Consider the following 68,672-nt stretch of genomic DNA (forward strand, 5'->3'; position numbering starts at 1 on the left):
TGGGAGTACCATGTGGATGAGCCTCCCTGGGTGATTCTGGAGAAACTGGGCTTCTCTGGGCGACCATGACAGGTGTGGGTCAAACACTGTTGTGGCATCTACTGTACACAAGCACACCATGTGACAGTCATTACACAAACCACTGGGTGTCGCTACTGCAACAAGGCATGAGTGTTTTCACCATAGTCGGTCAGAATTGTGTTTGTTGATTGGAGGGGTGTCCATGGTCAGTGCTAACTTTGGTGAGGATATGTTTTTTTTTCTTCTCTAATGTATGTCAGTGTCATTTTATTGTTGATGATAAAAATATGACGTGGCTACCGTACTGATGTCGTAGTGTAACTACAGTGCCTTCAGAAAGTATTCACCCCGCTTGTCTTTTTCCAGATTTTGTTACAGCCTGAATTTAAAATGGATTTTGTCACTGGCCTACACACAATACCCCATAATGTCAATGTGGAATTATGTTTTTAGGCATTTTTATAAAAAAGCTTAACATTAAAAGCTGAAATGTCTTGTCAAGTATTCAACCCTTTGTTAAGTTTAAGTTTGCTTAACTCGCATAATTTGCATAGCCTCACCCTGTTTGACTACCTCATCTCTGTACCCCACACTAACAATTTTCTGTAAGGTCCCTCAGTCGAGCTGTGAATTTCAAACAGATTCAACCATATAGACTAGGGAGGTTTTCCAATGCTTCACAAAGAAGGGCACCTATTGGTAGATGGGTACATTGAATATCCCTTTATGCATGATGAAGTTATTAATTACCCCAGTCACTACAAACATACATGCGTCCTTCCTAATTCAGTTGCCGGAGAGGAAGTAAACCACTCGGGGATTTCACAATGAGGCCAATGGTGACTTTCAAACAGAGTTTAATGGCTGTGATGATAAGAGAACTGACGATGGATCAACAACATTTTAGTTACTCCACAATTATAACCTATTTGACAGAATGAAAAGAAGGTAGCCTGTACAGATAAAAATAAAAATGTTCATGCTGTTTGTCATAAGGCACTGAAGTAAAACTGCAAAAAATGTGACAAAGAAATTAACTTTGTCCTGAATACAAAGTCTTATGTTTGGGGCAAATTCAACCCAACACATCACTGAGATCCACTCTTCATATTTTCAAACATAGTGTTGGCTGTATCATGTTATGGGTATGCTTGTCATTGACAAGGACTAATGAGTTTTAGGCTAAAAAGAAACAGAATAGAGCTAAGCACAGGCAAAATCCTAGAAAAGTTGGTCTGCTTTCCAACTGACACTGGGAAACAAATTCACCGTTCAGCAGGACAATAACTTAAAACACAAGGCCAAATATACACAAGGTGCTTACCAAGAAGACATTGAATGTTCCTGAGTGGCCTAGTTAGTTTTGACTTGAATCTGCTTGAAAATCTATGGCAAGACATGAAAACGGCTGTCTAGCAATGATGAACAACCAACTTGACTGAGCTTGAAGAATAAAAAAATAAAAAAGAATGTGGAAATGTTGAACAATCCAGGTCTGCAAAGCTCTTAGAGTCTTACTCAGAAAGACTCACAGCTGTAATCGCTGCCAATGGTGACTCTATGTATTGACGCAGGGGTGTGAATACTTACAGTATGTAAATGCGATTTCTGTATTTCAATACATTTGCAAAAATGTTTTTACTTTGTCACTATGGAGTAGTGTGTGTATATAGGTGAGAAAAAAATATAATTTGAATTCGGGCTGTATAACAAAATGTGTAAGTCAAGGGGTATGAATATACTTTCGAGACATTCAAACAAATTGAACTTTGATGTAGCTACATTCACTATTGCACATACAGTCCTCTGTCTGTCACTAAATTGTTGCGTGTGACAAATTTTATGTTGCACATTTGGTATCATGTATTTTGAGACATAAGTAAATCACAAAATAAAGGTACCCCAGTTTTTGTGTTAATGTTTTCTCATCATATGCTGTTTATTTATGACTGCAATGTTCCAATCTATTCTATTCCTCTTGCATATGAGTGGGAATTGTGTAAAGTGGTTTGTACACAGATTTTGCATAAGTAGATCTATACACAGATTTTGCATAAGTAGATTTTTACGAGCAGAGTTGAAGGGGGATGTTCCTGCTGTTTCTGTCTGTTAATTCCATCCCTTATGACTTTCTTTAAGGTTCACTGGCAAAGTAAGTTTTATTATTGGCTGTTTTCTTGCTCTCTCTTCACAGCTCACAATACCAGTCACTGACAGACATAAAATAGAGATCTTATCCGATGAGTGACATCCCTTATTTGGCTACAACAGGTCTAAGGTGTGCAAAGTGAGTGTCTGCCTCCCGTATTGCTCTGTGCATTTTTCGCAAGCTTCAGATTCATTTATCATTTGTCATCTTCCTTCTGCTGCGGAGGGGAAATGCTTATGGAATCTGAAATAGCCTGATGCAAGAAATCCTTATCTAATGATTGTGAGAAGCAAACCGGGTCTGGAATGCAGGTCCCCGCACTATGTGTACATAACAGGCCGACTTTCTCTTAGAAATCAAGGTGTTCAGCTAGTGATTTAGTAATGCAATTAATTCTGAGTATTTGAAGGGTACTTCTTTTCCACTTGGTCATGGATTGGAAAACCCTAGGACCAGACTCATAATTTGTTGCACAAACCAAAATGTTGTGTGCCTTCAAATGCACGATTCAGAAACAAGCATAACAGTCTATAATAATGTTCAAATCCACAAGTTGGCATAGAAAAGGAGAAAAAGACAGATGAGACAATTATTTCACAATACAATGATGTACTGTAAGATAATCTGAGTCAGTGTTTGTAGCGTACTTAGCATTCTAGTGAGAGATTTATTAGATCATTCACCCTCAAGACTATCATGGTAAGCTGAACATTGTGTCTCTCAGTAGAGATTTCCATTTCAATACTGAAGGGATTGTGCAAACTGAGGTGGCTTCTTACAGACGTCAGGCGCCATGGCTCCACGTGGCCAGGTGAGTTTCAGTTGGACCTGTGCCATAGGGACTGAGTGTCAGCATAAATTAGTCCACTGGGCACACCACGTCATTTCAACGTGGATAATTGGGTAATATTTGGTTGAGAAATTGATCAATGAGATTACAACCTGTATTCATCCACTCAAAAGACAGCCAAAAGTTAGTTGAATTTCCAATGGATTATCACTATGCTTTCAACCATCTAAAAGCACAACCAAATTCCAATGGAAAAACAATGTAAGATTTCTGGTTTAGTTGTCACCCAAATGTCTATCACTGTGTTTTCAACCATTTTTAAAAGCACAGCAAAGTTAAAATGAGAATACAATGTCAGATATTTTGTTTATTTATACAACAGATTCATATGTTATCACTGTGCTTGATCTAATAGCAGAACCAAATGGCTGAATTGCAGTTGAGATTACATTAAAAGTACATGGTGAAAGTGATCAATGCCGTTAGAGACTGCACAAATTATTACAGCAATTGTTAAGACCTCCACAGACCTGCGATGACCTATGCATGCTATCTTGAACATGCATGCTTTATACGATTACATAAGGAGAAAGTTACACTGAGTGTACCAAACATTATGAACTCTTTCCATGAAATAGACTGACCAGGTGAAGGCTATGACTCCTTATTGATGTCACTTGTTAAATCCACATCAATCAGTGTAGATGAAGTGGAGGAGACAGGTTAAAGAAGGATTTTTAAGCCTTGAAACAATTAAGACATGGATTGTGGGTGTAACCTTCAGCGGAAGAATGGGTAAGACAAAAGATTTAAGTCCCTTTGAACAGGGTATGGTAGTAGGTGCGAGGCGCACTGGTTTGTGTCAAGAACTGCATCGCTGCTGAATTTTTCATGCTCAACAGTTTCCCGTGTGTATCAAGAATGGTCCACCACCCAAAGGACATCCAGCCAACTTGGGAAGAATTGGAGTATTGCATTGGCCAGCATCCCTGTGGAACGCTCCCTGTGGATTCACTTCTCCATCTCAACCAAAAAAACAAAGTTAAAGAATAGCTTTTATTTGATTTAGTCCTATTCTTTAACTTTGTTTTTTGGTTGAGATGGAGACGTGAATCCAACATATCAATTATTAATTTGTAGACAAACTGGAATTAAAGCCAGACTAAGTCAGAGCTTGAAACCCTAGGCCTACTGTATTGTCTATTTTTAGTTGAATTGAAAAAATAGCTGTTGATTACATTGCAAATGCTATATAGCCCCAAATAGCATCATTCATGATATTTTAGGGATAAAGTATGGTCACATTTCATAAGCTCTGTTAAACCTACCGTTAGGAATGACTTTGATAGCAACAGTGAATCTATTTTGTTTTTAAGTAGAGATTGCTCAACAATCATTCTCACAATAGCAAATTGGTAATAGTCAACAACAAATATAGTTAAGCAGGGCTGCGGTTGGTTAAAAATCTGGATGAGAGACCAAAAGATAGTTGTAGATACATTTTCCAGTAGGAGGTGCTGCCCAGCTTATTGTTTATTTATTTCTCATAGTGTATATAATGTTAAAAATCTGACGACGTTTTAAAGGTACAAATTCAACATATTTTATTCAAAGTTTGCTTATGCTGAACTTTACCATGATGACATAATCCTGTGGTTGAAATTTCACCCTTTTTTCAAATCCAATGTATTTTCCACGTAACAATACATTGAGAAATGACATTGAAACAACAGATTCAACCAGTTTGTGCCCAGTGTGCAGCTACTGGGACCACTTAACAGCACTCAAAACCCAAAATTCCTTTCACAATATCCAATCATTACAGACCAAGACAAGCTGAATTTGTTTACTATATTTATGAATCATTAAGCTGGGGTGGCACACACATAATTACAAGGTGTCTGTATACATAAAACAACAGGATATTCCATCTCATTTTCATATTCTAGACTTAAGATCCTTTGATTGTTGTTTATACGCTACAGGCAGGATGTCCTCTCTAGCAAACCTCATCTCACTCATTCTATTTCTGTAGTGTTATGTCAAACTAGAGTATTCTGACTTGCTCCAAGCATACCATACTTAAGTTAATGACACACTGGGTGCCGATAGCAGCCACGATGCAATGTGATTTATAATAGATTCTCCACAGTTTTTGTTGTATTCCACATTTGACAGATAGGAGCAGTTATGTGGTTGATATGTTTATATTTAGAGAAAATCTCAGAGGGAAAATGTTTACATAAACAGTGGCATAAATAGTAAATTTACTTAAATAGATATCTGTTTGAGTATTTTGTGGCGAATGCCTGGTGATCCGAAGGTAGTGAGTGATTTTTGTTATTTGTTCCCCCACCCACAATCCCACCCCTTCCTATACATGTACAGTAGACCTAAGTCAGTTCCATTGGAAAACCCACACCCTATAGGAAGAGATGCTTTGGCTTGTTCCCCAGGAATTCACCAACCCATAGGGCAAGTGATACAGTAACATCTTTCACTGCCCCCTTTCCCTACCTTCCTTGAAGAAACCCAAGCAGTGTAGAGTTCACATGAGCTTCACGCTTCCACAATAAAAGGTGATGCTCTATTCTACAGCTTATTTAGACTAGAGAACTACCTGAGAGAAGATGGTCACGAGAGAAGACACTCACAGACAGAGATTAATCAAGGGGGAGGGACCGGAGGTTTATCACTTCATACAAACGCCCCACAGACACAGGTGAGCTGATAAGGCTGTCCAGGGCGCTCATTCAAACACAGAACGTCTGGAGAGCTGTGTGTTCTAACCCAACAGAGAAGAGCGAGAAGAGCGAGTTACATTGAGTGAGCATAAAATTAACTCAGGATACAAAGAGACACAGGTAAACTTTCAAGACTTTTAAGCAATAAGTAAATGAACGCCACACTTAGAAAAAAAGGTGCTATCTAGAACCTAAAAGGGTTCTTCTGTTGTCCCCATAGGAGAACGCTTTGAAGAACCCTTTTTATTTCCAGGTAGAACCCTTTTTGTTTTCAGGTAGAACTCTTTTTGGTTCCAGGTAGAACCCTTTCCACAGAGTGTTCTACATGGAACCTAATAGGGTTCTACCTTGAGCCAAAAAGGGGACAGCCGAAGAATCCTTTTGGAACCGTTTTTTTCTAAGAGTGTACAGTAAAGGTTTTTCCTCACTACAGCTTGATCAAACGGTGTGGCCTATATAATGGCTTTAGTTAGTGGTTACCGTGTTGACTTTGTCAGTGGAACAACTAACTTTCCAAAGAAATTGTTTATTTTAATCTGGAAACAGCATAACAAGTTGGCAGTTCTACTGTATTTGAATCATACCAGCTATCTCAGCTTACCTGAGGCAGTATCTGACACATTGTCCTCATGGCTGCAATAAGTAACTAACCACTATCAAATATCCCGATCTCTGAGAAACCTTTAAAAGCCACATACAAATCTTAGATAAATAATTGGGTCTCCATTGGAGCTAATTTGTTGAGGATCCATAATTGGAACTATCAGGAAGTTTGTTGAATCTTGTACTAACTGTACAGAACTGTACAACTTGGATTTCTGTATTTCTGTATAAATTGTGAAAGTCCCTAACTAGTTTGTCTTCCAGTCAGGAGAAAAAGTTTTCCTTAGAATTCCCAACTGTTGTTCCATTACAGGTGTATGAATATGAAACACTATCCTTGGGGAAAAAATATGATCTTTCCAATCTTTAATCTGAGTGAAATGTGGAACTACCAGTTAGAACAAGCCATGATTGCAACACTATCTCAAAAGTTCAAGCAGCTTTAGACACATATAGTGTGAACCAGTGGAGGCTGCTGAGGGGAGTACAGCTCATAATAATGGCTAGAACGGAGCAAATGGAATGGCATCAAACACATGGAAACTTCAGCCATTACCTCGAGACTGTCCTCCCCAATTAAGGTGCCACCAACCTCCTGTGGTGTGAATGATGACATTGTGTGAAATCAAATCTAATGCAATCACAGCAACAGTCAAAGAAAAAGAAAATGTTTTTATGCTAAAAAGTAATAGCCCTGAAATAAAAGCAAGTCTCCAAGGTTACTTATTAACAAACTAAGGTGCCCCAGTGTTCACGTTCCAGTACAAGAGGTCAGAGGAAGCTGGTGGGAGGAGCTTTAGGATCAATGTAATGGCTGGAATGGAATCAATGGAATGGAGTCAAACACGTTATTTACATGTGTTTGGAGTGTTTGGTACCATTCCATTGTTTCCATTGCAGCCATTAACATTGATCCCCATCCTCCTATAGCTCCTCCCACCAGCCTCCTCTGTACGAGGTTGTTGTTTAGACTTTTCCCTCTAAGAGACAATTAATTCAGCATTTTTTTAAGCATCAACTCTTACTAGATTAACCTTTGTGCAGCAAGCTATGTGTGTGAAGTTAGAAGAGTATTACAGCGTGTTTGCTTTGACGTCTACAATAAAAACTGGTTCCTATATTATACAGTCACTGCTGCAGGTACCAGTCCATAAATGGACCCATCTCATCCTGGAATCCAAGGTCATGGCAATTGTGGCAAATTTTGGCAAAGGTTGGAATTTGGGGTGTATCTATGAAATGCCAAAATGAAAAATAAAACTATGGAATGATTATCAAATAATTACAAGTGAGTTTTCTCAATCTATTTTGTTTGTCCTCACAATTTCAGAGTTGCCTAAAGGCCAACTAGACCCTTCAACTGAGTGACCTTGAACTCACTAACTGACGTTACACACAATCAAGTCTATGCCTCTGAAGACTTCCCTGTACTTAAAATCGGCCACCATGCGCTGGCCCCGCAAGCAGAAGCGCCGTGAGCTGCTGTCAGTCAACATGATCAGCCTACCACTGGGTGACTTCCGTCACCTCTCCCACATCGGATTGGATGCCCACGGTGATAACTTCGGCGACCCCACAGCCTTCCACCGGACTGGTAGTCTTATCCTCCACAGCTCTCAAAGCCACCAGGACCTCTACTCCAAAGGGACCTCCCCAGCCCCACCCAAGCCCCTACGACTCCTCAGCCCAGAAGAGATGGATGCACAGTCCGCCGAAGCCAGAACCCTTCCCCAGGCTTTCAGGCACAATAAGTGCCACTCCCTGTCTTTACTAGATGATGTGGAGGTGGTGGAGCATGATGGGTTGTACCAACGAGAGGAGGTAAAGCAGGAGCAGGAAGAGGAGGGAGGGTTAACGATGGGTCCGGATGGATTTGAATTGAACGCGGCCCCCCAACAGGTTCCTTGTCCCCCAGTGGAGGCCTCTCCAGTGGTCGAGGAAGACTTGTCTTTTGCCCTGAACCTTGACCTGGGGCCATCCATACTAGAAGATGTCCTGCAGGTGATGGACCAGCTTTACCAGTGAGACTTTGAGAAGGGTGCCCCTCATACATATGATTGTAATATATTTTGTTCTAAGGGCCTTTCAAGAAACCCAAGACACTGTACCAGACACTGTACATAGGGAGAACTCCAAACTCCTTCCTTTCTAATGGGAATTGAAAGAGGTTGTGCCATGGATGGACAAATGGGCTGAATCATTGTCAACTGTCAGGATGCTAATCGGCACAATTGTTTTCAATTACTGCCTACATAGAGGACAGATTGTATAATATTTCCTTCTTTTGGATGCAAGATTATGTAATTAGAGGGATGTGTCATATCTGGGTCAACGCTTTAGACATTTACCCTTCTCAGGTGAAAGCTCTGTGAGCCAATGACAATCCACTCCACCTCGGTCGTGTGACCTAATGACAGCCGATGTCACATATTTGTATCTAGAGGAGACATGTTGTGAAAGGTAAAAAAGACAGACTATAAACTATGACACAGAGCTGTGAGACAGACATTTATGACTGAAGCTTGTCTGACAACTTCTGTGGTGAAACACTGAAAGAACACTGGTTGCTTTTTCTTTTCAATGTTTAGGCCTACTATACAGGGATAATGAGAACTAGCTCTCCTATAGTATCTAAATCAGCTACAGTACGACTCACTCGAGTGTATACGTATAAACCTATTTCTTGTTTTTCTTACCAAGTACTCAAGGGGAAAGTTCACCAACAAACCTTTATGAATATACTACTGTATAAGTCTTTATGACATGGTTTATGGCGTGACTGTGAATAGTATGTCTATAAAAGTTTCTTCGGAAAAGCAAAGATCACCAACGATCCTTTTCCCATATCATAATCTGTTAGATTAAAGTGGAGCATGAACTCTGCCCAGCACAATGAAATCACATTGTGTTTAAACTCTATAGAATAAGCTTTTATTTGTGAAATAAAAACCAGAAAGCTAAGATGGTGCTTACTTTTTGCATCTGAGCCACTTTATTCTTTAACATCACTGCTACCTCCTGGTGGCCCATCTTGTAACAACTATCACATTCATTTGTCTTTCTACGCCACCTGAAGGAGATATTTCACAGCCTTATATTGGCTGGTATGTGCATCTTCATTACTTCATGGTCCAGTGGGTAAATGTCCATTATTTAAATATATTCATTTTATAAATCTCCCTCAAGCTTTTTGACAGAAACTATCAAGAATAATCCAGAGCAATTTAAAGTTGAGTGCCTAATTGTTTTTACTTTTCATGCTGGTCCCCCATAGGAATCAAACCCAGAACCCTGGCATTGCAAGCACCATGCTCTACCAACTGAGCCACTCGGACCACACAGCTATTTTGGCCTATAACAAATCTGCATTTTATAAGATCTATACTCAGTATGGCCATCCATGTTATTAGTATGCTTTCTTTATTTATCACACTCATTTCACTCCCTGTATCCTATGTAATATCCTCCATTTTGTTCCCTCGACTCTTGGGATTCATGCAATCTCAACAATGGGACTGAGGCACAACCACACCAATTATTGTGTTCTGCATCTGTGTGAGAACATGAATTAGTTGTTGTCTGTGGAAGATGCACTGTGTTTACCCACTGCTAACCATTTCAAAAACACGTCTGTTCTCGACAAGTCTGCCTTTTTTAGCAGACTCTCCTTCACAGGCTTGGTAGAAGCCTGGCCACGGCATAGGTTGTCAGAAAACCCACGCTGTTCCAAAAACATCCGTTGTGAATGTTGACATGGCCATTGTATTGGAATAATTCATCCAGGCTACTGTCTTATCATCATTTGTGTTGGCTTAAATAAAGGTAACTGATTGATGTAACTGATGAAGGGTTATAGTACAGTTTTATCGACTCAAATTGTATTGGTCACATACACATGGTTAGCAGATGTTAAGGCGAGTGTAGTGAAATGCTTGTGCTTCTAGTTCCGACAGTGCAGTAATATCTAACAAGTAATCTAACAATTCCACAACAACAACCTAATACACCCAAATCTAAAGGGATGGAATAAGAATATGTACATATACATATGGATGAGCGATGGCCGAGCGGCATAGCCAAGATGGAATAGATGGTATAAGATACAGTATATACAGTTGAAGTCGGAAGTTTACATACACCTTAGCCAAATACATTTAAACTCAGTTTTTCACAATTCCTGACATTTAATCCTAGTAAAGATTCCCTGTCTTAGGTCAGTTAGGATCACCACTTTATTTTAAGAATGTGAAATGTCAGAATAATAGTAGAGAGTGATTTATTTCCACTTTTATTTCTTTCATCACATTCCCAGTGGGTCAGAAGTTTACATACACTCAATTAGTATTTGGTAGTATTAGTAACTAAGTCAGGTTTGTAGGCCTCCTTGCTTGCACACGCTTTTTCAGTTCTGCCAACAACTTGTCTATAGGATTGAGGTCAGGGCTTTGTGATGGCCACTCCAATACCTTTATTTTGTTGTCCTTAAACCATTTGCCACAAATTTGGAAGTATGCTTGGCGTCGTTGTCCATTTGGAAGACCCATTTGCGACCAAGCTTTAACTTCCTGACTGATGTCTTGAGATGTTGCTTCAATATATCCACATCATTTTCCTGCCTCATGATGCCATCTATTTTGTGAAGTGCACCAGTCCCTCCTGCAGCAAAGCAACCCCACAACATGATGCTGCCACCCCCGTACTTCACGGTTGGGTTGGTGTTCTTCGGCTTGCAAGCCTCCCCCTTTTTCCTCCAAACATAACGATGGTCATTATGGCCAAACAGTTCTATTTTTATTTCATCAGAACAGAGGACATTTCTCCAAAAAGTACGATCTTGTCCCCATGTACAGTTGCAAACCGTAGTCTGGCTTTTTTATGGCGGTTTTGGAGCAGTGGCTTCTTCCTTGCTGACTGGCCTTTCAGGTTATGTCAATATAGGACTCGTTTAACTGTGGATATAGATACTTTTGTACCTGTTTCCTACAGCATCTTCACAAGGTCCTTTGCTGTTGTTCTGGGATTGATTTGCACTTCTCACACCAAAGTATGTTCATCTCTAGGAGACAGAACGCGGCTCCTTCCTGAGCGGTATGACGGCTACATTGTCCCATGGTGTTTATACTTGCGTAATTTGGTTTGTACAGATGAACGTGGTACCTTCAGGTGTTTGGAAATTGCTCCCAAGGATGAACCAGACTGATTTCTTTTGATTTTCCCATGATGTCAAGCAAAGAGGCACTGAGTTTGAAGGTAGGCCTTGAAATACATCCACAGGTACACTTCCAATTGACTCAAATTATATCAATTAGCCTATCAGAAGCTTCTAAAGCCATGACATTTTCTGGAACTTTCCAAGTTGTTTAAAGGCTCAGTCAACATAGTTTATGTAAACTTCTGACCCACTGGAATTTTGATACAGTGAATTATAAGTGAAATAATCTGTCTGTAAACAATTGTTGGAAAAATGATTTGTGCCATGCACAAAGTAGATGTCCTAACCTACATGCCAAAACTATAGTTTGTTAACAAGACATTTGTGGAGTGGTTGAAAAACGAGTTTTAATGACTCCAACCTAAGTGTATGTAAACTTCCGACTTCAACTGTACATATGAGATGAGTAATGTAAGATATGTAAACATTGTTAAAGTGGCATTATTTAAAGTGACTAGTGATCCATTTATTATAGTGGCCAATGATTTGAGTCTGTATGTAGGCAGCAGCCTCTCTGAGTTAGTGATTGCTGTTTAACAGACTGATGGCCTTGAGATAGAAGCTATTTTTAGTCTCTTTCAGCTTTGATGCAACTGTACTGACCTCGCCTTCTGGATGGTAGCGGGGTGAACAGGCAGCGGCTCGGGTGGTTGTTGTCCTTGATGATCTTTTTGGCCTTCCTGTGACATCGGGTGCTGTAGGTGTCCTGGAGGGCAGGTAGTTTGCCCCCGGTGATGCATTGTGCAGACCGCACCATCCTCTGGAGAGCCTTGCAGTTGAGGGCAGTGCAGTTGCCTTACCAGGCGGTGATACATTCCCAACATGATGCTCTCAATTGTGCATCTGTAAAAGTTTGTCAGATTTTTAGGTGACAAGCCAAATTTCTTCAGCCTCCTGAGGTTGAAGTTGCGCTGTTGCGCCTTCTTCACCGCACTATCTGTGTTGGTGGACCATTTCAGTTTGTCTGTAAAGTGTACCCCGAGGAACTTTCCACCTTCTCCACTACTGTGCCGTTGATGTGGATAGGGGGTGCTCCCTCTGCTGTTTCTTGAAGTGATTGCATCGTTTGTGGACCTGTTGGGGCGGTATGCAAACTGAAGTGGGTCTAGGGTGGCAGGTAAGGTGGAGGTGATATGATCCTTGACTAGTCTCTCAAAGCACTTCATGATGACAGAAGTGAGTGCTACGGGGTGATAGCCATTAAGTTCAGTTACATTTGCCTTCTTGGGTACACGAACAATGGTGGCCATCTTGAAGCATGTGGGGAGACAGACTGGGATAGGGAGCAATTGAATATGTCCGTAAACACACCAGCCAGCTCATGCTCTGAGGACTCGTCTAGGGATGCCATCTGGGCCAGAAGCCTTGCGAGGATTAGCATGTTTAAATGTCTTACTCACGTCGGCCACGGAGAAGGAGAGGGGGGTCCTTGGTAGCACGTCGGTGGCACTCTATTATCCTCAAAGCGGTCAAAGAAGGTGTTTTAGTTTGTCTGGAAGCAAGATGTCGGTGACGTGGCTGGTTTTCTTTTTGTAGTCCGTAATTGCCTGTAGACCTTGCCACATACGTCTCATGTCTGAGCCGTTGAATTGCGACTCCACTTTGTCCCTATACCGACATTTCGGTTGTTTGATTGCCTTGCGGAGGGAATAACTACACTGTTTATATTTGGCCATATATCCTGTCATCTTTCCATGGTTAAATGCGGTGGTTCGCGCTTTCAGTTTTGCTCAAATGCCGCCATCTATCCACGGTTTCTGGTTAGGGTAGGTTTTAATAGTCACAGTGGGTACAACATCTCCAATGCACTTCCTTATATACTCACTCACCGAGTCAACGTATAAATCGATGTTATTCTCTGAGGCTTCCAGGAACATTTCCCAGTCCGGGTGATCAAAACAGTATTGAAGTGTGGATTCCAATTGATCAGACCAGCGTTGAATGGTTCTAGTCACTGGTACATCCTGTTTGAGTTTCTGCCTATAGGACGGCAGGAGCAAAATGGAGTCATGGTCGGATTTGAGGCTGTTCTGAAGCCAAAAGGGGGAGGGGGTGTTCTTAATGTTTGGTATACTCAGTGTGTGATCGAAGAATGTTGCTCTTACACAGTCTGTAATGGGATCTGTATTTGGAACTTTTGTGCTGAAATCATGAGAAATAATGATTGCAGTAAGCATGACTCAATGTTCACACACCCACGGCTGAAAAATCTATTCAGCTTTTATAAAATTTGGAAGTTAAAGTAGTGTGCCTTTTACAGGCGCATTGACGCAAAGTTCCAAATACAGATCCCATTACAGACTGTGTAAGAGCAACATTTTTCAACATTTTACCAAACATTAGTAACTCCCCCCTTTTGGCTTCAGAACAGCCTCAATTCGTTGGGGCATGGACTCTAAAATGTGCTGAAAGCATTTCACAGGGATGCTGGCCCATGTTGACTTAAAATTTTTCCCATAGCTGTATAAAGCTGGCTAGATGTCGTTTGGGTGGTGGACCATTCGTGATCCACATGGGACACTGTTGAGCATGGACAACCCCAGCTGCGTTGCAGTGGCACCTACTCCCAACGTTCAAAGGCACTTAAATATTTTGTCTCGCTCTTTTGTCTTAGCTTTCATCTGGATTCAGCTGGTCAGTCTGTCATGGAAAGAGCAAGTCTTTTTAATGTTTTGTACATTCAGTGTATATGATGGGTAGAACAACCCGATAAAGTTGATATTTGGAGAGTTGTGGTTTTCTCCTGTTACCCAGTCTGACTGTGTGATTGACTAACTTTGAACCTGAATCGTCTGTGTCCCAAGACTGTGTTAGCCCGTGGAGCTAAAGCCTAGTGGCCAACTCATTATAATTGATCAGTTTGCTGTTTTAAAGAGAAAGGCAAGGTGCCTAAGTAGTCCTATGGTGCTTTGAGGGACATCTTCCTGTAATGTGCATTGAATGGACCCACTCACAACAAACAGATGATCCATTATCCAAACTGGCATGGGCACATTGGTGCATGAGTGAGGTTTACACTGTAGCTTACTGACCATTGTATGACCCAGCAGAAGATAGGTTCTTCCTGACAAGCTATTATATCATTACAGGTGGGTATCTATGCATGGTTGGCATTCCAATGAGAGGTGGTAATACCAAAATGCATGTCAGGTATGGAGAGCATGGCCTGCATGATCAGCCATGTGATAAAGACTTGTTTTGAAATGTCTGTTCTCACTTTCCACTCCTGGGTCCTAGCCTGTGTGTGTATATCAGGAGGGAGGAGGCTTAACATTTTACATAGACCTAAACCCTTCTTTCAATCATTTAATCTATACAACCCATACTTCTCTAGGACCCTAAAAAATTGCTAGAATAATTTTGAAGACATCCTTGTCGTCATTTAAAACTTTTCAAGTGTACATGTAACTGAATATGTAAACACAAGTCTGTACATATAACCTAAACTAGAACATTTGATTCTGCAAGAAGATAGGTGAATCATACTACAGTATTGAGACATTGAACTTCTAACAGGGAGACTGGTCCATTTTACTTCCTTAACATCCAGATGTGTGGGTGAGGAGGCGGAGCTATGTTACTCACTACCATCACAACTTTCGTCACTCCCAGTCACCTAGTCCTGGGTGGTGAAGAGATTTAAGTACCTGGGACCCATCATGGACATCACACTCTCTTTTAATGCCAACACTCAGAACATCAATTAAAAAATGCCAACAACGACTATACCTCTTGCTCAGACTGAGACAACTGAATGTCAACACCCGGATACTCTCCAACTACTACTCCTGCCATATGGAGTGTGCTGACTTTCTGTTTTGTCGTGGAAATTCTAACCAGAAAGGAAGAGAGAATTTAGATTCTTCAAACACCAACCTTTTATTATAAGAATTGCAATTCTGGAGCGGTTAACAATCCCTCGAAGTGTACAGAGTTAAGAGCCCAACGAACAAGAGTTGGGTCTCAGCTTTTATAACCTTTGTCTACATGGTAGTTTAGCAGGTGCGTGAGATCATGATGGGAACATAGAGTACAGACAAGTGATAATGCCAGTTTTGTTACTCCTTTCTGCTGATAGAATTGTCGCTGCTGCTTAAGCTAGCCTCTGTTCTCTTCATATCTCCACACAACAAAAATAACAGGATGGACCAGAAACTGGTCACTGTCAGACGGCCCTTTGTCTTTGGTCGTGTGACTAAGTTACCTAGAAACAAGAGAGGAAAAAACACTAGTTTCTTTTTCCATGAGAGAAACAGATGTACAGGTTTAAGGCTCATATAGCACATGTGAATAACAAAGTTTGTAATTTTTAGTTTGCTGGCCTGGTACGGTGGGCTGTCAGTGGCTATTAAGGGTATCCTTAGGCGGACTGTGAACCTGGGGTCCAAGCTCTGCGGGCTGCAGTGCAGGGGGCTTCATGGCCTCTGATAAACGGGCAAGGGACAAGGCCAAGTGCATCATAGAGGACCCCACACACAATCTTGCCCAATGTTTTGAGCTGGTGCTCTTCAGAAGGACATTAAAGGTTCAAATGTTCAGCAAGAATAGGAGCAAGGAGAGGTTAATTCCATCAGCCATCAAGCTGCTGAACAGTGGGACATAGGACAGATGCAGGGCCAATACGTGGTCGTAGAGTAGCATGCAGGGGCTATGAATATGTGAAAATGTGTGTTACTTGTGTACTAACTTTCCAGTTTCCCGTTCTGCATGTAATATATTGTGTATTTGTATGCTGTCGTCACAAAAATAATTTCCATGTAAATGGACCATAAGCTGTATCACAGTGTCTCGAGCAGGTTGAGAGCTGTATCACAGGTGTATGGAGATGCTTGCCAACCTGAGATGCTTCCCGCTGAGCAGCTGTATCACAGTGTCGCCATTTTTTCCCGTCCTATTATTTTATTTCAAGTAGGACAGTAGCCTACAGAAGAAATAACTAATATTGATAACCATCTAGATGTCACCTTGATACAGTCTACTCAGCGGTGAGTGCATAAATGGCAACAATTCCGGGACACAGTGTCCTTTTGGTTCCGCTTGCCAAGCACTGTTGTCCCACAACGTGGGAAGTAGCTACCTTGTGTCAGGGTTGGGAAGGGTGTGTCTGCGTTGAGAGCACTGGTTGAGAGAGTGCTGTAGCAGAGGCAGCTGAGTCATGAGACTGCATCATGCAGGGTTGTCTAGTCCCATGACCTCTGAAAACCCAACTACAAGGCCTGCAGGTGGTAAGGGTAGGTAACAACACAACTGCTACGGTGATCCTCAACACTGGGGCCCCTCAGGGGTGCGTGCTCAGTCCCCTCCTCTACTCCCTGTTCACTCATGACTGTATGGCCAAGCACGACTCCAACATCATCATTAAGTTTGCCGACGACACAACAGTGGTAGGCCTGATCACCGACAACGATGAGACAGACACTGCCAGGATAACAACCTCTCCCTCAACGTGATCAAGACAAAGAAGATGATTGTGGACTACAGGAAAAGGAAGACCGAGCACGCCCCCATTCTCATCGCCGGGCTATAGTGGAGCAGGTTGAGAGCTTCAAGTTCCTTAGTGTCCACATCACCAACTTACTATCATGGTCCAAACACACCAAGACAGTCGTGAAGAGGGCATGACAACGCCTATTCGCCCTCCAGGAGAATGAAAGATTTGGCATGAGTCCTCAGATCCAGAAAAAGTTATACAGCTGCACCATCGAGAGCATCCTGACTGGTTGCATCACCGCCTGGTATAGAAACTGCTCGGCCTCCGACCGCGAGGCACTTCAGAGGGTATTGCGTACGGCCCAGTACATTACGGGGGCCAAGCTTCCTGCCATCCAGGACCTTTATACCAGGCGGTGTCAGAGGAAGGCCCTAATAATGGCCAAAGACTCAAGCCACCCTAGTCATAGACTGTTCTCTCTGCTACCTATTTCCTATTTGCATTGTGTCGTGTTGTATGCAAACAAAGTCAAATCCACTGTGCTGATGGGCAGAGGGGTATCATAAGAAGAAAGCTAGATCTACTCAGGGTTTTCTAAAGCTAACCAGCTTCAGTTTCTGACTAATATCGATGCCACATAGCCCGTTTTCTATTTCATAAGTTGTTTTGCCTTCAGTTGTGCTTTAAGCCGCGGAAAAACGCATCATCATGAGGATGTGGCAAGTGACACTTTGCTTCTTGAAAATCCTATATCTTGAAAACTTGACTGCTGACATGCAAAACATTTTGGGACTGTATCAACAGTGGACGAATAAAAAAATAAATCCACTAATTTTTTTTTTTTCTTTTAACGCAGGACATCAATGACAAACGATGTAAGGAATAATTGCGCCATTTCGTGGCAGCAGGGCTATTACCTAGAGTAGCCAATATTAGGGTGAAAGTCAGTAAGCACACGGATACAACGCATACAAGCAACAGTACAACCATCATGACTACTTTTAATAAAAAATAGTCCGTTTTATTAACTAAAAATGTAAAATTATTTGTAACAGTAAAATATGACTCAGACTCATCCCCTGGCTTTAAAACAGAAGTCCAAACTCTCATGGTAAGGTAGTTGCATGGTTAGTAACCACATCAAAAGAGGAAAAGGTGAAGTGAAAGATATTGCTCACACCATAATCTATCCAGAATTAGCCCAATTAATTTCTATGGTCTTAATATACAGACCTACAGTAGGCTTGTCGCCTGCCTTCCTGCCTTTGGGACAAAAACTCCCATTGTTAGTGCAAAGACATGAGCATCTCGTCATTATACACAGATCTCTGCTTCATCCCCAGGCTATTGCGCACAGCGCATATAAGCCTGGGATATTATCAACCACTCAAAGTGGTAAAAGGTGAGCGGTATTGTTGATTCTTTCTGCCCAGAGGCCAAATGCAAGAACTACAGCAATCACTGATGAAACGAGGATGCTGCTCTCAGATGCAGGCTAGGCCATGTATATGGTCATATGCAGCAGTGTGTACGGAGGGAGATTCCGAGATGTGAGAAGTGTGCAGAAGGGCATGGGACAAAGGAAAGTCTAGTATCGGTGGAAAAAACTGTGTCAATTGGGTGCCAATGTTGCTGGGGATCAGAAGTGCCCGGTGAGAGAGAGACAGGTTGAGGTTGCCAGGGTCAGAGTAGAACAGAAGGTGTCATATGCTGAGGCAGTGATGAGAGTAGAGGATGATGGGTCAAGGGTGAATAGTTGGTCTCGGCCAATACAGAGTGATACAAATCTTTCTTCAGTGAGGTTGGCTTCTTAGCATTTATTGCCATGGTTATCACCTGTACCACAGAAATTGAATGTAAATCACAGAATTATAGATGTTATGGTGGAAGCTGCAGAGAAGTATGTGGATGCCTGATGACCTAAGGGTCGAAACGTTAAATAAATATCACCTGGGAACATGAGCAGCAGTGTGCAGCGTTTTCCTTTCTGTTTTCTAAGTATGTGGGTGTACAATGTTTTACTGCAGAAGAGTTATAAGGTACCTTTCGATCTACTTCGCTCCATCCATTACCAAGTGCCTGTCCTCCCCAATTAAGACGCCACCAACCTGTGTTGTAGGGTTTTTGTATCAAAACGTAACGTGATCGACCACACACTCCCGCACAGTAGGTGGCGGCATGCACAAACAAAATGTGCAAGCGCCATGATATCAAAGAAGAAGAAGAACCACTTAAAGTTGTCCTGGTTGATGCATGCAATGTCTGAGCAGGGGAACGCGACCATAGTATTATTTGGAGAACAGCGCTGCAAGGTTTGGCCAGTGTATTTCTACCAAACGCGCGCACACAGGAATTGTAGGAAATTGGCTACTACAAAAAGTTACCTTAGATTCGCAGTGGAATTCGGGCAGTTGAAGGGATAAGTACGGTAAGAGTGACACACGTTTTGTAAATAGGGCGAAATTGGTATGTAATTTGTTAAACTCATGCACTTGGACGGAGAAAAGGACTACTTCACTCGCAAACAAGTTTTTGTCCAACATACAGTAACATTGTATGCTGTATCATGATACACATTGTATTGTCTTGCTCATGCCAAGCCTGGGCGAAGTTATTTTGGCAAAGTGAAGTGCCACTGCCAACATTTCGGTAATACAAAGCGCAACGTTCTGCCAAGCTTGTGGAAGTCATGACAATGGGCACAAAGTATTTGCAATTAGTAATACAGATAAAAGGGTCAAACCACCAATGGAGTACATTTCGGGTAATGTAACTTAAAAACACCTTATTACACCAAATGTGTATTCTATGAAGAGCACATGTTTTCACATCAACGGGTTAAATACGAAAACGTGACTAGTAAATGCCAAGTAACATGGTTGAGGTTTTCATCTTAAATCAGACAAATCCTGTGACATGGGGAATGGAAGTGTGTTGTGTGCAACAGGAAGGGGCAATTGAATGCAGACTACACAAATAACTTACATTGTTAACATGTCTAGCCTATCTATAAGTAACTGTGTTATGCTCAACATGCTCAGTTTTCCACCACAAAACACTGGGGGGAGCAGAAGCTGGTAAGTTACCAGCAACAGTACTACACTACATGACCAAAAGTATGTGGACACCTGCTTAACATCTTCATTCCAAAAGCATGGGCACTAATATAGAGTTAGGCCCCCCTTTGCTGCTATAACAACCTCCACTCTTCTGGGAGGGCTTTTCCCTAGATGTTGGAAAATTGCTGCAGGGACTTGCTTCCATTCAGCCACAAGTATTAGTGAGGTCGTGCGCTGATGTTGAGTGATTAGGCCTGGCTCGCAGTCAGCATTCCAAAGGTGTTTGGGGTTGAGGTCAGGCCAGTTAAGTTCTTTCACACCAATCTAGACTAACCGTTTGTTTGGACCTCACTTTGTGTACAGGGTCATTGTCATGCTGAAACAGGAAAGGGCCTTCCCCAAACTGTTGCCACAAAGTTGGAAGCACAGAATCATCTAGAATGTCATTGTATGCTGTAGTCCTTTCACTGGAACTAAGGGGCCTTGCCCGAACCATGAAAACAGCCCCACACCATTATTACTCCTCCACCAAACTTTACAGTTGGCACTATGCATTGGGGAAGGGAGTGTTCTCCTGGCATCTGCCAAACCTAGATTTGTTTGTTGGCCTGCCAGATGAAGTGTGATCCATCACTCCAGAGAATGCGATTCCACTGCTCCAGTCCAATTGCGGCAAGCTTTGCACCACTCCAGCCGACGCTTGGCATTGCACATTGTGCGGCTACTTGGCCATGGAAACCCATTTCATTAAGCTCCCAACGTATAGTTCTTGTGCTGAAGTTGCTTCCAGAGGCAGTTTGGAACTCGGTAGTGAGTGTTGCAACCGGCTAGAAATTTGACGAACTGACTTGTTGGAAAGGTGGCATCCTATGACGGTGCTGTATTGAAAGTCACTGAGCTCTTCAGTAAGGCCGTTCTATTGCCAATGTTTGTCTATGGAGATTGCATGGCTCTGTGGCTGAAATGGTCAACTCCTAATTTGAAGGGGTGTCCACATACTTTTGGAAATATAGTGTAGGTCTAATAGACACCTGGATTCAGGCTATGGTGCATATACATTGGAAATATAAGTGGGTTATGTCCACTGAAATCTAGTGCAGGGATGGGCTACTTTGATGCGGGTGGGTGCCACAAATTCTGAACTCACTAGGGGATACAGTCAACTGATTTGTGAAATCAATCCATTTGTGCAGTTAAACTGCTTAACTCTCCTTTTGGGTGCCCAAAGCGAGATTTGGTTGGTTGTTTTTAAAGTATATTTTCTGTAATTCTACACTTTTGCCATGGAGCATAGAGACAATGTTGCTATTTTTATAACATTTCCTACAGTTCTACACATTTTGCCATGACTGTTGCCGTGTTACTATGAGGGTGACTAACAAATTCAATGGGGCCCCCCTGGAGGTCACGGCCCCTGGGCACGTGTTGAGATTGTAAGTTAGCTAGACTCTCAAAATTGTTAGTGACTGACAACTAGAAACTGCTGGTGCACAACCAAATTTAGAAATTGCACTTTGTGTATTCTACTATTGTACCTCGTAAAAGTAAGTTGAGCCCTCGACTGAGTACCTTAGGGTACTCGGTAGTGAGTGTTGCACCCGGGCAGACCCTGCTCTAGGAGGTCTAATTTGTTCCCTTGGCCATGTATTGCTAACATCTGTTGGTGATGGTCAGTGCTACCATGGCATTACCCACCTCATTCACAACTTATGACAGGCTGGTGTTTTCTACAGCACACGGGAACACGTTGCATTAGACGAGAAGAGGTGTGTGCGCGCCCGTGTGTTTACGCTGTACTGTATGCAGTTGCTCACACCCATGCATTCTGTAAACAAAAATAAAACGCGGTTGGCCCTCGGCTTTGCATTTTCTTTCTGCCATTTTTAATAAATTGTGTAGAACCAAAGACAAAGGGAGGAAAGAATGAGAAAAGAATGGCCCATTAGTTTAGAATGAATTTGGTTGGTTTAAGATGGCTATATTCCTCATTTTACATAGCGATTGTGTTTTTAGAGTTCCCAAGACTAAATTGATGTTAGTACATTTTCAGAGAGGATGATTTTTGTTGGCATAGTGACGCTGACTAACTGCTGACTGGGTCCCAGAGGGTGAAGTCCTGGATTTAAAGGGAAGAGAAACTGCTAGGGGAGATTCTCTGCTGACAGAGGTGAAAGTGGCTAACTAGGGAGGTCAACAACTATCTAAGTATGTTACTGCACCAGATATGAGACTGCTATAAACCATTCCTTTGCATGAGATAAAGGTTTATTATTGTTCAAACTTCCATGGCTACTGAAATGTTTTATTTATAGTGATACATTATTGTAAACTGCGTAGTGCTCAATTGCTCTGTAAGCTTTCACAAGGTGCAGAAAGGTAGATTAGCAGGCCACTCGTGTGGTGTATTTTGTCAGGCTGTATTTGAGTTAACAGATGGCCTACCATAGGAAAATGGGGGGGCTTCTTCAGTCTCCCAAGTTAAACTATAATGTGGCCACCAATATGCTGACATCCCTAGTTATTCAGGAAAGCTCAACGTGCGCTCTGCCTCCTCTCCCTTCCTGGTGGCTATTTCTTGCGTACCTAGAATGCTTCAGTAGAACGTTTTTGATTGGGGGAGTGAAGAATTAGCTCTGAAAGGCACTCCAACGATGGCGATCCTTCTCCACAATTTTTGTAGTGTGGATGCTGCTGTTTACTTGAATTAGAATAACTTTTTATAGTTATTGTCTTTGGTGTGGACGGCCCTGTAAGAAGTCACATCACATAGCCCAGAGCCTTGTTCCTTTTTTCACATGACCCAAGGAAGATTCTCTCTGCCAGGGTCATGCTGGTCTAGCATTTCTCAAAAGTGCTGGCTAATGATAATCTTGACAAGAATTTGCGTTGTATAGTATATGCAACACATTACCATTTGCATCTCCAGGAATGTCATGCTACACATTCTAAGGGATGTAATTTGCCTCTATCAGACAGTGATGTGTGAATGAAGAAGCAGAGTTTCTGCATACTTTGCATGTAGGTTTATATCACATGCCATTCAGTACTGTATGTCTTAGACATAAACACTTATGTGATGCAATTTACTAAATTGCTTTGATTCAGTTGACCACAACCCTGTTGATAACTGCATGGTGTTGCTATCGAGGCCTCTATAAACCAATAATGATGTCAAGGTTATTTCAGAAATCTGTCCCTATAGTCAGGCAACTCCTCATAGATTCTCAGGTTTGGGAGGAATGTGACGGAGAGAATAACACAACAAAAGTTAATAATTTACTAAGGAATGTTAATCTTGGCCTCTGTCGCAATAAACAGGGGTGTTTCTATGATTTGAAGACATTGGGGGCTTAGCCCAAAGCCAGTGGGGGGGGTCCAGGGGCATCCTTCCCCGTCAAAGAATTTCAACAGCAAAATGCATGAATTTTGTGCACTTAGAGATTTTATTTTATTCAGGTAATTTGCACCTTTCTATCTGCCATAGCAGACACTGCCAGTAGTCCATTACAGTAGCTACTGTGGATCTCTACTCTGGAGCACACTCTATTCTGGAACACACAGGCTACATCTAGTGTACTGCGAAAAACCTCCATACCACTCAACAGACTCTGACCTGTCCAATAAGCCAAACTGATTAAAGAATCCCACACTACCCAAACACCATCTCTCACACAATTAGAATCCATAGAGCGGTTTTAAGTGATGCAATCTACTGTGTGCTCACCCCTCTGCCGTTCTCCTTCACTTTCGTTGTTCTTTGCTGTCTCGTTTATCCACCCTCTCGTCCTGTCCTGGTTGTTAAAAGTGGGAGCAATAGTTTTAATAGTAATTTAACAGCCTTCACCTCACCTGCAAATTCTTTGTAAATCATGTTTTTCTTTTTTCAGTCTGTTTTTCACCTGTTTTTGTAATTTGTCAATAAAACTCATTAGAATCTATAGAGCCACCTCAGTTCTCGCTCCTTCTCTTCTGTCACTGTCTTGTCTATTGCTGTCTTAGGTTCGTGTTACTGTTTCCTTTTTCTATCCTCTTCTGTTATGTTCTGTTCTTCTGGATTCTCTCCATATCCTATTCTTTTTCTGTCTTATATGGTGAATCTTTTAGTTTAGCAATCCAAAACGATCAGTGGGATACTGGGGTAGCTTATCTTTTTTGGGGCATGTGTCTGGGTCACCTAAATCATCCTCTTCCCTACCAGTTGACCCTGCCTGCTGCTGTTCTGCTCCACTGGCCTGTTCTCACTTGTCCTCATCTTTGGCTCATTAGTAAAGTAGGGGTACAACATGTCATTAGTTTGTTTTAAAGGGCGACTGCACTTCCTGTTTGGGCCTAGTTTTTAGATTTGATTTAAGAAATGGGGTAATGATGTTGGGGACAACATCGGCTGAATCACAATTTTTTGCTGAAATAATAATTGCTTGTCAATTCATTTTTGTAATGGAAATCCTGGTTATAGGTAACAATCCTTCTCATGAACTGCCTGCATTATTACGCATGTTAATTGTGGAAATTAAGATACTCTTTTTAAATGTATTAACAAATATAATACAAATCGAGGTTGGGGCGTTTGGAAATGCTTTTGGCGGTTGATCTGATTCTGTTCTGTGGGTGGCACTGTGATCTTTTCAAAGGATGTGTCCTGGTCTCTCGGGGCCTGGGGATCCGGGAGAATGGGTGGGTCTGCCGGTCACTGGGATTTAGCGGGTGGATTAGTGGAGAACAATTGGTTTACTTAGTAGCGACGCAAATAACATCGTACAGCTATATGGACACTCAAACACTATTGTACTTTTTAATGGTAAGTTTACTAAAATATATTATGATAAATAGAATTGGAACTTGTATCTCATTCTGGTGAAATGACTACAGCCTGTTATAATTGTAATGGTTTAGCAGATGATAATAAAAAATTAAAAAACACGATCATTATTTACCTGGCTAAAAGACAATAAATATATTTATTGTTTACAGGAAACTCATTCAACAATTAATTTTAGATGAAGTTGTGTGGAAAAAGGACTGGGTGGTGAAGTATACTTCTCCCATGGACAAAGAAACTCAAGGGGTGATTTTAATTCTTACTAATTTTGCTCTGAATGTGCAAATTGTCTATATACAGTACCAGCAAAAACTATATACAGTACCAGTCAAAAGTTTGTACACACCTACTCATTCAAGGGTTTTTCTTTATTTTTTTTTTATATTGTAGAATAATAGTGAAGACATCAAAACTATGAAATAACACACATGGAATCATGTAGTAACCAAAAAAGTGTTTGTTTTAGATTATTCAAAGTAGCAACGCTTTGCCTTGGCATTCTCTCAACCAGCTTCATGAGGTAATCACCTGGAATGCACTTAAATTAACAGGTGTGCCTTGTTAAAAGTTAATTTGTGGAATTTCTTTCCTTAATGCATTGGAGCCAATCAGTTGTTGTGACAAGGTAGGGGTGGTATATATATATATATATATGGCCCTATTTGGTAAAAGACCAAGTCCATATTATGGCAAGAACTGCTCAAATAAGCAAAGAGAAACAACAGTCCATCATTACTTTAAGACATGAAGATCAGTCAATCTGGAACATTTCAAGAACTTTTAAAGTTTCTTCAAGTGGAGTCGCAAAAACCATCAAGTGCTATGATGAAACTGGCTCTCATGAGGACTGCCACAGGAATGGAAGACCCAGAGTTACCTCTGCTGCAGAGGATACATTCATTAGAGTTAGCAGTAGAGGTCGACCGATTAATCGGAATGGCTGATTAATTAGGGCCGATTCAAGTTTTCATAACAATCGGTATTTTTGGCCACCGATTTGCATTTATTTATTTTTTTGCTTTAAAAAAAAAAAAAATGTAAAGACCTTTTTATATAACTAGGCAAGTCAGATTAAGAACACATTCTTATTTTCAATGACGGCCTAGGAACGAGGGTTAACTGCCTTGCTCAGGGGGATTCGTTTTTGCAACCTCCCGGTTACTAATCCAATCCAACGCACAAGGACTACCTGACTACCTGTTACGCGAGAGCAGCAAGAAGCCAAGGTAAGTTGCTAGCTAGCATTAAACTTATCTTAGAAAAAACCGATCAATCTTAACATAATCACTAGTTAACTACACATGGTTGATATTACTAGTTTATCTAACGTGTCCTGCATTGCATATAATCGATGCGGTGCCTGTTAATTTATCATTGAATCATAGCCTATTTCACCAAATGGGTGTTGATTTAATAAGCGCATTTGCGAAAAAAGCACTGTCATTGCACCAATGTATCTAACCATAAACCTCAATGCCTTTCTTTAAAATCAATAAACAAGTATATATTTTTAAACCTGCATATTTTAATATTGCCCGCTAACATGAAATTGTCACATCTCTAGCGTTCATTGCATGCAGAGTCAGGGTATATGCAACAGTTTGGGCCGCCTGGCTCGTTGTGAACTAATTTGCCAGAATTTTACGTAATTATGACTTAACATTGACATAACATAACTCGTAAGCATTCATTCAGACAGCACTTTCGTGCGTTTTGCCAGCAGCTCTTCGCTGTGTTTCAAACCGGGTGGGTATAATTTGTGAAACGTTCCAACAGGAATCTATTCCAAAAACTTCAAAAATAACAAGGTTGCCAAAAAACAACGCATACAAAGTTGTATAGCGGCAGAATAAGATACCAGGTAGTGAGTGGTCTATTTCATAGCGTTTTTCACTCATCACGTTTATTCTGAAAAATGTCTGTCCTCACTCTGGTTGCCTATGGCCAAACATTAAGAATAAGCTACGTGGTGAGTTGATGCCTATTCGGCAGCGAGTTAGCTATGTTTGTATGTGTTGCTACTTTGTATGCGTTGTTGGTTGGCAACCTTTTACTTTACATTTTTTTTGGAACAGATTCCTGTTGGAACGTTCCACAAATTATACCCACCCCTTCAAGCCTATCAACTCCCAAGATTAGGCTGGCGTAACCGATGTGAAATGGCTAGCTAGTTAGCCGGGTGCGCGCTAATAGCGTTTCAAACGTCACTCGCTCTGAGACTTGGAGTAGTTGTTTCCCTTCCTCTACATGGGTAACGCTGCTTCGAGGGTGGCTGTTGTCGATGTGTTCCTGGTTCAAGCCCAGGTAGGAGCGAGAAGAGGGACGGAAGCTATACTGTTACTGGCAATACTAAAGTTCCTATAAGAACATCCAATAGTGAAAGGTATATGAAATACAAATCGTATAGAGAGAAATAGTCCTATAATTCCTATAATAACTACAACCTAAAATTTACCTGGGAATATTGAAGACTCATGTTAAAAGGAACCACCAGCTTTCATATGTTCCCATGTTCTGAGCAAGGCACTTAAACCTTAGCTTTCTTACATGGCACATATTGCACTTTCACTTTTCTCCAACACTTTGTTGCGTTATTTAAACCAAATTGAACATGTTTCATTATTTATTTGAGGCTAAATTGATTTTATTGATGTGTTAAAATAAGTGTTCATTCAGTATTGTTGTAATTATCATTATTATAAATAAACAACCCCCCCCCACCCCCCCCAAAAAATCGGCCCATTTAATCGGTATCGGCTTTTTTCGACCCTCCAATCTGTATCGGCCTCAAAATCATAATCGGTTGGGCCACAGAAATTGCAGCCCAAATAAATGCTTTGAAGAGTAAAGTAACACATCAACTTTTCAGAGGCGACTGCGTGAATCCGGCGTTCATAGTTGAATTGCTGCAAAGAAACCACTACTAAAAGGACACCAATAAGAAGAGACTTGCTTGGGCCAAGAAACATGAGCAATGCCTGTTAGACCGGTGGAAATCTGTCCTTTGGTCTGCGTCCGATACTTTAAAAAAATAATACAAAAATAAAAAATTCGTTCCAACTGCAGTGTCTTTGTGAGGGCAGAGTAGGCGAACGGATGATCTGCGCGTGGGTGGTTCCCACTGAAGCATGGAGGTGGTGTGATGCTGTGGGGGTGCCTTGCTGGTGACACTGTCAGTAATTTTCTATTTAGTATTCAAGGCACACTTAACCAGCAAGGTTACCACAGCATTCTGCAGTGATACGCCATCCCATCTGATTTGTTTTTCATCAGTTTGAAAATAAGGGAGAGCCGCACACTCTAGGAGCTCAGAGGAGCTTGTTTTTCATCAAGACAATGACCCAGCACACCTCCAGGCTGTGTAAGGGCTATTTCTCCAAGTAGGAGAGTGAGTGAATGCCTCATCGGACGACCTGGCCTCCACCACCCCCCGTCCTCAACCCAATTGAGATGGTTTGGGATGAGTTGGACCGCAGAGTGAAGGAAAAGCAGCCAACAAATGCTCAGCATATGTGGGAACTCCTTCAAAACTGTTGGAAAAGCATTCCAGGTGAAGCTGGTTGAGAGAATGCCAAGCATGTGCAAAGCTGTCAAAGGCAAAGGCTGGCTACTTTGAAGAATCTAAAATATACACTGCTCAAAAAAATAAAGGGAACACTTAAACAACACAATGTAACTCCAAGTCAATCACACTTCTGTGAAATAAAACTGTCCACTTAGGAAGCAACACTGATTGACAATAAATTTCACATGCTGTTGTGCAAATGGAATAGACAACAGGTGGAAATTATAGGCAATAAGCAAGACACCCCCAATAAAGGAGTAGTTCTGCAGGTGGAGACCACAGACCACTTCTCAGTTCCTATGCTTCCTGGCTGATGTTTTGGTCACTTTTGAATGCTGGCGGTGCTTTCACTCTAGTGGTAGCATGATACGGAGTCTACAACCCACACAAGTGGCTCAGGTAGTGCAGTTCATCCAGGATGGCACATCAATGCGAGCTGTGGCAAGAAGGTTTGCTGAGATGAGATCCTCAGACCCCTTGTGAGACCATATGCTCGTGCGGTTGGCCCTGGGTTCCTCCTAATGCAAGACAATGCTAGACCTCATGTGGCTGGAGTGTGTCAGCAGTTCCTGCAAGAGGAAGGCATTGATGCTATGGACTGGCCCGCCCGTTCCCCAGTCCTGAATCCAATTGAGCACATCTGGGACATCATGTCTCGCTCCATCCACCAACGCCACGTTGCACCACAGACTGTCCAGGAGTTGGCGGATGCTTTAGTCCAGGTCTGGGAGGAGATCCCTCAGGAGACCATCCGCCACCTCATCAGGAGCATGCCCAGGCGTTGTAGGGAGGTCATACAGGCACGTGGAGGCCACACACACTACTGAGCCTCATTTTGACTTGTTTTAAGGACATTACATCAAAGTTGGATCAGCCTGTAGTGTGGTTTTCCACTTTAATTTTGAGTGTGACTCCAAATCCAGACCTCCATGGGTTGATAAATTGGATTTCCATTGATTATTTTTGTGTGATTTTGTTGTCAGCACATTCAACTATGTAAAGAAAAAAGTATTTAATAAGATTTCTTTCATTCAGATCTAGGATGTGTTATTTTAGTGTTCCCTTTATTTTTTTGAGCAGTATATTTTGATTTAACACTTTTTGGTTACATGATTCCATATGTGTTATTTTGTAGTTTTGATGCCGTCACTATTCTACAATGTATTATAATTGTAGATGCAGCATACAATGTTTGTTATATTACACTGTACTAGGATGTTAGTCCATCCATAAAGATTAGAAATGAAACTGTAGGTGAACCTGTGACTTAACTCTTTCCCAAGTGTGTTAGTATGTATATCATATCTTGGGTCATTGGGCTAAGCCAGGTATGTAAACGTCTTAATGCACTGAAAGTTCTCTCAAGCTGCTAACTGGGATGGTCAGAGCGGACTGTATGATTGCCTTCAGTGATGGAAACATATCAGGGTCTAACAGTTTGTACACACAGGACATGTCAGAATGGCATCTTTTTTTGAGAGATCATGTTTAGCAAGAACTACTTTCTCTAAAAAAACAATTAGAAATAAACTCAAAAGAAACGTCCTCTCCCTGTCAACTGTGTTTATTTTCAGCAAACTTAACATGTGTAAATATTTGTATGCACGTAACAAGATTCAACAACTGAGACAAACTGAACAAGTTCCACAGACATGTGACTAACAGAAATTAAATAATGTGTCCTTGAACAAAGGGGGGGAGTAAGTCAGTATCTGGTGTGGCCACCAGCTGCATTAAGTACTGCAGTGCATCTCCTCATGGACTGCACCAGATTTGCCAGTTCTTGCTGTGAGATGTTATCCCACTCTTCCACCAAGGGAACTGCAAGTTCATGGACGTTTCTGCGGGGAATGGCCCTAGCTCTCACCCTCCAATCCAACAGGTCCCAGATGTGTTCAATGGGATTGAGATCTGGGCTCTTCACTGGCCATGGCAGAACACTGACATTCCTGTCTTGCAGGAAGTCATGCACAGAACGAGCAGTATGGCTGGTGGCATTGTCATGCTGGAGGGTCATGTCAGGATGAGCCTGCAGGAAGGGTACCACATGAGGGAGGAGGATGTCTTCCCTGTAATGCACAGCGTTGAGATTGCCTGCAATGACGACAAGCTCAGCCCGATGATGCTGTGACACACTGCCATGGACCCTCCACCTCCAAATCGATCCCGCTCCAGAGTACAGGCCTCGGTGTAACGCTCATTTCTTTGACGATAAATGCGACTCCTACCATCACCCCTGGTGAGACAAAACTGGGGCTTGTCAGTGAAGAGCACTTTTTGCCAGTCCAGTCTGGTCCAGCGACGGTGGGTTTCTGCCCGTAGGCGACGTTGTTGCCAGTGATGTCTGGTGAGGACCTGCCTTACAACAGGTCTACAAGCCCGGTGTCCAGCCTCTTGCGAACAGTCTGAGCACTGATGGCGGGATTGTGCGTTCCTGGTGTAACTCGGGCAGTTGTTGTTGCCATCCTGTACCTGTCCCGCAGGTGTGATGTTCGGCTGTACCGATCCTGTGCAGGTGTTACACGTGGTCTGCCACTGCGAGGACGATCAGCTGTCTGCCCTGTAGCGCTGTCTTAAGCGTCTCACAGTATGGACGTTGAAATATTTATTGCCCTGGCCGCATCTGCAGTCCTCATGCCTCCTTTCAGCATGCCTAAGGCACGTTCACGCAGAAGAGCAGGGACCCTGGGCATCTTCTTTTGGTGTTTTTCAGAGTCTGTAGAAATGCCTCGCTTTAGTGTCCTAAGTTATCATAACTGTGACCTTAATTGCCTACCGTCTGTAAGCAGTTAGTATCTTAACGACTGTTCCACAGGTGCATCTTCATTGTTTACGGGTTCATTGAACAAGCATGGGAAACAGTGTTTAAACCCTTTACAATCCAAATAACTTCACATATCTTCATTCTTTGAAAGGCAGGGTCCTGAAAAAGGGACGTCCCTTTTTTTTTGCTGAGTTTATATTAATATGGGCTATTTTCAGCCCTTTCCTGGGTAGCTTATCAGAGAGACAAAATATGGAAAAGAGCAAACGAAGCTAGAGAATTTTCCATTCAGCGGGCCATGAATCAGTTGGTGTGTTTAAGTGTGTGTTGCAGTTGTGAAGCTAGGAATATCTATGATTTTATTTAGTCAGTTCTACCACAACATTGCCAATTTTAAATGTGGTTAATGTGAAGTTCAGCTTCAGTCCACAGGGGGGCACTCACTGTCAAGATACTTGCTTCAATCAAAATCTCTTCTGTCCCAGCTAGCTAGCCAGCAAAGCTAGCCACAGAAACAAAACCCATCAAATACACTTGCTGGAAATGAACACTTTTCCTAATACCGTGACTTATGTCAACGTCCTTAGCTTGCCCATTCACTAAATGTATTGCTACATAACTGACACCCAATAGCTTTAAGAACGACTGCCTTTTTAAAAAAACAAATCCCTTAAATGGCCTGTGGCATTGATATGAGTCAAAGTTATTCTAGTGTCAATATTGACAGTGTAAATAGGATAATTCTGGTCCCAAAGTCAGTCTTGTTTGGAACATCCATGCGTCACAACGGGGTACATTCTAAGGTTGGGTTTTGATTTGACAATGTCCATTTGCGCACTAACATGGGCTGAACAGCTGCGGTGATTCCTCTCTCCAATAGCATGGACATGGTCAGCAGCTCTGACTGTTTACATAAGACAACACCTCCTTTTTTGCATTTATTTTTTTTACTTGAGAAATACTGCCCCAAACACCTTAGTTGTAGCAACTAAAACATCCTCGGAAAAAATTACTAATCAATTAATTACTCAAGAATTCTGTAATTTGTCTCTTTAGATTCATTCTGGGGATTTTGAGGAAGTGAAATATTGGCTTCCGCGTCTAGTGTCTCATGGGATAAACATCATTAAGTCTCGTTTTTCTTTTCTTCTAATGAGCAACAGGAAAAACACACTTGCTTATCGGCCTGTTCAGTGGCTCTCTTAGGATGCTGAGCGCTAATGCTAGCTTATTAACATTAGCCAACCCTTATGCTGATGGAGACTAGTGTCAGCTACCACTGACTTTGCAGTAACTGCTGCTGCTCCTGCTGCACTTTGATTTTCTGTTTGTTCTACCCCTTCCACCATGTTCACAGCTGCCTGCTCATGCTCAACCTGCTTTTTTTTGCTTCCCTTTCGGAAGAAGTTCTGATAATCCATATTTGCTCTGTGCTATACTGCAGACTGACTGTGACAGGCATGTTTCTGAATGATGACATTGACATTTAACCGGTGCTGTGGGAGAGGTGTCAAGGGACCATGTGCGGTCTACTGCCTTGTGAAATCTTGACCAATCACAACAGGTACCGCATCACTACAGGCGCTTCTTGCAGGTTTCAACTTGATTACACAGCCACAAAGTCAACATGGGGGGAGGGGGGGGGGGGATTGCTTTTTGATTTTTAATTCAAGGTTAGCAGTGTGGTTTGGTTTAAAATCAGATTTTAAGAAGATGACTTGTAGAAATGGGCAGGGTTTAGCCATAATTAGGACTTTCACTGTAACTAGTGAAGACCCTACTACTGCCTAAAGCAGTTTATTTTTGTCAAATGTGTCCGTAAAACTTTTTAATATACTGCATAATGCAAGTGATGTGTGGTAATGGAAACTGCTATCCTATGGCTTCTGGACCATTTCTTCATACACACAAACTGTTGAGCATGGAAAAACCCAGCAGCGTTGCAGTTCTCGACAAAAAAACGGTGCGCCTGGTGACTACCATACCCTGTTCACCGGCACGTAAATATTTTGTCTTGCCAATTCACCCTCTGAATGGCACACATACACAATCCGTGTCTCAAGGTTTAAATGCTACTTTAACTTGTCTCATCCCCTTCATCTACCCTGATGGAAGTGGATTTAACAAGTGACATCAATAAGGGATCAAAGCTTTCACCTTGTCAGTCCATGTCATAGAAAGAGCAGGTCTTAATGTGTTTTATTTACACGACCGTTCAAAAGCTTGGGGTCACTTAAATGTCCTTGTTTTAAAGAAATAGTGTAGACATTGTTAATGTTGTAAATGACTATTGTAGCTGTAAAAGGCAAAAAAAAAAATGTATGGAATATCTACATTGGCGTTCAGAGGTCCATTATCAGCAACCATTACTCGTGTTCCAATGGCATGTTGTGTTAGCCTTTTAAAATGATAAACTTGGATTAGCTAATTGATCAGAGAACCCTTTTTGTTAGCACAGCTGAGAACTGTTCTGATTAAAGAAGCAATAAAACTAGCTGATGCTCCAGATACTCAACATTTGTGGGTTCGATTACAGGCTCAAAATGGCCAGAAACACTTCTTCTGAAACTTGTCAGTCTATTCTTGTTCTGAGAAATGAAGGCTATTCGATGCGAGAAATTGCCAAGAAACGGAAGATCTCGTACAACTCTCTTCACAGAACAGCGCAAACTGGCTCTAACCAGAATGGAAAGAGGAGTGGGAGGCCCCGGTGCACAACTGAGCAAGAGGACAATTACATTAGTGTCTAGTTTGAGAAACAGACACCTCACAAGTCCTCAACTGGCGGATTCAGTAAACAGTACCAGCAAAACACCAGTCTCAACGTCAACAGTGAAGAGGCGACTCCAGGATGCTGGCCTTCTAGGCAGAGTTGCAAAGAAAAAGCCATATCTCAGACTGGCCAACAAAAATACAAATATTAAGATTGGCAAAAGAACACACAGAGGAACTCTGCCTAGAAGGCCAGCATCCCGGAGTCGCCTCATCACTGACATTGAGACAGGTGTTTTTATCAGGCAGGTGTATTTTGAAAATGGATACCCTGCTTTTACTACCTCCCAACTTTCATTTTGTGTCTTCCAATCATATTTTGTAGTTCCTCTGAATCCATCATTTAGACTTATTTTTAAATGTTCTTTGTTGTCGGTCTGTTTTCACTCGTGTCACAACCCAAACATTGCTCCCTTTTTTTCAGTTGCTATGGCAGCCAAGGCATCCAAAAGGAAGTGGGGTGCCCTGAAGGAGCACCTGACCAGCAGCCCCCCTGACCGAGATGCTCACCTGGAGGCCAACTTGGAGAACTCAGTTCCAGAGCTATGCATACGACTGCTACAGGTACCCACAGTGGTCAACTACTCAGGGGTGCGGAGGCGTCTGGAGGGCAGTGACCAGGAATGGATGGTGCAGTTCCTGGAGCTCAATGGACTGGATCTGCTGATGGAGGCCCTGCAGAGGCTGTCTGGCCGGGGGTGTGCCCGCATCGCTGACGCCCTCCTCCAGCTCACTTGTGTGGCCTGTGTGAAGGCAGTGATGAACTCCTCCGCTGGGCTGCACTTTATACTGGACAATGAGGGATACGTCAGGACCCTGTCACAAGGTGAGAAAGAAGTCTAGTAAGCAGGGTGGCAGGCGGGGTGGCAAAGGAGCTTGGGAGGAGGTGAACAGGCCTGCTTGTCTGTCTGTGTCCGTTGGGACATGATCTCTGTTTTGATTGGCAGCCCTGGACACGTCCAACACCATGGTAAAGATGCAGGTGTTTGAGCTGCTGGCGGCCCTCGCCCTGTTTAACCCACAGGGACACCACCTGGCCATGGATGCCCTGGAGCACTATAAAGTAAGGCCACCTTTTTAGCCTTTTTTCAATCAGCATAACATCATAAATGTAATGATTTTCAAATGATAATTATAGTCATTGTTCACTTTCAAAGCAATTGTCAGATTGAAGCATCATTGATGCCCCATGTGTTCATGCAAAGTATTAAAGGGAGGCTTATGGAAATATATATTTTTGACATCATGAATTTTGGATGATAACCGTAAGTAATCTTTATAACTGTCTCTGACAGAGTGTGAATATGCAGCAGTACCGCTTCAGTGTCATCATGAATGAGCTGCATGCGACTGACAACGTTCCGTACATGGTCGTCCTCATGAGTGTGGTCAACGTGATCATCTTTGGGGTAGAGGACCTGAGGAAGCGGGACAAACGACGCAAAGAGTTCATCGGTATCACTCCCTCTTAACCATGCTTTTTCAAAACTCATGTAATAGAGAAACACAGGTATTGGTGTGAATAGGCGATGAAGCCCCTCATTGTCTCTTGAGAAAGGTTTCAATTGCCATGTGTACAGTACCAGTCAAAGGTTTGGACTCAACTACTCATTCCAGGGTTTCTCATTATTGTTACTGTTTTCTACTTTGTAGAATAATGAAGACATCAACTAGGAAATAACACCTATGGAATCATGTAGTAACCAAAAAAGTGTTAAACAAATCCAAATATATTAGATTCTTCAAAGTAGCCACCCTTTGCCTTGACAGCTTTGCACACTTGGCATTCTCTCAACCAGCTTCATGGGGTAGTCACCTGGAATGCATTTCAATTAACAGGTATGCCTTGTTAAAAATATATTTGTGGAATTTCTTTCCTTCTTGAGCCAATCAGTTGTGGTAAGGTTGGTATACAGAAGATAGCCCTATTTGGTAAAAGACCAAGTCCATAATTTGGCAAGAACAGCTCAAATAACCAAAGAGAAACGACTGTCCATTACTTTAACCCATGAAGGTCAGTCAATCCAGAAGAATTTCTCAAGAACTTTGAACGTTTTTTCAAGTGCAGTCGCAAAAACCATCCAGCGCTATGATGAAACTGGCTCTCATGAGGACCGCCACAGGAAAAGACCCAGAGTTACCTCTGCTGCAGAGGATACATTCATTAGTTAGCAGCCTCAAATTGTAGCCCAAATAAATGCTTTGAAGAGATAAAGTAGCAGACACATCTCAACATCAACTGTTCAGAGAAGACCGTGTGAATCAGGCCTTCATGTTTGGATTGCTGCGAAGAAACCACTACTAAAGGACACCAATAATAACAAATGACATGCTTGGATCAAGAAACATGAACAATGGACCTTAGACCGGTGGAAATCTGTCCTTTGGTCTGATGAGTCCAAATTCAAGATTTTTGGTTCCAACCATCGTGTCTTGTGAGACACCGAGTAGGTGAACGGATGATATCCGCATGTGTATTTCCCCACTGTAAAGTGTGGGGGTGCTTTGCTGGTGACACTGTCTGTGATTTTATTTACAATTCAAGCCACTCTTAGCCAGCATGGCTACCACAGCATTCTGCAGTGATACGCCATCCCATCTGGTTTGGGCTTATTTGTTTTTCATCAGGACAATGACCCAACACCTCCAGGCTGTGTAAGGGCTATGTAACCAAGAATGAGTGTGATGGAGTGCTCCATCAGATGACCTGGCCTCCGCAATCACCCGTCCTCAACCCAATTGGGATGAGTTGGACCGCAGAGTGAAGGAAAAGGAGCCAACAAGTGCTCAGCATATATGGGAACTCCTTCAAGACTGTTGGAAAAGCATTCCAGGTGAAGCTGGTTGAGAGAATGCCAAGTGTGCAAAGCTGTCATCAAGGCGAAGGCTGGCTACTTTGAAGAATCTGTAATAAAATATATTTTGATGTAACACTTTTTGTTACTACATGATTCCATATGTGTTATTTCATAGTTTTGATGTCTTCACTTATTCTACAATGTAGAAAATATAATTGGAAAAACCCTCGAATGAGTAGGTGTCCATACTTTTGACTGGTACTGTATGTCTAATTGACGTGGAAACAGTCAAGGAGAGGCTTAAGGAGTGTCTCTCACAAGCTAGAATCCATAGTTGCTACATGCATTTTTGGACTAAATAATGATTGATATATATATATATATATATATCTCCATTTGATTCTTGACGAATATAGCTTAGAAATGCGTCATGAGCTTAGTTTAACTGTCGTACCCCATCAGAACCCAAAATATAAGCTTGTTTTACACCAATGTTTGTCAAACACTGTATATCCTCGAAACATGGTTAAAATCATAATTTTGTTATCATGGATGGTCAGTTTCTGCATCCATAGCTCTATGAATTTGTGTGGTTACAGTTCTCCAGGCCCATCCTCAGCTTTTTACCAAAAGAGGCTTTGTTTGAATTAAAGACTCTAGCTTTAAAGATCAACCTTGCACATTGATTACTACTATCAATAAATACCACACCAGCGCTTACTTGGTGTGGTGTTACATATGTTGCAAAAATAAATCAGAACAATGAAGATATTGCAATCGTTATAAGCAATGACTTGAATACAGGAAATGGAGATGTTGAACTTAGCTGTGCCATTCTTTGTCTCCCAGGGCTTCAATTACTACAATTACTTCCAAAACTTAGGTAAGTTGAGTCTCTTTTTTTTCATTATTGTGTATATATATATAAATATATAAATATTTCACGATCTGAACTTTTTGTAAATTAGCAAATGCTTTGTTCTGCACTGCACACATTTTTCTTTCACACTGCGACTTGTTTTATCCTGTGGAAATACATGTGTGTTACAGAGAGACTGAGGATGTGGACCTGAACATCCAGTGTGAGGCCTTTGAGGACACCATGGCAGAGGATGAGGAGGAGATGGAGAGGGTGTACGGAGGCATCGACATGAGCAGTCACCAGGAAGTCTTCAACACACTCTTCACCAAAGTAAGCACCAATAAAGGGTATATTTATTTGTAAATGGAAATCCACAGCAGATAATACAACTTTCTCCCCCTCACTCCAGTTGAGTAGCTCCCCTGCATCGGTGCAGCTGCTGTCTATCCTGCAGGCTCTGTTGTTGGTAGGGCCGGAGCAGAGCGTGGTGTGGCTGGCCCTGGAGGCCCTGGCTGACCGCGCTACTTTGTTGGCACAGGACCGTGAGTCTCACATCAATCACCTTCTCATGGTCCATAAACATTGTGTGGCCGTGTATGCTGACATGTTATGGCTGGTTTAGGTCACGCTTACATTGCGTGTGTGTTCTTTAGCTGAAGTTGACTCCACCGAGCGCCTGATGGAACGTCTGGTGTCCTCCAAGGGTCAGCAAGGGTCACCTAAGGTCAAGACCACAGACCGGGGCGTTCAGATTGATCGGTCAATCTCTCCATCAGGTCTATCAGATGTCCTCATTAAAGAATCTACTGCCCCTGTTGCCACTGTACCTCCTCCCCATCCTCATCTACCACCACCCCTACCAAGCATGAGAACTTCTGTCCGACCACTTCCTGGCTTCTCTGGGATGCCTCCCCCTGGTCTCCCTCCTCCGCCACCACCTCTACCAGTGATGGGGCATGGAGGTCCACCGCCTCCCCCACCCCTGCCTGGCATGATGGGTCCGCCGCCTCCCCCACCCCTGCCTGGCATGACGGGTCCGCCGCCTCCCCCACCCCTGCCTGGCATGACGGGTCCGCCGCCTCCCCCACCCCTGCCTGGCATGACGGGTCCGCCGCCTCCCCCACCCCTGCCTGGCATGATGGGTCCGCCGCCTCCCCTTAGTGGCAATGACATTATAGTGGCCCAGAGTGTGCAGACGCAGGGGCGATCCTGCTACGCCTCTTCACCCAAGGTGGGCCGCTGCCCCACACTGCGTATGAAGAAGCTCAACTGGCAGAAGCTGCCATCCAGAGTGGTGACTGGTAAGGAACCTGTCAGATTGCCACCTTTTGAATTAAACTGACACATACAGCTGACCCTGATAAGTGCCCATTGGATAAATTCAAACTCTGTGTAATTTATAAGTCGCAATTAAAATACTGTCCATTATTGTCTCTTGCTAAAGATAGTCACTCCATGTGGACCTCGGTGCAGGTAGATTCTCTGGAGCCTGACTACTCCAGTATTGAGGAGCTCTTCTGTCTGCCAGTGACTGAGTCAAAAGCCAAAGGCAGCACCCCTGCAGTCAAACAGGTGCCCAAAGAGGTAGATGTGGTCTTAACCTATCTCATTGTAGTCTTTCAAATGGTCTTCTAATCTTACTCTCTCTGCTGCTATTGTTGTCATTTTCCTTACCCCATCCCTTGTTTTAATTTCAAGCTTCATTCTTTTTCTCCATCTACAGATTTCTTTCATCGATGCCAAGAAAAATCTTAACCTGAACATATTCTTGAAACAATTCAGATGGTGAGTATTTTCAGAGAAGGAAATATGAAGAAGAGAGCCTTAGTAGAGGAAGCACCTTAAGACAATTTACAGTAGGAGAGTTAAAAATACATGTTGTGTCCCCTACCAGCTCACATAAGGACTTTGTGGCCATGATTCAAAAAGGTGACCGATCCAAGTTTGATGTGGAGGTGCTGAAACAGCTGCAAAAGCTACAGCCAGAGAAGCATGAGGTGCGAGCCGGCCACAGGAACCCCTTCCAAATTAATGGTTAAGCCGAAGTGGCTATACTGTATTTTTAGATCTAAATACGTTTTCATTTTTGATAGACGTATGGTAGTGTTGGAAACGAAATGTTTGTCAGTTTATGGGCATAGAAAAGTGATTATTTCCACCACTCAGATTGAGAACCTGAAGTCCTACCAGGGAGAGCGGGAGAAATTGGCTGGTGTGGACCAGTTTTATCTCCAGCTCCTAGCTGTTCCATGGTAAAGTTCTTCACAGATTGACAGCATTCAATGAGCTAGGACTGATTCACTCTGGATGTGTTGACCTTGGCCGCGTGTATGTGTTTTACCCCCCCAGCTACGCCCTGAGGATCGAGTGCATGTTGCTGTGTGAGGAGATCAGCTCAGTGTTACAGATGATGCAGCCTAAAGTTAAGCTGCTGGACGAGGCCTGTGAGAGTAAGTCGAGGCACCAGGCTAGCGGCTCTACCACCTTCATCTCCCCGACCGCTAATTAAACGTCCTCTTTATTTTATTCTCTTTAATGGGTTATTATTTCTATCCTGCAAGGTCTGAAAGTGAGCACTCGACTGCCAAGCTTCTGCATGCTCATTCTGGACGTTGGAAACTTCCTCAACTATGTAAGAATCCGTAATGTGATGTCATACAATACATATAACCAAACACACAAAATATGGTCTCACAGCAATGTTTTTAGTGAGAGAACGAGGACTCCTGACGCTGGTCTGTCTAACTTTGTTCTACAGGGAAGCCACACGGGGAACGCTGAGGGCTTCAAGATCAGCACACTGTTGAAACTCACTGAAACTAAGGCCAATAAAAGTCGCATCACGCTGCTCCACCACATCCTAGAGGAGGCTGAGCAGAACCATAATGACCTGTTGAACCTTCCAGATGATCTAGAGATCTGTGAGAAGGCTGCTCGGTAATGGGGGAAAAAAAGCTGTATACAACTGTTGCAATTTTTCAGTGGTGTCAAAACATTGTAGAGTAATCAAAGCTTCACACAGGAGGTTATGCTAATCTTACCAAGTTTATAATTTCCTTCCACAGTGTGAATTTGGAGTCTATCCAGTCAGAGGCAAGCTTGCTCATCAAGCGGTTGAAAGATTCAGAGAAGAAGGTGGCTTCCTCCTCTGTGGAGGCCATCAAGGAGCAATATCTCACTGCCATACAGGTGGGTTGCTATACCTCTCCTCACCACCAGAGAGCAGGTGACTGTGGTTTCACACAAGCTCCCCTTTAATGGTGTCAGAGATTAGCATGCCATCAGGTTGGTTGCCAGACCATAACTAAATACATCCCCCTGAATTGGCTGTCTACTCTAGGGAAGCCGGGAGGCCTGCAGGGAGCTGGAGGCGAGGTTTGCCTCCATCGACAGGAAGAAGGAGGATCTGGCACAGTATCTGTGTGAGGACTCATCCCGTCTCTCCCTGGAGGACTTGTTCAGCACTTTACATTCCTTCAGGGGACTCTTCGTCAAAGCTCTCAAGGTAAGAGAAACAAATAACTAATGGTCACTTTGCATCTATTGACTTTCCTATATAAAACCATTAAATTCAAGCATTTATTCCAAAAACTGGGCCATAACTTTGGACTGTATAGGTCCCCAAGTTTTGTTTAGAGACTAAATACCACATTGCTATGGTTTCACATTTTGCATTGTGGACACCTGCGTTTTCTCTTGCTTTATACATTTTTATTTTTATCTTAGGACAATCAGACCCGCCGAGCGCAAGCAATTAAGGCTGAGAAGAGGAAGAAACAGCAGGAAGAGGAGGATTCCAAGAGACCAAGGGGGGAGAACAGGAAGATAAGTAAGTATAACCGGCAGCCAACACTCCAAATAACAGTGTTAACTCATGGCCATCCCTGGTAGAGCCCTGCACAGGCATTATTTTAAAGCCTACCCAGGCCCCACTCTACCCAGGCCCCACTCTACCCAGGCCCCACTTGCTTCTGCCAAATTTAAGGCCTGGCCCTGCCTGACTCAGAAAGAACTTCCTCCGTTAGTATCCATTAGCTGCTAGTCTCTGTCCCTTGCTCCCTGTGCTGCTCGCACTGCATGCACACTGTGCATGGCTCTGCTAGTGTGATTATCCATAGCAACGCCTCTGTTCAATGATGAGACAGAGAGCAGTTGATTGTAAACTAGCTACTTTTCATCACTCTAAACTCAATCAACTCAAGGAACATTATTTTCGGTAAAATAATATTTGATGTGGACTCGTACAATGATCTGGTCTTATATTTGACAACATTGAAGCACTTCTGACACCATGATATGTACTGTGCAGCAGAGCATGAGCAAATGGCTCAGCTTCAAAATGTTAATGATCAATTTAGTGATGCCTGAGCCCTACCGTACCCTAGTTATAAAATACAAAAACAGGCCCTACCTGGCCCTAACCCCTATAATGTTGGGGGCCCATCGGTGTCGGGTAGAGAGCTCTACTCCCTTGTAACTAGTCACGACTCAAGTGTCCCATTACCAACATCAGACGGCTTCTGAAAGGGTTTCTGCCTGACTGTCTTGACTCTTCAGAAGATCCCTTTCCTTGTCCTCTCCTTCATCTGCACTGATCTAGAAGAACTGGGAAAGTGAAAGCGTTGCTCACACAAGACTTTCTTTGCTTTTAACTATCCAGCCTTTCGTCGCTCAGTGCAGATGAAGGAAAGGAGACTAGTAAATGATGCCGCTTTCGAGGACGGTCGACGCCTGATGGTTCACCAGTGCAAATTCAAACACACTACCAGAACATTGCATGTATCAAGAGTGGACTGTTTTGAGATTCACCCTCTCTCTCACCCCCAGTTCGTAAAGCCCCCCCGGTCCAGGAGGGCTGCATCATTGACCACCTGCTGTCTGACATCAGGAAGGGCTATGCCCTGAGGAAGACCAAGCACCAGGCCGACAGGACCAGCCTGCCTTCTGCGGACAAAGGGGACAGCAGTCAGCCTGGTGGTGAGCATGAAGATTGATTCTGCTGCTGCCCATGGCTGTTTTGAAATGCAGTATATTAAGGCCCTGTCCAGTAACTTGGGCTGGGACGATACCAGTATCGCGATACTAATGTTGGAAACAAACACGTTATCCAGTCACATGTATTTATTTTCCAACCTTTAGCACCCAATATTTTACATAATAGAGGATTTTAAAGGAGTTTGTTCTGCTTCGTGTTTCATTTTTGCCATGGAAAAAAATATTGTGATACTGGTATCATCACAGCCCTACCAGTAACACTCCCTTACCTCTAACTTCTAGGCACTTGTAGATCTAAAAGGGTTGAATGTAGAGGAAGTTTGTAAAGGAGATAACTGTAGTTAAGTGTGCTTTGTCAGTCTTTAATATTTTTTCCTTTCTCTTCTCCCCTAGAACAGGGCACCATGCTTAAGGGAACATCTGCTATAGATGCCGAAGAGGAAGTTGAAAAGGTGACATCACCCATTGACCTAGAACAACAAGGCTTAGATCCGGTTGTAGGGGAGTCCTCATCCGGCCTCCTCACAGACCCCTCACTTCAGTCGAGTTCACCCAAAACATCAGGCCCCTCAGACCTTCATACCACCACCAAGGATCACATCCAGTGTGAAGACCTCAACCCTGCGATCGATTCCTCTACTGACCGCCAGCTCAAGGAGTCCCCAGAGGGGGAGGGGTTTAAGGCCGCTGAATCCAAGGTTGAGAATGTGAACAGGTATGCGTTCTCAGCTGCTGGGGATGCAAAGAGCAGAGATGCAGAGACTGATGGGAACAGGGAGAGTGGGGCTGATGGAAATGGGTTAGAGGAGACTCAATCATCAGAGTCCCCCTCAACCACAGCTGATGTCGACGCAGAGTCCAAACAGGCACAGAAACGGGGGAGTATTAAGAGACATGGCAAAGGTAATGTATTCAAATCTAACCTCATCTCGATAGAAAATTAACCATGCTTGGGAGCATATCTTGATTTCATGTTTTTTTTAGGCCTGTAAGAAAAACATTTTCTTGTCTTTACTTCTCTAAAAACAGCCAAGCGCAAAGGAAAAGACCACACTAAACTTAAAAAGGTGTGTGTGTTACAATGAGGGAGGTTCTCCTCCTTTCAGGCTATCAGAAACACCATCCACTAAGCTTGCATGGATCTCACTAGATCCTTGGTGATTTAAGGGTCCTCTTTCACTGGTTTGCTGTCTATTCTACATCTTGGCCATCCTGCAACTCCCTCCCTTTTCCTCAGTGACCTTTCTGAAGCTATTTGCAGTTACTGTTCCTTCTTGAACTCTCTTCCATGTATGTGATATGGTTAGCCTGGCAGGCTTCCTGTTGGTGCTTTATGGTTGACTTCCAGGGGCTTTTTGGTGGTTGTCTGTCAGCTAGTACTGGGTGGTTGGAGATTCATAGGCTTGCCATCATTGGATCCCCCTAGTACATGAGGTGCCCTTATGATGGGAGATGTGATACCCCTCGCGCCTGACGAAACGCATACCGACTCACTGAACATTGCGGGACCTCAGCCAAATTCTGGACCTCAGCAGAACTCTGCCTGTTCTCCCTACCAACAACCAACACACACACAGAGATCAAATCTGGGCCAGTGGTTTTTGTGGGTCATGTCAGTGTTGTTGATTCACTTGGTTTGAGTAACTTTTTGTGGATTTTACATTTTGTCAAAGAACATTGCCTCTAAATGTTGCATTTGATGTTAAGACCAACTTACTTACTACTGATTTTTACCAGATTGTTCTCCATTTCTTTTATGTTGAACATATCAAGAAAGTAGTTTGTTTGTGTGCTGTAAATCTTTGTCACTGCCAAGGGATGTTACAATCACAATGTCCCCTAAAGATGACATCACTTCATGTTAGGTGTGGGGTCTCTGGATCTCGTCTCTTCTAACAGCCAGTGTGCAGAGTGCACCGAGCAAGCGGCTATGGCTCTGTCAAGTTTAAACGTTTTTGCCTCCTACACAGGATACAATGGGTGTAAAACATTACTCTCAATGCGCTTTTTAAATATACTTTCCTTGATTGATTGAGATTTTATTAGGATCTCTTTTGGTCCTCATTTGGACTAATCTTCCAAGAGTCCTTAACAAACTTTAAAATACAATCACATTTTCACAAATAACATGCTGTTACCATAATACATTGAAATATATGACAAACAATATAGTAAATTAGAAAAAATAACTAATGACGGTCTGAAAAGAGGTTGGTTCAGTCATCTACCATAGTCGTGCACAACTTCACAATCTATTTTCAAGTGGTTCTAAAGTATTTCTTGAAATTATTTCTTGAAAGATTTCTGGTTTCTCAATTTGTATTTTTTTTATTTTTGTCGCTTTGAATCTAAATGTTATTTTGCTTATTTCTCTGCTGGTGTAAGACATGGATGGTCGATATCCTATTTGTATTGACTGAATGTCTCTCACACCAACTGAATCCTGCAGTGAATGGATTTTGGCCATAATAATAAAAAAAAAAGGGCGCTCACTTTATTATCTTGTCGATTGCTGACCACTTAAAAACATTGCATGACTACAACATAATAATCATATTACCGCCTTAGAAAAATCCTTGCTGCTTTCTTCTGTGCAATCTGAAGCCTTATCTCACTTGTTGACACATTTCCCCACAACACAGAATGGTAGTTCACCTGACTTCCAATTAATGCTTGGGTTGTTTGCCTAAGAATCTTTCCCAGTTTGATACATGGCTATCCTTCTGACCATGCACCCGGTCTTCATTATTTTATCACATAGAGGAGTTATATGAGCTGACCAAAATTGAGAATGGCGCTGGGATGTATAGCGGAGAGCTCTGAATGCTGATTGGCTGACAGACATTTTTTTTTACATTTTAGTCATTTAGCAGACGCTCTTATCCAGAGCGACTTACAGTAGTGAATGCATACATTTCATACTTTTTTTTATATATATATATTTTGTACTTGCCCCCCGTGGGAATCGAACCCACAACCCTGGCGTTGCACACACCATGCTGGCGTTGCAAACACCATGCTCTACCAACTGAGCCACAGGGAAGGCCCGGCCCACAGCCGAGGTATATCAGACCATATACCAGGGGTATGACAAAACATTTATTTTTACTGCTCTAATTACGTTGGTAACTTTTTTTTTTTTATTATTACAAAAAATTATAGCAATATGGCACCTCAGGGTTTGCGATATGGCCAATATACCACGGCTAAGGGCTGTGTACAGGCACTCCGCGTCGAGCAAAAGAACAGCCCTTAGCTGTGGTATATTGACCATATACCACACCACCTCTGGCATTATTGCTTAAATAACTCAGTATTGTTTACAGGTAACGTAGTACTAATGTTGCTTATTTAGATTTTTTTTTCCAGGAGCTTTCTCAATTGTCTTGTTTTTTCACTTCCCTCTTACTATTAAATAATGACTGGTAACTACATTTTTCTTGCCATTTGTCATTATTGTGTACTTTTATTGCTTTGTTTTGCTGTATTATGTTGTATAATCACCTTCCGGTGTAAAAACCATGGTGGGGAAGAAAAAAAAAAAAAAGTGAAGTGTGCATTGGTCTGAAGCTGAAAAATAAAGGAAACTCACATGAGCACCATAATGTGTATTTTCCCTTTACCAAGTTTTTCCAGTTCACAGCTTTTTCCTACTAAAGTAGCTATGTTGGTCTATTGTACTTCCAACAATGTGTAGGCAGGTTGCTTAGGATTTAAACCTTCTCAAACAGCCTAATTCACACTCTTCAGAGGGATAATGAACTCTACAGTGTCCTGCTAGTTAAGTAATGTATATAAAGTGTATTCAGACCTCTTGACTTTTTTTCCACATGTTACATTACAGCCTTATTCTAAAATTGATTAAATCGTTTTTTTCCCCCCTCAATCTACCCACACTATCCAATAATGACAAAGCAAAAACTTTTTTTTTTTTAACATTTCTGCACATGTATTAAAAATAAACTGAAATATGACATTTTGTATAAGTATTCAGGCCCTTGACTCAGTACTTTGTTGAAGCACCTTCGGCAGAGATTACCGCTTTGAGTGTTCTTGGGTATGACGCTACAAGCTTGGCACACCTGTATTTGGGGCGTTTCTCCCATTTTTTATTTTATATTTTCTGCGGATCCTCTCAAGCTCTGTCAAGTTGAATGGGGAGCGTCGCTGCACAGATATTTTCAGGTCTCTCCAGAGATGTTGGATCTGGTTCAAGTCTGGCTTCGGTTGGGCCACCCTAGGACATTCAGACTTTTCTCAAAGCCACTCTTGCATTGTCCTGGCTGTGTTTGGGGTCGTTGTCCTGTTAGGGTTAACCTTTGACCTGTCTGAGGTCGTGAGCGGTCTGGAGCAGGTTTTCATCAAGAATCTTTCTGTACTTTGCTACGTTCATCTTTTCCTCAATCCTGACTAGTCTCCCAGTCCCTGCTGCTGAAAAACATCCCCACAGCATGATGCTGCCACCACCATGCTTCATCGTAGGGAGGGTGCCAGGTTTCCTCCAGACGTGACACTTGGCATTCAGGCCAAAGAGTTCAACCTTGGTTTCATCAGACCAGAGAATATTGTTTCTCATGGTCTAAGAGACTTTAGATGCCTTTTGGCAAACTCCAAGCGGGCTGTCGTGCCTTTTACTGAGTGGCTTCTGTCTGGCCACTACCATAAAGGCCTGATTGGTGGAGTGCTGCAGAGATGGTTGTCCTTCGGAAAGGGTTTCCCATCTCCACAGAGGAACTCTGGAGCTCTGTCAGAATGACCATCAGGTTCTTGGTCACCTCCCTGACCAAGGCCCTTCTCCCCAATTGCTCATTTTGGCCAGGTGGCCAGCTCTAGGAAGAGTCCTGGTGGTACCAAACTTCTTGCATTTAAGAATGATGGAGGTCATTATGTTCTTGGAGACATTCGATGCTGCAGAAATGTTTTGGTACCTTTCCCAAGATCTGTGCCATGACAAAATCCTATCTCTGAGCTGTACTGACAATTCCTTTGACCTCATGGCTTGATTATTGCTCTGACATGCACTGCCAACTGTGGGACCTTATTATATAGACAGGTGTGTGTGTGCCTTTCCAAATCATATCCAATCAGTTGAATTCAACATAGGTGGACTCCAAGTTGTAGAAACATCTTTGACCTTGAGATGTTTCTACAACTTGATTGGAGTCCACAGGATGCACCTGAGCTCAATTTCGAGTCTCATGGAAGAGGGTCTGAATACTTATGTAAATAAAGTATTTCTGATTTTGTTTTTAATACGTTTGCAAACATTTCTACAAACCTGTTTTTGCTTTGTCATTAGGGTTCATTGTGTGTAGATTGAATACATATTTAATTTAATCCATTTTTGAATAAGGCTGTAACGTAACAAAATGTGGAACAAGTCAAGGGGTTGGAATACTTTCTGAAGGCACTGTGTCATTAGGCTGTATGTATGTTTACATATAGACCTGTTGTAAATGTGTATTGTAGCATCTTAATTGCAAAAAGAAATATGAATACTTAACTTTAGCTACGGTCGTTTGACAGAGATAATGAACTGTCCATTGTTCAGCGCAGCAATTGATAAAACAGGACCATGTTTTAAAAAACAAGTGGTTCTGAGCTCATGTCAATATTACACAGGTAAGCTAACTGTTACAGAAATCAGGAATGCAGACAGGCAGTTGAACACACCACCCACCCCCTGTTATGTTGGGTACCTACTGACCAAAATATGTAAAAAAAAAATATTAAAGAAAAACTTACATTAAAGGCATAACTTTAGCTTAGGTGACAAGACTGGACAATCATCACACGGAACAAAGGTTATCAACATTCTCCTCTTGTAGGGCAAATTAAATGCTATAGCTGTGTTGTGTATGCGACAGCACTGATTTCTATCTTTATCTCTATTTCTAGGTGGACGCAAGAAGGATGAGCCCAAAGGCAAAAAGAAACAATGAACTTTGACTCCATCTTCCAGTGCTCCGTTTTAGCTCTGCCAAACAAATTATATGGCATAACATACATTTTTTATACTGTACTTACAAATATCTATGTCAGCCATGTTTTTCTCACTGTTTTCAAAAGGAGTAGGCCTACCTAGCAAACCTAGGTTTGTTTTTCAAATGGAGACCTGCCTTATTACACCCATTTAGAGGGGTCTTTGTATTATTTAATACATCAATAAAAGGTCATGTGGCAATGATATCACAGAAACCTGCTTGGCAACCAACCACTGCATCATGATGATGGGACCATTTGCACTTTATACTTTCATCATGGCCCTTCAATGTATTGGGCACAATTTCATTGAAATGTGATACATTATTTTAAGAAAGTCAAAATGTCTATGTATAATGTTTAGATGCCAGAATGTTTAAATTTGATACTGGGACAAATGTTTACAGTATGCCTACATGTTATGTGTACTTGTTGATACAGCCCCTGTCATTTCATTTGACAAATACAGGGCCTATTTAGCCTACAGTCATAGTAGGAGTAGGAATATTGGTTCATGATCAATTAAGCATTACATATTGACCATAATCTCACCTGTTTTCAGACAGGTACCAGTTATTGTTTCTTTTTTACACTTTTTGCATTCACACAAGCACAACTATCTGCATTGCAAATAGATTGGATAACCAGAAATGCAATGTAGGCAATTATGAAAATACAATAACATTATACATTTTGCTTTTAACCACCCCAAATTAGGTTGTTCTATATTTATGTGTAATAGGGACAGTATGTTCACACTTAAGTATTGCATTTTGGGTACATTGGTCCAACACAGTGCGCACGCAGTTTCAGCCAAACGAGACAAGCACTTGGAGAATGATTCATTGAAAATGCACACAAAAACACGGCAACACTATGAATTCTCATTGGCTCTCACTTGCGTGGTAGCCTAACTCTTGAAACTGAGTGATAAGGAGTCTGATGGTAAAAATAGACACGAGATCATGTGTAGTCTTTCGTGCACGTGTCTCTACATCAACAGGCGGATAACCCGTATTTGATTACACCGGACTCAGACTTGAGGGGGTATTTTTCCCATCACATAGGCCTACGGGTTGTCGTTTCTACTGCGCTCGGGGCACTAGTGTAGGCAAAACATGTCTCACAAAGCTTGTTACACAAACCCAGGAGCAGGAGTTAAGCGACCCCGTAACGACACAGGGAACAAGTTGACAGTTGTGCTTGGTGCACAATGGGGCGATGAAGGGAAGGGAAAAGTGGTCGACTTGTTGGCGACAGAGTCGGACATCATTTGCAGATGCCAGGTGAGGAAAAAAGATTAAATTGTACTCTTTTTTTTCTCATTTGTTCTTTGTAATATATGCATTTTTTTATTTTAGAGAAGTTGCACTTGCAAGATAATGGTGCGCAAAGGCGCTCTCTCTCCAAACCTTCGCTTTTTATTTTGACCCAAATTTCTGTATGCACCGGTTATCTTGCAAGTGCCTTAGTATATTTATTTCTGTGAGAAATGTCACACAGTGTACAGTATGTGCCATTGTGAAAAATGTATATATTGATTAATTGTGCAGAGTCAGGAGTCATAGCGCGATAGTTAACTTTGTTTCCAGGCGCATGAAAGAAAACATACTGGGCATTCACTATTTCAGCACGGCACCGTAGAATGTTGGGTGAAAGACACTCTGCGTTTATAAATACAAGCAAATGCCGGTATGTTGTAACAAGAACCCGGCTCAACAGAAGTCTGGAGCTGTGTTGACGTGCATAGCGTATCTATGCAAGCTCTATTACAGTATGGGCTCGAGGAGGCCAGTGCCACGGTGTGCTATACCAGACAGCCCAAGTGGAAAAGGTCTCACGTCTCAGCGACGTCAGTGGCATGCCGCATTCCCTTCAGTCTTATGGCCTGATAAATGTCAATGCGCATTGAGGCGCGCAACAGCGTAGGTCATCAGAGTAGTGGTAGACTAACCTACTGTGATTTACCGAAGGGGACATATTACTGATTTATTGGAAAAGCTGCTGAAAATATATTGCAAACAATAAAAGTAACAGTGTGAGTTGAGCCTAGCCATCTAACTATTTGAAGAATTTGAACCATTTTTAGACCCCTATCCTTCAGTGAATGGATCTCAAACCTCTCACAGTTTGCACCCATTTATTTCAGTGTCTCTCCAGTGGATCCTGATCCCCTCTTTGGGAAACAGCTTACAATAGGTCTACATTCCTTTATGCAACTGTAGCCCCACCATGGTGGACTGAATACACACTGTATCACTCCTAATTATAACACTGATGTCACCAAAGGGAAACTTCATCGATGTTGTAGTTAAGTGACAGAGACATATGTTGTCATGTCGACTAGCATGGTATTCACTAATCATGGAATGTTTGATATAAAATATGTTAAAATCAAGAATCAATTTAAGAACCTTTAGCATTTTTTACATTTGGTCACTAAAGAGTTACTGCAACAGAAAAATACTGTCTTTCCCCCTGGAATTCCATTTCCATCCAAATGTATCTTGACATTCTTGAGATGCTTGGGACGTCAAGTGAGCACTTTTTCCAGTGATAACATAATACAGGAAGTCAGAGATACACAAAATAAATGGTTATGTTCTTGTCGGCACTGTTGATACAGACCTCCAAAAGATGGAGGCCGAAATATTCTCAATCCAATAAAGAAAACCATGGCATTTTTTAAGAGTGGTGTTCAATTATCCAAATTGAGAGTGTTGGGCAGTGACAATGAGCAGCAGTGTCCTAAGGTCCCGAGGTCACTCACGCTATCATTCTGAGGACTGTCTGTGAAGATAAGCCTGTTTTAGTGCATAATGTAATCAAATAGGAATTTGGGCAAAGTAAAGATATGTCACTGAACTATGAAAAACGTGCTAAACCCTCAAGGTTCCAAATTTTACATTCTTCTGAAATAAAATCTTTCTTATTGAATATGTCAAAATGGTGTTTTATCTCCAAACTTTTGTTTGCATGTCTGACTGATATTGTATACTGTAACTATTTTTCTAGATTAATTATTTGATTCTTGCTTCATATTGCTCACTCTGAATTCATTTTCAGTGCTACAGTAAAATTATTTGGATCAGGACATTCTGGTCTTTTGACTGACAAATCAACACTGGTCTTTGTTAGAAAGTAACCTTATAAATATGGCAGGGTGAATCTATATGAAGCTTCTGCTGATGACAGAGATGTCTTAATATTTATTTATGTGATTGGCAATAAAAAAGTGTTAGCATTTGCACATTTAGTTTCCTCTTTGGCATTGAGGAAGGAAGGGATTGAGACTAGTATTGGGAAACCCAGCCACGAGCTACCCTGTGACACAAGCCTACCAGACAAGCTAAATGCCTTTTATGCTCGCTTCGAGGTAAGCAACACTGAAGCATGCATGAGAGCACCAGCTGTTCTGGATGACTGTGTGACCACGCTCTCCGTAGCCGATGTGAGCAAGACCTTTTAACAGGTCAACATTCACAAGGCCGCGGGGTGTCAGGGAAAATTGCATACTTACCTGATTTGTTTATTAATGGTAAACGATTATATATTTAACTAAGAGTAAGGCTGAGTTTTTATGGTGTCCACTCTAGCTTCCTGCAGATAGTCTGTGCGTTGAGGAAATAGATTTTACTAGAGGGCTATAAAACTTTACAGCCACATTCCTTTCTGTGATCAGTGGTGCACTGGGGAGATGTATTCCATGGAAAGGATGTGGGGTGGTTGTAACTGGGATAGAGATCTACTGGAACAAAGGGTGCTAGACATTCTGGCATTAGGGAAATTAAGCCAGGGTTGGGGGTTAGAACACCATGTGCTGTTAATGACAGGATGAACCCAAAGTGGCTTATGATGCTTTTTGATCTGCCTGAGAAGTATGGAACAAAGCATTCTTAGTGTCCTATATAAGATGTCTGTTTTTCATTGTTAGGGAAGCTCTCGCCAACACAACTTAGAGTGTGCTGTCGATGGTTTCATTATTGCAATAATTAATCGATGTTGAATAAAAATGATTGTTTGAATAATTGTCCAAGTCAATCAAATGTATTTATAAAGCCCTTCTTACATCAGCTGATGTCACAAAGTGCTGTACAGAAACCCAGCCTAAAAACCCAAACAGCAAGCAATGCAGGTGTAGAAGCACGGTGGCTAGGAAAAACTCCCTAGAAAGGCCAGAACCTAGGAAGAAACCTAGAGAGGAACCAGGCTATGAGGGGTGGCCAGTCCTCTTCTGGCTGTGCCGGGAATTATAACAGAACATGGCCAAGATGTTCAAATGTTCATAAATGTTCATAGATGAGGGTCAAATAATAATAATCACAGTGGTTGTAGAGGGTGCAACAGGTCAGCACCTCAGGAGTAAATGTCAGTTGGCTTTTCATAGCCTATCATTCAGAGTATCTCTACCGTTCCTGCTGTCTCTAGAGAGTTGAAAACAGCAGGTCTGGGACAGGTAGCATGTCCGGTGAACAGGTCAGGGTTCCATAGCTGCAGACAGAACAGTTGAAACTGGAGCAGCAGCACGACCAGGTGGACTGGGGACAGCAAGGAGTCATCATGCCAGGTATTCCTGAGGCATGGTCTTAGGGCTCAGGTCCTCCGAGAGGGTGAAAGAAAGAAAGAAAGAAAGAAAGAAAGAAAGAAAGAAAGAAAAGAGAGAATTAGAGAGAGCATACATAAATTCACACAGGACACCGGATAGACAGGAGAAATACTCCAGATATAACAGACTGACCCTAGCCCCCCGACACATAAACTATTGCAGCATAAATACTGGAGGCTGAGACAGGATGGGTCGGGAGACACTGTGGCCCTGTCCGATGATACCCCCGGACAGGGCCAAACAGGCAGGATATAACCCACCCACTTTGCCAAAGCACAGCCCCCACACCACTAGAGGGATAACTTCAACCACCAACTTACCATCCTGAGACAAGGCCGAGTATAGCCCACGAAGATCTCCCCGACGGCACAACCCAAGGGGGGGCGCCAACCCGAACAGGCATGCCACGTCAGTGACTCAACGCATTCAATTGACGCACCCCTCCTAGGGATGGCATGGATGAGCACCAGTAAGCCAGTGACTCAGCCCCTGTAATAGGGTTTGAGGCAGAGAATACCAGTGGAGAAAGGGGAACCGGCCAGGCAGAGACAGCAAGGGCGGTTCGTTGCTCCAGTGTCTTTCCGTTCACCTTCATACTCCTGGGCCAGACTACACTCAATCATAGGACCTACTGAAGAGATGAGTCTTCAATAAAGACTTAAAGGTTGAAACCGAGTCTGCGTCTCTCACATGGATAGGCAGACCATTCCATAACTATTGAGCTCTATAGGGAAAGCCCTGCCTCCAGCTGTTTCCTTAGAAAATCTATGGACAGTAAGGAGGCCTGCGTCTTGTGACCATAGCGTACGTGTTGGTATGTACGGCAGGACCAAATCGTAAAGATAGGTACAATGAGGAAAAAAAGTACTTGATCCCCTGCTGATTTTGTACTTTTGCCCACTGACAAAGAAAGGATCAGTCTATATTTTTAATGGTAGGTTTATTTGAACAGTGAGAGACAGAATAACAACAAAAAAATCCAGAAAAACGCATGTCAAAAATGTTATAAATTGATTTGCATTTTAAACGAGGGAAATAAGTATTTCGATATAGGCCGATAGTTTTTTCAAGAGAGGCTTTATTACTGCCACTTTTAGTGAGTTTGGTACACACCCGGTGGATAGAGAGCTGTTTATTATGTTCAACATAGGAGGGTCAAGCACAGCTTTTTAGTTAGCTTTGCGACAGTATCAAAAATACATTTTGGATTGTTCTTATTCTCCTCAATTAAGTTGGATAAATAGGATGATCGAGCAGCAGTGAGGGTTCTTCGATACTGCCCGGTACTGTCTTTCCAAGCTAGTCGGAAGACTTCCAGTTTGTTGTAGCACCATTTCCGTTCCAATTTTCTGGAAGCTTGCTTCAGACCTCGGGTATTTTCTGTATACCAGGGAGATAGTTTCTTAAGACAAATGTTTTTTGTTTTTAGGGGTGCAACTGCATCTAGGGTACTGAGCAAGGTTAAATTGAGTTCCTCAGTTAGGTGGTTAACTGATTTTTGTACTCCGACATCCTTTGGTAGGACCAAGCATCTAGGAATCTTTGGGTTGTCCAAGAATTTATAGCACAGCTTTTGATGATCCTTGGTTGGGGTCTGAGCAGATTATTTGTTACGATTGCAAACGTAATAAAATGGTGGTCCGATAGTCCAGGATTAGAAGGAAAAACATTAAGATCAACAACATTTATTTCACGGGTCAAAACTAGGTCCAGAATATGACTGTGGCAGTGAGTAGGACCGGAGACATGTTGGACAAAACCCACTGAGTCAATGATGGCTCCGAAAGCCTTTTGGAGTGGGTCTGTGTTCACTTTTCCATGTGAATATTAAAGTCACCAAAAATGTGAATATTATCTGCCATGACTACAAGGTCCGATAGGAATTCAGGGAACTCAGTGAGGAACGCTGTATATGGCCCAGGAGGCCTGTAAACAGTAGCTATAAAAAGTGATTGAGTAGGCTGCATAGATTTCATGACTAGAAGCTCAAAAGACGGAAAGTCATTTTTTTGTTGTAAATTTAAATTTGCTATCGTAATTGTTAGCAACACCTCCGAGCGGGGGATATGGTCACTAGTGTAACCAGGAGGTGAGGCCTCATTTAACACAGTAAATTCATCAGGCTTAAGCCATGTTTCAAGTCAGGCCAATCACATCAAGATTATGATCAGTGATTAGTTCATTGACTATAACTGCCTTGGAAGTGAGGGATCTAACATTAAGTAGCCCTATTTTGAGATGTGAGATATCACAATCTCTTTCAATAATGGCAGGAATGGAGGAGGTCTTTATTCCAGTGAGATTGCTAAGGCGAACACCGCCATGTTTAGTTTTGCCCAAACTAGATCGAGGCACAGACACGGTCTCAATGGGGATAGCTCAGCTGACTACACTGACTGTGCTAGTGGCAGGCTCCACTAAGCTGGCAAGCTGGCTAACAGCCTGCTGCCTGGCCTGGACCCTATCTCATTGTGGAGCTAGGGGAGTTAGAGCACTGTCTATGTTCGTAGATAAGATGAGAGCACCCCTCCAGCTAGGATGGAGCCTGTCACTCCTCAACAGGCCAGGCTTGGTCCTGTTTGTGGGGGAGTCCCAGAAAGAGGGCCAATTATTTACAAATTCTATCTTTTGGGAGTGGCAGAAAACAGTTTTCAACCAGCAATTGCGTTGTGAGACTCTGCTGTAGAGCTCATCACACCCCCTAACTGGGAGGGGGCCAGAGCCAATTACTTGATGCCGACACATCTTTCTAGCTGATTTACACGCTAAAGCTATGTTGCGCTTGGTGACCTCTGACTGTTTCATCCTAACATCGTTGGTGCCGATGTGGATAACAATATCCCTATACTCTCTACACTCGCCAGTTTTAGCTTTAGCCAGCACCATCTTCAGATTAGCCTTAACGTCGGTAGCCCTGCCCCCCTGGTAAACAGTGTATGATTGCTGGATGATTCATTTTAAGTCTAATACTGTGGGTAATGGAGTCGCCAATGACTAGGGTTTTCAATTTGTCAGAGCTAATGGTGGGAGGCTTCTGCGTCTCAGACCCCGTAATGGGAGGAGTAGAGACCAGAGAAGGCTCGGCCTCTGACTCCGACCCGTTGCTTAATGGGGAGAACCAGTTGAAAGTTTCTGTCAGCTGAATGAGCGACACCGGTTGAGCATTCCTACAGCATTTCCTTCCAGAAGCCATGAGATAATTGTCCAGCTGCGGGGACTGTGCGAGGGGATTTATACTACTATCTGTATTTACTGGTAGCACAGACGCTGTTTCATCCTTTCCTACACTTAAATTACCTTTGCCTAACGGTTGCGTCTGAAGCTGGGCTTGCAGCACAGCTATCCTCGCCATAAGGCGATCGTTCTCCTGTATATTAGTACAGCGACTGCAATAAGAAGGCATCATGTTAATGTTACGACTTAGCTTCGGCTGATGGAGGTCCTGACGAACCACGTCCAGATAAAGCGTCCGGGGCGAAAAAGTTGAATGAAAAAAGTTGAGCGAGGGAAAAACCAAAAATATAAACAGAATTAAAAAGCAAAAACCGTAAAGTTGGCAGGTAGCAAAGTAAGGTTAGCAACAAACCGCACAGCAGCACGTAAACAAGTCTACAAGTTGTGACCGGAGTCTCTCTTAGTACTGAAATTTCCACTACGGGGGCCAGACATATTACCAGGACGTGTACTCAGAGCATGCGCGGACCAACTGGCAAGTGTCTTCACTGATATTTTCAACCTCTCCCTGACGAAGACTGTAATACCTACATGTTTCTAGCAGACCATCATAGTCCCTGTGCCAAAGAAAGCAAAGGTAACCTGCCTGAATGACTACCGCCCCGTAGCACTCACGTCGGTAGCCATGAAGTGCTTTGAAAGGCTGGTCATGACTCACATCAATACCATCATCCCCGAAACCCTATATCCACTCCAATTCGTATACCGCCCCAACATATGACGCAATCTCAATCGCACTCCACACTTCCCTTTCTCACCTGGACAAAAGGAACACCTATGAGAATGATGTTCATTGACTACAGCTCAGCGTTCTACACCATAGTGCCCACAAAGCTCATCACTAAGCTAAGGACCCTGGGACTAAACATCTCTCTCTGCAACTGGATCCTGGACTTCCTGACGGGCCGCCCCCAGGTGGTAAGGGTAGGCAACAACACATCTGCCATGCTGATCCTCAACAATGGTGCCCCTCAGGGGTGCGTGCTTAGTCCCTTCCTGTACTCCCTGTTCACCCACGACTGCGTGGCCAAACATGACTCCAACACCATCATTAAGTTTGCTGATGACACAACAGTGGTAGGCCTGATCACCGACAACGATGAGACAGCCTATAGGGTGGCGATCAGAGACCTGGCAGTGTGGTGCCAGGACAACAACCTCTCCCTCAATGTGAGCAAGACAAAGGAGCTGATCATGGATTACAGGAAAAGGAGGGCCGAACAGACCCCCATTAACATTGACAGGGCAGTAGTGGAGTGGGTTGAGAGTTTAAAGTTCCTTGGTGTCCACCAACAAACTACCATGGTCCAAACACACCAAGACAGTCAAGAAGAGGGCACGACAACACCTTTTCCACCTCAAGAGACTGAAAAGATTTGGCATGGGTCCCCAGATCCTCAAAAAGTTTGACAGATGCACCATCGAGAGCATCCTGACCAGTTACATCACCGCCTGGTATGGCAACATCTCCTCATCTGACCGTAAGGCGCTACAGAGGGTAGTGCGTACGGCCCAGTGCATCACTGGGGCCAAGCTTCCTGTCATCCAGGACCTATATAATAGGAGGATTCAAGTCATAGACTATTCTCTCCTCTACCGCACGGCAAGCGGTACCGGAGCGCCAAGTCTAGGTCCAAAAGGCTTCTTAACAGCTTCTACCCCCAAGCCATAAGACTGCTGAACAATTAATCAAATGGCCACCTGGACTATTTGCATTGACCCCCCCCATTTGTTTTTGATACTGCTGCTACTTGCTGTTTATTATCTATGCATAGTCACTTTACCCCTACCTGCATGTACAAATGACCTAAACTAACCTGTACCCCTGCACATTGACTCAGTACCGGCACCCCCTGTATGTAGCCTTGTTTTTTTGTTTTTTATTGTGTTACTTTAAAAAATATCCATTATTATTATTTCTAAATAATTTTCTTAACTCTATTTCTTGAACTGCATTGTTGGTTAAGGGCTTGTAAGTAAGCATTTCACGGTAAGGTCTACACCTGTTGTATTCGGCGCATGTGACAAATACAATTTGATTTGATACATTTGTGGTCCCACTGGTGGAGATGTAAGAAAGGTTCCTGCAGAAGGACAGGAGTGAAATGCAGCTGCAGAGGAGATACTGGAAGTAACAACATACACATAACTTTTAGGACAATGATAAAATGTCCTTATAGGTAACATTTAAAGTCCTCAAATGGGCTCATTTCCGTCTCCACCTATGCATCATTCAACAAGCAAAAGAAAATAGTGAACTGTATCCTTTGTGCAAAGAAAGAGTTTGGGCTTGTCACTAGTTTACTGCTAAGGATCTATTTGTCCCTGGTTGCACAGATAAGTGGGTGTCCATTTGGGATGCCCCTCTTCCTCTAGCGTGCCTGCCAGGCCCAGGGGATAAGGAGGAGTTACATGCCTGGGGAAGCATGGATACATGAGAAGGGCATACTGCCTCGATCACTGCTGCTGCTAAAATAGCTCCTACTCTAGTACTGCAGATTGTGGGTTAGTTTGATGTGGGAAGACCTACTGTATTTCCCCAGGCACCCCGCAGGCATGTTATAGTGTGACCAGCCAGTCTTGTGTATCTACAGACAGTGGATAATTGTTGGATGAGATAAACTAACCCATACAGTTATCACATTCCTGAGTGCCCTCTCTGTTCTTCTTGTTCTCTGACCACAGGGCGGTAACAACGCAGGTCACACGGTGGTGGTGGATGGGAAGGAATATGACTTCCACCTCCTACCCAGCGGGATCATCAACTCCAAAGCTCTTTCCGTGATCGGTGTGTACATCCCTATTCCCTGTCTTCAGCAGCTTGCACTGACCAGTCACTCGGCTCTTTGGTTTGCCTGTTGTAGGCCTACCATCCAATCATAGCCCACTGTGTATTCTTACACAGAACATCCCTTCTGTCTCTGCAGGCAATGGTGTGGTCATTCATCTGCCAGGCTTGTTTGAAGAAGCTGAAAAAAATGAAAAGAAAGGTGGGAAGATTTTGATATCAACATTAAGTAGCGTAATTGGCCTATAGTTTGTCTGAGAATGTGCATGTTGATAATCCATTTAGAAAGGAACAGCAGATGAGAGAACAGAGTGATTTTGCCTAACTATTTTATGTTTCCATCCCACAGGCCTTAAAGACTGGGAGAAGAGACTGATCATCTCAGACAGGGCCCACATTGGTAACTAACACTCTTATTGGAAAACAGATGCATTTAGAAGAGAGGGCAAAGGACATGTAGTTCAGATAATGCTAAAAACAGATAAAACAAAAACAGTTGTTTGTTGAGAGTAACAGATGTGGTGTGATAGGATATAATTGATTATTGCTGATTGCCCACCAATCAATTGCTGACTGATTTATGTTAGCACTTTTTACAGTTACTGTAGGTTATGTAACAATATGACAATGCAATATTTAATATAGTTTGTGTTGTGACAACAGTTTGACATTGATCACCAGCTGTGAGATGTGGTGAGATGATTTTAAGAATACTTTTTTACAGTGCAGGTTAACAGTTGTTGCAGATAATTTTAGGACATGGAGAGACATTTATCCCATACTCTTACATGTTGCTCACATGTTCCGATGGCATGTTCTGCTGTTGACAGGCATATGTTTGTGCCCGTGGTGTGAAATAACCTGTTTACCCTTTGGACAGTGTTTGACTTCCACCAGGCAGTTGACGGGCTCCAGGAGGTACAGAGACAAGCACAGGAAGGGAAAAAGTAAGAACTGGAAATTACACCTTCTTCTGCAGGACTCAAACAACACTTTACTAAAGCCTGCAGGTGTAATTCATTATGATGCATTTAGAATGCATTGTAAAACTTGTCATAAATCATGATACATTATAAAAGCATGCGATGCTTGTAACATGTTATTAAGCAATACCTGCATGCTTTAAGTAAAGTGTTACCAGATTAATTGTTTTATAAGAATCATAATTCCTATAGTGTTGAAATGCTTATATTCCTCAAATATAGTGTTGTAATTCATAATTTACTTCATACAGTATTGGAACCACAAAGAAAGGCATCGGACCAACCTACTCAAGCAAAGCATCACGTACGGGGCTGCGTATCTGTGACCTTCTAGCTGATTTCAAAGACTTTTCTATGAGGTAAGTCTCACCATCATCACCTTCACCTTCACTCATAGAGGCTGAGGGTTATGGGGAGTGCCAGTTTGGCATTTGGCTCTCTGGACAATGGGAACATGTATTATGGACATATTGCTACAGTATATTCATGTCCTTCTGATGGTGGCTTGGTTCTAGGTTCAAGAACCTTGCTCAGCAGTACCAGGCCATGTTCCCCACATTGGAGGTAGATGTTGACGGTCAACTGAAGAAATTAAAGGTGGATTTCATGAAGTGTGCATTTTTTATGTGTTTGTTTGTGTTTGTGTTGACATGGCGATGGGGTAAATACCCCTCAGCTAGTAGAAAAAGTATGTCAGAATTGTAACAGAGTGGACACACTCATAACTCATCATCATCATCATCAACCCATAATAACCATGAAATCCTCTCAGTCATGGGGTGAGGTCTAAATTTAGCATCGGAGAAGCAGATGACAATTACAGTAGCTCTGCTCTCATGATCCATCTATCCATACAGTAGGAACAAATTGAATCTTGCATCCTGTCTAATCATATAGGAGTATGCTGAGCGGATAAGACCCATGGTGCGAGACGGTGTCTATTTCATGTACGATGCTATTAATGGACCCCCTAAGAAGATTCTGGTGGAGGGAGCGAACGCTGCCCTGCTTGACATTGACTTTGGTAAGGGAATTCTATACTCCCCTTTGGCTGACTGTATGAGACGGTTATAGACGCATGAATATGAGTAAGCACTGTTAGCCCAAGAGTCATGGTACTCACTACAGTAAGTCAGTCTGGATAAGAGTGTCTGCTAAATTACTAAAATATATTAGTATGTTCATAGGCATGGTATGTTTCCTTAGAATGGGTTTGTGTTTGGTTTCTTAAGATAGGCTCAACAACTATTTGGGTCGACACAATCCTTGTTTACACCTGTTGACATAACCACATATACAGTAGTCATTATAATGAAATAGGACGTTTTAAAGGAAGACATTCCCCCCACACAGTTTGCTAGCAAATGGTCTGGTGCACATCCAGGAGGCTATCAGAAATGCATCCCTTTAAAATGTTGCTCTCGTCTCCCAGGAACATACCCATTTGTGACATCATCAAACTGTACCGTGGGTGGTGTATGTACCGGACTGGGAATCCCCCCTCTGAACATTGGTGATGTGTATGGGGTGGTGAAGGCCTACACCACGAGAGTGGGCATCGGGGCGTTCCCTACAGAACAACTCAATGTGAGTCAAACCCCAAACATGATACACTAAATGCAAGTAAGAGGAGCTATAGAGTGAAGAACATAATGTCAGAATTCAAACTCAAAGTAGTCAAGACTACACAGAATAGAGTAGTTGAAGGTCTGATTGCTCAGACCAGCTTCTCTGCTGTCATCTGTCCTTACAGGAGGTTGGAGAGCTGCTGCAGACGCGGGGCCATGAGGTGGGCGTGACCACAGGGAGGAAGAGACGCTGTGGTTGGCTGGATCTGGTCATCCTGCGTTACGCCAACATGATCAACGGCTTCACTGCGTGAGTGTCACAGCAGGGTTTGCCCTGCCCCGAATGTTGTGCAGTCCTGTTACCTTTATTGAAAATTTGGGCCACATTGCCACCTACTGGATCTTATGTGTGTGTGTGTGTGTGTGTGTGTGTGGGGGGGGGGGGGGGGGGCAAGAGAGGAGGGGGACAAGAGAGGAGGGATACATGTTACATTTTTCCCTTGTTTTTCAATCACAGGTTTGCATTAACCAAACTTGATATCCTTGATGTGATGGATGAAATCAAAGTGGGAGTGTCTTATAAGCTCAATGGAAAAAAGATTCCCTATTTCCCAGGTAAGACTGACTGGATTTAGTAGTGCATATATTCCTTTATAAATGGATGTGATGAAAGAAACAAAGAAGATGTTGGCTTTATAAGATTAATTTGTACATTTTTTCCACTAAACCTTTCTCCATGGACTGTATGACCCATGTCTCCTCCCTGTCGTCTCAGCTAACATGGACGTCTTGCAGAAAGTGGAAGTGGAGTACGAGAAACTGCCTGGCTGGAAGAGTGACACCTCAGCCTGTAGGAAGTGGGAAGATCTGCCAGTCAAAGCTCAGAACTACATCCGCTTTGTGGAGATCCATGTTGGCGTACCCAGTAAGTATTCTATTCCAAATTCAGGACCTACATGCTGTTTTAAAAATAATGAGATCAATACATAAAAACTTTTCAATGGCTCTTAATCAACGTTTTCTCTTTCCAGTCAAATGGGTTGGAGTGGGCAAGGCCAGGGAGTCTATGATCCAGATGTTCTAGGACACAAGACCTTCCTCCATCCTTCCGTTCTCCATGAAGGTGAATTGAGGTGCTATGGCTTTATCTGCCATGGTCAGATTTCCTCTGTTTTGAAAATGTTTTTCCTACTTTACGGCGCTGCCGCAACCACACAAAGTGAGCAAATATGAGACTTTGAGACATGTTCAGAAAATACATATTGATTGTGTCACAGTGGCTCTTCTCTGTTGCAATTTACAAACCATGAAATTATTTTAGGTGAGTTCAGATAGACTTGTTTATGTCCCAATTCCTTTCTTTGCACTGATATAGCATTTGAGTATTTTGCTAAATATTGTTTTGATTTGACATTACTGTCATGTCAGGTAGCCTACGTTGTCTAGACTTGAATGAACCTTGGCCAGTATCTGATGCCTAATACTTGCATGCTGATGTAGAACTACAGCTGAAAAAACTATTTTGAACAATGTGCAATGGCCAGAATTATGTAGTTATGAGTATAGCATTACATTTTTTATTGAACCTTTATTTAACTAGGCACTTCAGTTAAGAACAAATTGTTATTTATAATGACGGCCTACCAAGAGGCAGGGACGTGGGCTGGGATAAAAAAAAGTTGGACAAAACACACATCACGACAAGAGAGACACCACAACACTACATAAAGAGAGACCTAAGACAACAACACAGCATGGCAGCAACACAACACAGCATGGTAGCAACACAACATGACAACAACATGGTAGCGACACAACATGGCAGCAGCACAACATGGTAGCAGCACAAACATGGTGCAAACATTGTTGGGCACAGACAACAGCACAAAGGGCCAGAAGGTAGAGACAACAATACATCATGTGAAGCAGCCACAAGTGTCAGTAAGCTTGTCCATGATTGAGTCTTTGAATGTAGAGATGTTGGGGTCTAGGTGTAAATGATGTGTCCTGTATCATGTTGTCCACATTTTGTTGAAAGCGCACAGGGATCCATTTTTTTGCTTCTGTGACACATTTGATGATATAAAACAAATTGTACCAATCAAATCTGAGTCCCGATGTATTTTTGCACCCGTCAAATTTCTGTTTTTCGTAATATTATGTCCCCCATTGATACTGTACTATAACAGCTAAGATGGCACTGTGATACCCCAAAAGTTATCTAGTGCAATATTGTTAAAAGTAGAAATCTTTAAGAAGTGGAAATCTGATATGCAAATAAATCTGTTATATTGCACAATTGATCTGTTGTGTTTTGTCTATTTTGTCTCTGGCTCACCCTTCTGTCAAGAAAATATACAAATAGTCACAACTCTGGTGAATACTGAGGAAATAGTGTAGTCTGCTGGACTAGGTTATTTTAATTGGCAGCACATCTCAACAGTCTGAAGTGGTTTCCTCTCCCTATCTCCAGCTGCATTTACACAGGCAGACCAATTTGCATCTTTTTGATCATTAATTGGTCTTTTGACCAATCACACCAGCTCTGAGTAAGCTCTGATGTGAAAACATCTGATGTGATTGATCAAAAGACCAATTAGTGGGAGAAAAAAATCAGAATGCCTGTATAAGGGAGAGGAAACCACTTCAGACTGTCGCAGCCTCCTTTCCTTTATCTGTTCTAGTCTGAGAACACAATAGGTGAATTAGTACATAGTAAAATGTCATTCAAGGTTCTTGCTTCCAACTATCAGAACTTAAAATCCCTCTATTTATTTGGCACTGGTGTGGATTGGAACCTGCTACGGATCAGTGGTGATGGGAACTTTGTCTTCATTTGGTTTCATCAGAAAGTCTAGTACCACTACATTGTTGAAATATTGGCAATGAGGCTCCTGTGCTTCTGTTTGGACGTTTAGCTTATCAGATTAAGATCCTTTCAAATGAAATCCCAGCCACTTTTACCACACCTGTTCCCCATGACCCTTCCTCTCCCCTCCCGAGTGTCACCCCAGAAGGCTACCGCCACCACTGTCACTTCCCTGAAAATAGACAGTTACTGTGACCCAGGGATGGCCTGTTTAATGAGAAGGTTAGGGCAAATTAGATAAGAGCCTGCTGGAGTTTCTCATCCGGTAAGCAAGGGGCCATTTTGGCTCTTTTATTGACAATAAATCCATAGTTGCTGTGAGAAACTGTTCCTGGAATTGTGTCCCTGCAGGGGAGGAACACGAGGTCTTTCCATCTGTCTCGCCACTTAGCGTCTCAGCCTCTCCTTGGACATTTATATTTATGTATTTGTGCCTTGTTTTCAGGCTGTTTGTTTTCTGGATGCATGTCCCTGTTGTGTTCCTCTGCTCCAGCAGGAGCCAATACTAATCTAATGTTGAAACAGTTCATATCTTTACTTCTGGCTTTATACTGGATGTTGGAGGGGCTTTTCATTGACGATGAGGAGGATATCCACATGTTCTTTCTTTCTTGTAATTGAATTTACAATATGCTAGAGTCTGCGTTGCAGAAGCATCTCAGAGAGAAAATGGCTCTGTTTTCAAACAAAGGCAAATAATAAACCACACATAGAAATTGTAGAAAACAAGCTCAATTACTTGAACAGTTACAATATTTCAATTTAGGGGAGTAACATTGCTATTGCATTGTATTATATATTTAGATGTCAGTTATGTTACTGTAGTAGATTAATACAGCAGTTGTGGCTCAATCAGTGGCGGTCGGTGACGTTTAAGATGAGGGAGGACATTTTTTTTTATGAGCATGGCCTTATTTCTATTACAGCATATTGGATGACAGTCATTCATATTCTATTCACCCAGCAACCTCATTCACCCAGCTCAATGTAACATTTAGGTTTAGGCTACTACATGATACTCTAATATTCCCTATAACTATCATGAGGTCGCTTGCTACAACCTAGCCTATGAATGAAAGTTTACAACGTAGGTGCACAGGTCGAGAGAAAAATTAGAGTGATCAAGGTGACAGAGGGCCTCCCAAGTGGCACAGCAGTCTAAGGCACTGCATCGCAGTGCAAGCTGTGCCACTAGAGATTCTGGGTTCGAGTCCAGGCTCTGTCGCAGCCGGCCGCAACCAGGAGACCCATGGGGTGACGCACAATTGGCCCAGCGTCGTCTGGGTTAGGGGAGGGTTTGGCTGACAGGGATGTCCTTCTCAAATTGCACACTAGTGACTCCTGTGGCGGGCTGCGTACAGTGCACGCTCATACAGTCAACAGGTGCACAGTGTTTCCTCTGACACATTGGTGCGGCTGGCTTCCGGGATAAGTGGGCATTGTGTCAAGAAGCAGTGCAGCCTGTTTGGGTTGTGTTTTGGGGGACGCACAGCTCTCGACCTTCGCCTGTCCCGAGTCTGTGAGAGAGTTGCAGCGATGAGACAAAACTGTAACTACCAATTGGAGACCACGAAATTGAGGAGAAAAGGGGTAAAAGTAACCAAAAATGTTTTACAAATTTAAAAATCAAGGTGACAGACAGTGACACATTTAGTACGGCCTTGCACACTCTTGCCTGCATCTAGCTGATCTAGGGTGTAATAATTAGTCCAACAGTCGCAAACGAGAGTTTCAATTGGACAAATTCAGGTATGTTTGTCCCCATTTCGTTTCGTTTGTGTCACGCCCTGATCTGTTTCACCTGTCCTTGTGATTGTCTCCACCCCCTCCAGGTGTCGCTAATTTTCTCCTGTGTATTTATCCCTGTGTTTCCTGTTTCTCTGTGACAGTTTGTCTTCTATGTTTCCAAGTCAACCAGCGTTTTTCCCGTTCTCCTGCTTTTTGCATTCTCCTTTTTCTAGTCCTAGCGGGTTTGACCCTTGCCTGTTTCTGGACTTTGTACCCACCTGCCTGACCATTCTGCCTGCCTTGACCACGAGCCTGTCTGCCACTCTGTACCTCCTGGACTCTGATCTGGTTTTGACCTTTTGCCTGTGCACAACCATTCTCTTGCCTACCCCTTTGAATTAATAAACATTGTAAGACTCCAACCATCTGCCTCCTGTGTCTGGATCTGGGTCTCGCCTTGTGCCTTGATAGTTTGCTTCTCTGTAAGAAACGTTTTTAAACAGAATCGGCAGAATGAACACACCCCTGATCATACGCAAACACAGGCCACTTTCGTAGCAGCCACATACAAACAGCACTCTCCTCTCACATTTTCCCTTCGCTTGTGGACTTCAGAGCACAACACATGTGCCTGGGGCCAGGCAAAAAAAACTTTCCAAGCCAAACCTTCATATCGTAACCGCTAACCACTACACACAGCCTATGTCGTTGGCACCATATTAGCTAACAACGCTAGTAATGTCATAATCAACATAGGTACTATAACTAACGCATTACTAAACCCGGTACAATGATTCAGTACAGGGTGGCAATAAATTAATAAAACCAAAAGCTTACCTTGACTTGGGAGAGTTCCAGTGTTTGGATAGCCATAGCCAGCTAGCTAACATAGCATCCCTCTCTGTTTCAACCAGGTGTTTGAGTTGGCTAAACTAGCAATCTGTATTCGCTAGCTAAGTGAAAAAGAATACAACTAAATATCTCTCTCTCGCTCTCTTGCTTCTCCATTGTAAAACAAATTAATTTGTTCAAAACTGTTCAACTATTGACTTTCTCTCATTAAGTCAACTACTCACCACATTTTATACACTGCAGTGCTAGCTAGATGTAGCTTATGCTTTCAGTACTAGATTCATTCTCTGATCCTTTGATTAGGTGGACAACATGTCAGTTCAATCTGCAAGAGCTCTGATAGGTTGGAGGACGTCCTCCGGAAGTTGTCATAATTACTGTGTAAGTCTATGGAAGGGGGTGAAAACCAGGTTTTCTGTTGACGTCAATGCACGCAGAGGAGGATGGAAACTAGCTGTCCTCCGGCTACACCATGGTGCTACCCTACAGAGTGCTGTTGAGGCTACTGTAGACCTTCATTGCAAAATAGTGTTTTTACTCAATAATTTGATGACATGAATATATTTGGTATAGTTTTATCTAAAAGGGATACATTTCTGAATGTTTCACTTTTTATTTTTAAGAAATTCCCTGAGGGGGATGGTCCTCCCCTTCCTCCTCTGAGGAGCCTCCACTGGGCTCAATTACAATAACCTTCCCAGTAGGGCCCTCACTATATATCCTAAGTGGGCATCACACGAAAGACAGAAAAGTCTTGAAAAGAAAAGGTGCTGTGTGTGGCTTACTTTCAGACTAGCACTCAGAATTCTGCACAGTAGGGGTGTCAATGACTTCTGTCACACCATCTGCCTCCCTCTCTTTCTCACTCACTCGTTCTTGCTTTCTCTCTCTTACTTTCTCTCCCCCTCTCTGGGAAAACATTCAGTCATAACAACACTCAGACCTTACAGATATCAGTGAAAATCATTTGTTGCAGCTTGAGTGAAAACATACAGCAATCATATCGTGGTTTGCCATGGAAATTCTTTTTTGAAGAGATAACGATGTGCGCATTGAAGTGCTAAATGTCACATAAAACAGTTCTCGGCAGGTGTCTGTTGTCTTGGGCAATACAGTGCTGTATTTCTCTTTTAAAATGTATTGGGCAATACAGTACTGTAACTCTCTTTTAAAAGGTCTTGGGCAATACAGTATTGTATTTATTTTTTTAAAGAAAACAACAGCTTGCGTCACTAAATGTATCATCACAAAGACCTGAGTGAAAAACGGTTGTAAACGCTTATCTTCTCATTAATTGGATTTAAGAGCTCTATTTTGTTACTGGGTGTGTGCAATTGTAACAAAAACACATTAGGGGAGAAGAAGGTGCATGCCAGATGCTTTGTCAATCTGAACTTTGCTTGGAGGGGTTGAGATCTTACCGGATAAGAGAGAAGGAGCGAGAAAGAGAAAGGGAAGGGTGGGGGTGTCAACATACA

The 68,672-nt window shown here is 42.6% G+C and overlaps 4 protein-coding genes across 5 annotated transcripts; all 4 read left to right on the top strand.

The window, feature by feature from the left end:
* Positions 1–5,641: 5,641 nt before the first annotated feature.
* On the top strand, positions 5,642–9,268 carry LOC106607921 (cdc42 effector protein 3). 2 transcript variants are annotated; one of them, XM_045720896.2, is made up of 3 exons: positions 5,694–5,824; positions 7,436–7,520; positions 7,638–9,268. In XM_045720896.2, the coding sequence occupies exon 3, from the start codon at positions 7,715–7,717 to the stop codon at positions 8,330–8,332; it is 618 nt and encodes a 205-aa protein (XP_045576852.1). In that variant the 5' UTR covers positions 5,694–5,824; positions 7,436–7,520; positions 7,638–7,714; the 3' UTR covers positions 8,333–9,268. The 2 variants fall into 2 exon arrangements, with proteins under 2 accessions (XP_014060874.1, XP_045576852.1); XM_014205399.3 differs by lacking the exon at positions 7,436–7,520 and having other exon boundaries at positions 5,642–5,824.
* Positions 9,269–19,191: 9,923 nt separating this feature from the next.
* On the top strand, positions 19,192–37,614 carry LOC106607889 (inverted formin-2). Its single transcript, XM_014205361.2, has 5 exons — positions 19,192–19,378; positions 34,354–34,755; positions 34,877–34,992; positions 35,225–35,384; positions 37,577–37,614. Exons 2-5 carry the CDS (start codon positions 34,359–34,361, stop codon positions 37,612–37,614), a joined length of 711 nt encoding a protein of 236 aa, XP_014060836.1. The 5' UTR covers positions 19,192–19,378; positions 34,354–34,358.
* A 2,029-nt stretch (positions 37,615–39,643) lies between these two features.
* On the top strand, positions 39,644–46,018 carry LOC106607633 (inverted formin-2). Its single transcript, XM_014204769.3, has 10 exons — positions 39,644–39,841; positions 39,939–40,039; positions 40,151–40,221; positions 40,348–40,526; positions 40,655–40,778; positions 40,930–41,094; positions 41,316–41,418; positions 42,417–42,566; positions 42,978–43,487; positions 43,614–46,018. The coding sequence occupies exons 1-10, from the start codon at positions 39,687–39,689 to the stop codon at positions 43,667–43,669; spliced, it is 1,614 nt and encodes a 537-aa protein (XP_014060244.3). The 5' UTR covers positions 39,644–39,686; the 3' UTR covers positions 43,670–46,018.
* A 3,629-nt stretch (positions 46,019–49,647) lies between these two features.
* Positions 49,648–64,048, top strand: adssl1 (adenylosuccinate synthase like 1). The gene is given in 13 exon segments (NM_001139705.1): positions 49,648–49,852; positions 59,092–59,194; positions 59,334–59,396; positions 59,544–59,594; positions 60,075–60,141; positions 60,429–60,536; positions 60,693–60,774; positions 61,075–61,201; positions 61,610–61,764; positions 61,931–62,055; positions 62,263–62,360; positions 62,521–62,670; positions 62,777–64,048. Coding segments are annotated over 13 exon segments (1,350 nt in total). The 5' UTR covers positions 49,648–49,684; the 3' UTR covers positions 62,830–64,048.
* The last annotated feature ends 4,624 nt before the right edge of the window (positions 64,049–68,672 follow it).

This window comes from Salmo salar, chromosome 06 (assembly GCF_965601325.2).
Source record: "Salmo salar chromosome 06, fSalSal1, whole genome shotgun sequence".
NCBI classification, from domain to species: Eukaryota; Metazoa; Chordata; class Actinopteri; order Salmoniformes; family Salmonidae; genus Salmo; species Salmo salar.

Coding starts and splice junctions, on each gene's coding strand:
- LOC106607921 (XM_014205399.3), top strand. CDS start 7,715: ATGCCTCTGAAGACTTCCCTGTACTTAAAATCGGCCACCATGCGCTGG.
- LOC106607889 (XM_014205361.2), top strand. CDS start 34,359: ATGGCAGCCAAGGCATCCAAAAGGAAGTGGGGTGCCCTGAAGGAGCAC. Junction 34,993..35,224: donor ATGCCCTGGAGCACTATAAA/GTAAGGCCACCT, acceptor TGTCTCTGACAG/AGTGTGAATATGCAGCAGTA. Junction 35,385..37,576: donor ACGACGCAAAGAGTTCATCG/GTATCACTCCCT, acceptor TTTGTCTCCCAG/GGCTTCAATTACTACAATTA.
- LOC106607633 (XM_014204769.3), top strand. CDS start 39,687: ATGGTAGTGTTGGAAACGAAATGTTTGTCAGTTTATGGGCATAGAAAA. Junction 40,779..40,929: donor AATATCTCACTGCCATACAG/GTGGGTTGCTAT, acceptor TGTCTACTCTAG/GGAAGCCGGGAGGCCTGCAG. Junction 41,419..42,416: donor GGGGGAGAACAGGAAGATAA/GTAAGTATAACC, acceptor TCTCACCCCCAG/TTCGTAAAGCCCCCCCGGTC.